The sequence below is a fragment of the Moschus berezovskii genome, chromosome 17, assembly GCF_049115385.1.
Source record: "Moschus berezovskii isolate FMDL1 chromosome 17, NW_MosBer_1.0, whole genome shotgun sequence".
NCBI classification, from domain to species: domain Eukaryota; kingdom Metazoa; phylum Chordata; class Mammalia; order Artiodactyla; family Moschidae; genus Moschus; species Moschus berezovskii.
This window is the reverse complement of record NC_142476.1, coordinates 2,978,446-3,050,534: the sequence shown is the minus strand read 5'-3', so window position 1 is coordinate 3,050,534 and position 72,089 is coordinate 2,978,446. Positions and strand designations below refer to the sequence as shown.

The 72,089-nt window shown below is 38.9% G+C and overlaps 3 protein-coding genes and 1 pseudogene across 3 annotated transcripts; all 4 read left to right on the top strand.

Annotated features, from left to right (window-relative positions):
• Nucleotides 1-19,136: 19,136 nt before the first annotated feature.
• On the top strand, nt 19,137-28,310 carry LOC129551133 (olfactory receptor 5W2-like). The gene is made up of 2 exons (XM_055418867.2): nt 19,137-19,146; nt 27,394-28,310. The coding sequence occupies exons 1-2, from the start codon at nt 19,137-19,139 to the stop codon at nt 28,308-28,310; spliced, it is 927 nt and encodes a 308-aa protein (XP_055274842.2).
• A 12,473-nt stretch (nt 28,311-40,783) lies between these two features.
• Nucleotides 40,784-41,750, top strand: LOC129551015 (olfactory receptor 5W2-like; annotated as a pseudogene).
• Nucleotides 41,751-51,423: 9,673 nt separating this feature from the next.
• Nucleotides 51,424-52,400, top strand: LOC129551134 (olfactory receptor 5W2-like). The gene has a single exon (XM_088844997.1). The coding sequence runs from the start codon at nt 51,468-51,470 to the stop codon at nt 52,398-52,400; it is 933 nt and encodes a 310-aa protein (XP_088701123.1). The 5' UTR covers nt 51,424-51,467.
• A 16,666-nt stretch (nt 52,401-69,066) lies between these two features.
• Nucleotides 69,067-70,005, top strand: LOC129551016 (olfactory receptor 5W2-like). The gene has a single exon (XM_055418773.2). The coding sequence runs from the start codon at nt 69,076-69,078 to the stop codon at nt 70,003-70,005; it is 930 nt and encodes a 309-aa protein (XP_055274748.2). The 5' UTR covers nt 69,067-69,075.
• Nucleotides 70,006-72,089: the final 2,084 nt, after the last annotated feature.

The window sequence follows — 72,089 nt, the reverse complement described above, 5'->3', positions numbered from 1 at the left end:
CATGTAACCCCAGCTGCAGTGTCTGGGAGGAGTGTCACCCTGGAGACTGTGGACGTGTGAGACAAGGTGCATGATATGGGAGGGTTGCCACCCAGGGGACCTTGGACGTGTGACCTTAGGTACATGGGCTTGGAGTTGGGGTCACCCTAGAACCTGTGAATATTTGACTCTAGTACCAGTGTCTGGCAGGTGTTTTGACCCTGGAGCTGTGGACATATGAACCCAGGTGCAGGTTCTGGGTAATGAGTTCACCCTGAGACTGTGTATGTGTGACCCTAGGTAAAGGGTTTGGGAGTTGTTATCACTCTGGTGATTGTGTCCATGTGGTTCCATGTACAGTGTTGGGTAATGCTTGAACCTGTGTACATGATATCCTGGACATGTTACCCTGGGTGCTGGGGACACCCGTCCACAATCTGGAAGACTGTTGTCTTGTGAGCCCTGGTACAGAGACTTGGATGAGTCACCCGGGAGACTATAGATATGGGACTCCAATTGTAGGGTCTGCATGGGAGTCACCCTGGAACCTGTGTCTGTGTGACTGCAGGTGAAGGGTCTGGAAAGTAATGACACACTGGTGACCGTGAACATTTGACCCCATGACAGGGTCTTGGAGGTAGTAACCCTGGTGACTAGGGTCATGGGACACTATGTTCTATGTCTGGGAGTTGGGGTAACCGTGAGACTATTGAATGTGACTCCAGGTACAGGTTCTGGGAGTTGGAGCCTTTTTGTGAATTGGTTGACATTTCACCACAGGTACAGTCTCTGGAAGGTGGGTTCAACATGGAGCCTCTGCCCATATGACACTAAGTGCAAGGTCAGGGAGGGGGTCTCATCCTAGGAACAGTGGACTTGTGACCCCAGGTACAGGATTTTGAGGTGGGGTCATCCTGGAGTCTGTGGATATTTTACACCAGTTGTGGAGAGGACCGCAGGGAACCTATCGTGTTGCCTCAGGGATATCCAGTCTCCTTTCATTGGAAGGGGGAGTTCCTGATTGCTCCTGAGTTACTGCAGGGGAATCGGGGCTCATCTCGCATTTAGGGGACAGTCTAATAGTGTTTCTCTAGTTGTGGTGGGAAGATTTGGGTTCCTCCTGAAAGGTTGTTGCAGAATGACACAAAGATACCGGGATTCTTGGCCTCCGGAGGAGAAGAATTCAATCCGGGGCCAGAGATGAGGCTTATAGCTCAGAGCTTTTGTGTAATAAAGATTTATTAAAGTATAAAGGAGATAGAGAAAGCTTCTGTCATAGACATCAGAAGGGGGCAAAAGAGTACTCCCCTGCTAGTCTTCAGCTGGATGTTATATAGTCACTAGCAGTCTGTTAATGAAAAAAAGGAATGTCTTAAAACTCAGAATGACACCAGGCCCTCACCCATAATATTCATTTTGGGATAATCTTGATACCAGACGATTCATCCTGGGCCATAAAATGATTAACTTGAATCTTGCAGAAGGGCAGATTGCCATACAAATGGTTTAATTTACATAGATTATGAGAACAGTATCTGAGTATAACATACTGGTTTGTCAAGTAGGTTCTGAGCCATTTGGCAGAACCGACTTGAAGACAGTGTTTGGGGTAAATGCATAGTACATTAACATAGCTTAAGACCAACATTTCCATAAGAAAAATGCATTGGTTAACTCAAGATTTGAGAATAGTTAACTTTTGGTGAAACTAGGTGTCATTATGGCAACACAGTATTTTAAGAGAAACTTCCTTTTAAATTTGTACAGAGAAGAAAAAAATATCGCTAGTTTGTTTCCTCCTGCCGCTTAAGAGAGATAAAAATGTCTGACGCTTGCAGGCTATTTCCTCCGTTTGGAGACCCCTGGCCTTCCTGCCTGTTGCCCTCTCACTCCCAAGTTGCGAGGGGGACTTCAGGAACCTCTCATGTTACATCAGGGAAGTCAGGCCTCCTTTCAAGATGCAAGGGGCACCTTGGGATTCCTCTCGAGTTGATGCAGGGGAATAGGGCCTCATCTCATGTTGAGGTGGGAACCTCAGGGTTCCTTTCCAGTTGCGACAGGGATCTCTGGGTTCCTATCAAGTTTCAACAGGGGAGTCAGGCCTCATTTTGTGTTGAGGCATGGAACTCTGCTCTTCCGTTTGAGGTGTAAAAGGGGTGTCAGGCGTCCTGACCGGTTGAGATGGGGAACTTGGGATTTTTCTAGAGGTGCAACAGGGGAGTCAGACCTCCCTTGTGTTGTGAGGGGATACTTGGGGTTACATTTGAGTCAGTGAAGTAGAATCAGGCATTATCTCGAGTTGAGGGGGAAATCAGTGTCCTTTCTACTTGTGGCTGAAACTGTGGGGTTCCTCTCAAGTTTCAATTGATGAGACAGGCCTCCTCTTCAGGTGCAAGTGGAAAGTCAGGATTCCTCTCGAGTTGAAGCAGGGGAATTGGCTTTCATCTCGAGATGAGGTGGGGAACACGGGGCACTTCTCAAGTTGTGGTACGAAATCTGTGTTCCTTTCGAGTTGCGATGGGAATCTTGGGGAACCTCTTGAGTTGTAAAAAGGGACTGAAGCCTCCTTTCGAGTTTTGAGAGGGAACTCAGGATCACTCTTGAGGTGTTGCAGGGGGAAAGGGTCTCATCTTGCATTGAGGGGGGAATCTGTTGGTTTTTGTCGAGTTGTGGAGGGAAACTTGGGTTTTCTCTCGAGTTGAGATGGGGACCTCAGGGAACATCTCGTGTTGACTCAGGGAAGTCAAGTCTCCTTTCATGCTGCGAGGGGGGAGCGTGTGATTTCTCTCCAGTCACTGCAGGGGAATTGGGCTTCATCTCTCATTGAAGGGATAATCTCGTGGTGTTTCTTGACTTGGGGCGGGAAGCTTTGTGTTCCTTTCGAATTGCAACGTGGATCTCAGGGACCCTCTCACGTTGCCTCTGGGAAGTCAGGCCTCCTTTCAAGTTGCAAGGGTGCACCTCAGGATTCCTGTCGAGTCACTGCAGGGGAATAGGGCCTCATCTCGAGTTCCGGCTGGGAACTCAGGGTTCCTCTCCAGTTGAAAAAGGCATCTCGGGTTCCTATCAAGTTTAATCAGGGGAGTCAGGCCTCGTCTTGTGTTGAGGCATGGAACTCTGCTTTCCTCTCAATTTGTAAAAGGGTTTTCAGGCCTCCTGTCTAGTTCAGGCATCCTCTTGAGGTACTTCAGGGAAGTTAGGCCTCCTTTCGAGTTGTGAGGGGCACCTCGGGAGTCCTGTCAAGTCGCTGCATGGGAATAGGGCCTCATCTCAAGTTCTGGCCGGAAACTCAGGGTTACTCTCTAGTTGCGACAGAAATCTCGGGGTTCCAATCGAGTTTCAAAAGGGGAGTCAGGCCTGTCTCGTGTTGAGGCATGGAACTCCTCTTTCCTCTCGATTTGTGAAAGGGTTTTCAGGCCTCCTGTTGAGTTTAGGTGGGGAACTTGGGCTTTTTCTAGAGTTGCAACAGGAGAGTTAGACCTCCCTTTGTTTCCTGAGAGGATCCTTGGGGTTACATTCGAGTTGGTGAAGTGGAATCAGGCCTTATCTCGAGTTGAGGGGGAACTTGGTATCCTTTCAAATTGTTGCAGGAACCGCAGGGATCCTCTTGAGTTTCAATAGGTGAGACAGGCCTCCTCTTGAGGTGAGAGGGGAAAGTTGGGATTCCTCTCGAGTCGAGGCAGGGAAGTCTACCTTCATCTTGAGATGAGGTGGGGAACACGTGGCTCTTTTCAAGTTTTGGCGGGGAACTCGGGTTTCCATTCAAGATTTGACAGGTATCTCGGGGAACCTCTTGAGTTGCATAAAGGGAGCCAAGCCTGCTTTCGAGTTTCAAATCAGAACTCAGGATTGCTTTTGAGTCACTACAGGGGAAATGGGCCTCGCGCTGAGGGGGAGAATTGCGTGGTTTTTCACGAGTTTCGGCAGGAGCTTGTGGTTCCTCTCAATTTGCGACGGGGACCACAGGGAACCTCTCGTGTTACCTCTAGGTAGTCAAGTCTCCTTGCAGTTGCAAGGGGGACCACGGGATTGCTCTTGAGTCACTGCAGGGGAATTGGGCCTCATATTGCATTGAGTGTGGAATCTCCTGGTGTTTCCTGAGTTGTGACGGGAAGCTTTGCATTCTCAAGTTGTGATGGGGACCTCAGGGAACCTTTTATGTTGCCTCAGGGAAGTCAAGCCTCATTTTGAGTTGCAAGAGGCACCTTGGGATTTCTCCTGAGTCACTGCAGGACAGCGGGGGCCTCATCTCGAGCTGAGGCAGTAAATTCAGGGTTCCTTTCCAGTTGTGACAGGAACCTCGGGTTCCTACCTAGTTTCAACAGGGAGTCAGGCCTCATCTTGAGTTGAGGCATGGAACGCTGCTCTTCTCTCGAGCTGTGAAAGGGGTGTCAGGCCTCCTGTAGAGTTCATGGGGGGAAGCTGGGCTTTTTCGAGAGGTGCAACAGGGGAGTCAGACCTCCGTTCGTGTGTGAGGGGCTACTTGGGGTTCCATCGAGTAGGTTCAGGGGAATCAGGCCTTATCTCAAGTTGAGTGGGTACACAGTGTCCTTTCGACTTGCGGCAGGAAACGCGGGGTTCCTCTCAATTTTCAATAGGTGAGAGGGGCTTCCTCTCGATATGCAAGGGGAAAGTTGTGATTCCTCTCAAATTGAGGGAGGGGAATCAGCCCTCATCTCGAGATGAGGTGGGGAACACGGAGCTCTTCTCGAGGTTTGGTGGGAAACTTGGGGTTCCTCTCAAGTTGCGACGGGTATCTTGGGGAAGCTCTTGAGTTGCATAAAGGGAGTCAAGCCTCCTTTCGAGTTTCGAGAGGGAACTCCGGTTTGCTCTCGAAGCACTGCAGGGGATAAAGGTCTCATCTCGCGTTGAGGGGGGAATCTCGTGGTTTTTCTGGACTTGCGGTGGGAAGCATGTGGTTCCTCTCGAGTTGTGACAGGGACCTCAGGGAACCTCTCTTGTTGCCTCAGGGAAGGCAGGTCTCCTTTCGAGTTTCGAGGGGAAGCATGGGATTGCTCTCGAGTCACTGCAGGGGAATCGGGCCTCATCTTGCATTGAGGGAGGAATCTCTTGGTGTTTCTCGAGTTGTGGCTGGAATATTGGGGTTCATCTTGAGTTGTGATTAGCACCTCAGGGAACCTCTCATGTTGCCTCAGGGAAGTCAGGCCTCCTTTCCAGTTGTGATGGGCACCTCGGGATTCCTCTCGAAGTGCTTCAGTGGAATAGAGATTCATGTCGAGTTGAGGCGGGAAACTCATGGTTCCTCACCAGTTGCAACAGGGATCTCGAGGTTCCTATCGATTTTCAAAAGGGGAGTCAGTCCTCGTCTCATGTTGAGGCATGGAACTTCTCTTTTCTCTTGAGTTTTTAAAGGGGTTTGAGGCCTCCTGGTGAGTTCAGGCGGGGTATTTGAGCTTTTTTTTTCTTTATTAGTTTTTAAATTTTTATTGGAGGCTAATTATTTTACAATATTATATTGATTATTTGAGCTTTTTATATAGAGGTGCAACAGAGGAGTCAGAGCTTCTTTCATGTGGTGAGGTGATACTCGTTGTTCCCTTTGAGTCAGTGCAGGGGAATCAGGTCTTATCTAGATTTGAGGGGGAACCCGGTGTCCTGTCATTGTGGCACAAACCACGGGGGTCCCTTCGAGTTTCAATAGGTGAGACAGGCCTCCTCCTGATGTTCGAGGAGAAAGTCGTTATTCTTCTCGAGTCAAAGCAGGGGAATCGGCCCTCATCTCGAGATGAGTTGGGAAACATGGGACTTTTCTCAAGTTGTGGCAGGAAATTCGGGTTTCCTCTCGAGTTGCGACGTGTATCTCTCGAAACCTCTTGAGTTGCATAAAGGGAGTCAAACCTCCTTTTGAGTTTCGAGAGGGAACTCGGGATTGCTCTCAAGGAGCAACTGGGGAAAAGGGCCTCATCTCACGTTGAGGGGGGAATCTCGTGATTTTACTCAAGTTGAGGCAGGAAACTTGTGGTTCCTCTTGAGTTGCGATGGGGCTCTGAGGTAACCTCTCGTGTTTCCTCAGGGAAGTCAAGTCTCCTTTCAAGTTGTGAGGGGAAGCACGGGATTTTTCTCGAATCACTGCAGGGGAATTGGGTCTCATCTCGCATTGAGGGGGGAATCTTGTGGTTTTTCTCAAGTTGCTTTGGGAAGTTTTGGGTTCCTCTTGAGTTGTGACAGGGACCTCAGGGAACCTCTCATGTTGCCTCAGGGAAGTCAGGCCTCCTTTACAGTTGGGAGGGGCACCTTGGGATTCCTCTCGAGTTGCTACAGGTTAATAGGGCCTCATCTCGAGGTGAGCGGGAAACTCAGGGTTCCTCTCCAGTTGCAACAGGCATCTCGGGGTTCCTATCGAGTTTCAACAGGAGAGTCAGGCCTCATCTCATTTTGAAGCATGGAACTCTACTTTTCTCTTGAGTTGTAACAGGGTTGTCAGGCCTCATACAAATGAAGTGACTCAGCACACATGCCTGCACTCAGACAGCATCCATCTCTGTACCTCCAGGAATGTAGTACTACTGTAAAATTTTCCCAGTAACGGTCCATCTTAATGGCTTCCATTTGGACTTTCTCACCATGATGGCACTCACTCCACAGTTTAGGGAACCTATATTGGGGTGCTGCCAACTTCTAAGAATATTTATTCTAATTATACATTCTGGAACTTGGAAAATAGCTACAGAATGAGCTCAGGAACTCCCTGGCTTCACTATGATGTGAATCTGAGCTAAAATTCTGTTGATAAGTTGACCCCCATAAGGTTCTACTTTGACTGGATGACCACAGTGACAATTTGGGTCTCTTGGAATCAGTGTCATTTCACAACCACTGTTCAGTTCAGTTCAGTTCAGTGGATCAGTTCTGTCCAACTCTTTGTGACCCCATGGATTGAAGCTCATCAGGCTTCCCTGTCCATCACCAATTCCTGGAACTTACTCAAACTCATGTCCATTGAGTCAGTGATGCCATCCAACCAACTCATCCTATGTTTTCCCCTTCTCCTCCCACCTTTAAACTTTCCCAGCATCAGGGTCTTTTCCAATGAGTCAGCTCTTCACACCAGATGAACAAAGTACTGGAGTTTCAGCTTCAGCATCAGTCCTTCCAATGAATATTCAGGACTGATTTCCTTTAGGATTGACTTGTGGGTTTTCCTTGCAGTCCAAGGGACTCTCAAGAGTGTTCTCCAACACCACAGCTCGAAAGCATCAATTCTTCAGTGCTCAAGTTTCTTTATAATCCAACTCTCCTATCCATACATGACTACAAGAAAAACCATAGCTTTGACAAGATGGACCTTAGTTGGCAAAGTAATGTCTTTGCTTTTTAGAATGCTGTCTAGGTTGGTCATAGCTTTTCTTCCAAGGAGCAAGCATCTTTTAATTTCAAGGCTACAGTCTCCATTTGCAGTGATTTTGGGGCTCCAAAATAAATTGTCCAGTAGTTTTAGAAAATTACAATTATTTCCTTTTCCCAAGTGCATTTACCTTGATAAAATCTTTGTGTCCTTCTTGGGAGGGTATGATAAATATTACAAATAAAAATTCTGACTATTGTTTCAAGTCCTTCTTTAGAGGACCAAAACTCCCCTTCATTGAAAGGTTTCTGGTACTGTAAAGTGGCTCAATTCCAGAAAGTAATGAGGAGCCATGACTATCTATTTTAATAATTTTAGTTCAATTTTGGTCAACTTAGGTTGATTTAGGTTGGTTGGTGCCCAATATGCTACTGGAGATCGGTGGAGATATAACTCCAGAAAGAATGAAGAGACAGATCCAAAGCAATAACAAGACTCAGTCATGGAAGTGACTGGTGATGTAAGTAAGGTCTGAAGCTGTAAAGAGAAATATTGCATAGGAACCTGAAATGTTAGGTCCATGAATCAAGGCAAATTGGAAGTGGTTGAACAGCAGATGGCAAGAGGGAATGTTGACATTTTATGAATAAGCAAACTAAAATGAGCTGGATTGGGTGAACTTAACTGAGATGACCATTATATCTACTACCACGGGCAAGATTCCCTTAGAAGAAATGGAATAGCCATCATAGTCAACAAAAGAGTCCAAAATGTGGTACTTGGATGCAATTTCAAAAATGACAGAATGATCTCTGTTCATTTCCAAGGCAAACTATTCAATGTCATAGTAATCCAAGTCTATGCCCCGACCAGTAAAGCTGAAGAAGCTGAAGTTGAATGGTTCTATGAAGACCTACAAGACCTTTTAGAACTAACACCCAAAAAAGATGTCCTTTTCATTATAGGGGACTGGAATGCAAAAGTAGGAAGTCAAGAAACACCTGGAGTAACAGGCAAATTTAGCTTTGGATTACAGAATGAAGCAGGGCAAGGGCTAATAGAGTTTTGCCAAGAGAACACACTGGTCATAGCAAAAGCCCTCTTCCAACAACACAAGTGAAGACTCTGCACATGGACATCGCCAGATGGTCAACACTGAAATCAGACTGATTATATTCTTTAAAGCCAAAGATGGAGAAGCTCTATACAGTCACCAAAAATAAGACCAGCAGCTGACTGTGGCTCAAATCATGAACTCCTTATTTCCAAATTCAGACTTAAATTGAAGAAAGTGGGGAAAACCACTAGACCATTCAGGTATAACCCAAATATGACCTAAACCAAATCCCTTACGATTATACAGTGGAAGTGAGAAATAGTTTTAAGGGACTATATCTGATAGACAGAGGGTCTGATGAACTATGGACAAAGGTTCATGACATTGTATAGAAGACAGGAATCAAGACCATCCCCAAGAAAAAGAAATGCAAAAAAAGGAAAATGGCTGTCTGAAGAGCTCTTAAAAATAGTTGTGAAAAGAAGAGAAGCCAAAAGCAAGAAGAAAAGGAAAGAAATACCATTTGAATGCAGAGTTCCAAAGAATATCAAGGAGATTTATGAAAGCCTTCCTTAATGATCAGCGCAAAGAAATAGAGGAAAAGAGTAGAATTGGAAAGACTAGAAATCTCTTCAAGAAAATTAGAGATACCAAGGGAACATTTCATACACAGATGGGCACAATAAAGGACAGAAATGGTATGGACCTAACAGAAGCAGAAGATATTAAGAAAAGGTGGCAAGAATACACAGAAGAACTATATAAAAAAGATGTTTATCACCCAGATAATCATGATGGTGTGATCACTCAACTAGAGCCAGACATCCTGGAATGCGAAGTCAAGTGGGCCTTAGGAAGCATCAGTATGAACAAAGCTAGGGGATGTGATGGAATTCCAGTTGAGCTATTTCAAATCCTGAAAGATGATGCTGTTAAAGTGCTTCACTCAATATGCCAACATATATGGAAAACTCAGTGGCCACAGGACTGGAGAGGTCAATTTTCATTCCAATCCTAGAGAAAGACAATGCCAAAGTATGCTCAAACTACCGCACAATTACACTCATCTCGCATGTCTCACATGCTAGTAATGATCAAAATTCTCCAAGCCAAGCTTCAATAATATGTGAACCGTGAACTTCCAGATGTTTAGACAGGTTTTAGAAAAGCCAAAGGAACCAGAAATCAAAATGCCAACATCCATTAGATCATCTAGAAAGCAAGAAAGTTCCAGAAAAACATCTATTTCTGATTTATCGACTAATCCAAAATCTTTGACTGTGTGGATCATAACAAACTGTGGAATATTCTGAAAGAGATGGGTATACCAGATCACCTGCCTGCCTCTTGAGGTATCTATATGCATGTCAGGAAGCAACAGTTAGAACTGGACATGGAACAACAGACTGGGTCCAAATAGGAAAAGGAGTACCTCATGGCTGTATATTGTCAACCTGCTTATTTAGCTTATATGCAGAGTACATCATGAGAAACGCTGGGCTGGAAGAATCACAAGCTGGAATTAAGATTGCCGGGAACAATATCAATAACATCAGATAAGCAGATGACACCACCCTTATGGCAGAAAGTGAAGAAAAACTAAAGAGCCTCTTGATGGATGTGAAAGAGGAGAGTGAAAATGTTAGCTTAAAGCTCAACATTCAGAAAGCTAAGATCATGGCATCTGGCCCCATCACTTCATGGGAAATAGATGGGGAAACAGCGGAAACAGTGGCAGACTTTTTTTTGTCGCCAAGATCACTGCAGATGGTGACTGCAGCCATGAAATTAAGAGACTTACTCTTGGAAGAAAATTATGAGCAACCTAGAGAGCATATTAAAAAGCAGAGTCATTGATTTGCCAACAAAGGTCCATCTAGTCAAGGCTATGGTTTTCCCAGTGGTCATATGGGAGAGTTGGATTATAAAGAAAGCTGAGTGCTGAAGAATTGATGCTTTATAACTCTGGTATTGGAGAAGACTCTTGCGAGTCCGTTGGACTGCAAGGAGACCCAACCAGTCCATCCTAAAGGAAATCAGTCCTGAATTTTCATTGGAAGGACTGATGCTGAAGCTGAAACTCCAATACTTTGGCCACCTGATAAGAAGAGCTGACTCATTTGAAAAGACCCTGATGCTGGGAATGATTGATGGCAGGAGGAGAAGGGGACGACAGAGGTTGAGATCGTTGGATAGCATCACTGACTCAATGGACATGGATTTGGGTGAATTCCGGGAATTGGTGATGGACAGGGAAGCCTGGCATGCTGCGGTTAATGGAGTCACAAAGAATCGGACGTGACTGAGCGACTGAACTGGTACAGGAACAAAGAAAAAATAGAATCACACACGTTGCAAACAAACTTAAAGTTACCAAGAGGGAAAGGTGGAATGGGAGGGGTAAACTGAGAGATTTGGGTTGAAATATATAAACTAACCTGTCTAAGTATATAGATAGTAAGAACCTACTGTGTGGAGAAGGAGATGGCAACCCACTCCAGTATTCTTGTTTGGAAAATCCCATGGACAGGGGATCCTGGTAGGCTACAGTCCATGGGGTCGCAAAGAGTTGGAGACAACTGAGAGACTTCACTAACTAACTAACTAAGAACCTACTATATAGCACAGGAACTGTACTGAATACTCAGCAATAATCTATATGGGAACAGAATCTTAAAAAGAGTAAAAGTACGCTTATGTATCACTGATTCACTCTGCTGTATAGCAGAAGGAATAGAACATTGGAAATCAATTGTATTCTCATAAAAATTAACTTTAAAAGAGTAAATGTAAAGCAATAACACAAAACAAAAGATAAGATTGTCCAAATAGGAGTAGTTTCTTTTCAGGATATCAACATTTGCATATTAAAGTATATAATTTATTTAATGATAGATTGTATTAGGCAGATGTTTATTTTGCAAACTCTACAGTTACAGCTAAAAATTAATAAGGAACATTGGATAAAAAATGGTTCAGTTCAGTTGCTCAGTCGTATCCGACTCTTTGCGACCCCATGGACAGAAGCACTCCAGGCCTCCCTGTCCATCACCAACTCCCAGAGTTTACTGAAACTAATGTCCATTGAGTCAGTGATGCCATCCAGCCAGCTCATCCTCTGTCGTCCCCTTCTCCTCCCTTCAATCTTCCCCGCCTTTAATCTTTCCCAGCATCAGAGTCTTTTAAAATGAGTGAATTCTTTGCATCAGGTAGCCAAAATATTAGAGTTTTGACTTCAGCATCAGTCCTTCCAATGAATATTCAGGACTGATCTTCTTTAGGATGGATTAGTTGGATCTCCTTGTAGTCCAAGGGACTCTCAAGAGTCTTCTCCAACTCTACAGTTCAAAAGCATCAATTCTTTGGTGCTCAGCTTTCTTTATAGTCTAGCTCTCACACCCATACATGACTACAGGAAAAGCCATAGTTTTGACTAGACAGAACTTTGTTGGCAAAGTAATGTCTCTCCTTTTTAATATGGTGTCAAAGTGATACATAAATACTAAAAGTATATATATACGTTTTTATATCTATGAAATGTATTTTTTATTTTTTAGTTTTTTAATTTATTTTAATTGGAGGCTAATTACTTTACATCATTTGAAACATGTATACAGTCCTTAGAATTCTCCAGGCCAGAATACTGGAGTGGGTAGCCTTTCCCTTCTCCAGGGTATCTTCCCAACCTAGGGATCTAACCCTGGTCTCCCACCTTGCAGGCAGCTTCTTTACCAGCTGAGATACAAGAGAAGCCCAAAAGTACATTAAAATCATAAAAAATAATAAGAAAAAACAATGAAAATATATATGTATAAGAGAAACAAAACACAAACAGTAAGGCAGTAAATTTAAATTCAGTCATATTTATAAAACCACTATTAAAATGTATAGCAATCCAATCAATGTACAGCATGGTGTTGATATTGTTCAGTGGCTAAGTCTCGTCTGACTCTGCAAACCCATGAGCTGCAGCACTTAAGGCTTCTCTGTCCTTCACTCTGTCCTGGAATTTGTTCAAACTCATGTCCATCAAGTCAGTGACGCCATTTCATCCTCCATCGTCCCCTTCTCCTTTTGTCAGTGAGCTGGCTGTTCACGTGACGTGACCAATTATTGAAGCTTTAGCTTCAGCACCAATCCCTCCAGTGAATATTCAGGGTTGATTTCCTTTAGGATTAACCAATTTGATTTCCTTCCTGTTCAAGGGACCCTCAAAAGTCTTCTCCAACACCACAGTTTGAAAGCAATTCTTTGCCACTCACCCTTCTTTATATTCTAACTCTCATATCCGTATGTGACTACTGGAAAAAAAGCTACTATAGCTTTAACTATACGGAGCTTTGTCAGCAAAGTGATGTCTTTGCTTTTTCTTTGTGATGTCATAGCTTTTCTTCCAAGAAACAAACGCCTTTTGATTTCATAGCTGCTCAGTGTCCACACTGATTTTGGTGCCCAAGGAAATAATATAGAGCATGGTGACTCTAGTTAAATAATTTTGCATATTTGAAAGTTGCTAAGAGAAACTAAAAAAAATTCACATCATAAGAAAAAATGCATAACTTTGGGTGGTGATGGATATTAAAATTAGACATTGTGATGATCATTTAAAGTATATTTATGTTGTTCAGCAGAAGTTAATATAATACTATAAGTCAAGTATATCTCAACTAATCACTGAATTTTAAAGTTTGTGATTTATGTTATGTAAATTATGCCTCACCACTATTGCTAATTTAAGCACCAAAGCCTAATGAAAATAATTGTGTTGTTAGGCTCAAATATATCTATAAAACAAATTAGTATGCATAAATATATACCATGAATACTTATTCCATTATGTGTCATAATAAGTCATCAGTCTAAAGGTATACATGTTGCCGCATGCTATAACACCATTTTTTTAGTGACCAAAAGTGAGGACTGCAGCAGAGTCTGGCTTTATGCTCTTCAAATACATCTGTTTTATTGACATACAATGAACATTATTCCCTAACCTTCTCAGAACTACATTGGACCAGGTGATTAGTTTCGACAATGACATATGGGTAGAAGTGATGTGTTTATTATGTATAGAGGCTCTGAACAGTGTATTTGTTTTCTTATGTTCTGTCTGTCTTGGCGTCTCAGGTTTCTGCATGCTGAAGATCCAGTAGGAAACTACAAAGAAGAAGTAGGAACAGTGGGACTCCTAGGTGGAAACAACAAGCTTGTTCATCACCGACTGCAAAATGTGTACTGTAATATGATTGCAAGATGTTTCTTTATTTTGTTACACTGATATATTTGAGGTATTGTCTCAGAATGTAGATTTGTTTTCAGGTGATGATGATATTGAATTGAACCAAGAAACATTCAATTCACTATGCTAACTATAGATTTAAGGATTAGATCAGTTTACTCACATGGGTGATGGGTGACAGACAATCAGTTTGTTCCATTCCTGTAAGTAAAACTTAGTTGAAGCAAATCATCAGTGCAATTCTCATTTGTAAGTAAACATGATACTAAATGACATGGATACAACGTCAATCCTAAAAAAAAGTACATAAGTCCAATTTATGAGGAACATGCTGTAATAAAGAGAAGCAAATTTAAAATACAAAAAAGAAATGCAATTTTAGAAACACAAATAGTGTTTCAAATTGTCAAAGAATCTCTAAACAGAAAGAAAAAATGTGCTTATGAGCAGAAGTGGATATTGGTCTTGTAAACTCATTCCTGATAATTTTGCCTATGTACCTGCTTGGAAGTAGCTGAAATAGAAAAAGCATTTTGATAGAGGTAGTTTTGTTTTGTTTTTTATTCTTTCCTGTCTTAACTAATCGTGTTTAAATGTTTATTTAAAAAATAAAATGTATTAATTGGAGGATAATTGCTTTACAGTGTTGCACTGGTTCCGCCATACAACAAAGTAAATCAGTCATAGGTATACATACATCCCTCTGTCTTTAACCTCCCTTCCACACCCCACCCCATTGCCCCCAGGTTGTCACAAAGCATCAGGTTGCGCTCCCTGTTTTATGTATTTAGAAACTTCCCACTAGCTATCTGCTTTACATGTGGTGGTGTGTATGTCTCAATGTTAATCTTTCAATTTGTCCCACCCTCTCCTTCCCTCACTGAATCCACAAGTCTATTCTCTATGTCTGTGTCTATATTCATGCCTTGCAAATAGGTTTATCAGTATCATTTTTCTCAAGCACACACATACACACACATACATATATATATATATTTATGCGTGTGTGTGTTAATAGAGGATATCTGTCTTTCTCTTTATGACTTACTTCACTCTGCATAACAGGCTCTAGGCTATTTTTAAGGTGCCTGTCATTTTGAATCTGCTAGATACCTACACTGATGACCAACTAGATATCCTAACATGAATAAAACTACCCAGATTTTGTCAGCAGATACAACAGCTTTAATTTCCACAAAAGTTAATCTAGGAACAGTGACCACTTCTGAAAAGGGATCTAATCCTCCCTGCAGTGTATTGGAAAGAACAACCATATCATGTTTGTGTATTAGTAAGTGACACACTTTTCTAAAGATGTGAAAAATGAGATCTGAATGAATTATGGGAATAAAATTAAGGAAGGCAAACTTACAGCAATTACTAATGGTCTGAAATGCAATAAATTGAAAGTTTTATTTTTTTTTCCCTAGAAAATACTATTGATACTAAGTAATTAAGTGTCATTTTTCCACTATTGGTACTAGATAATTAAGTGTCATTTTCCCACCCCCACAGAGGGGAACCTTTGTGCCAAGAAGGACCTACAGAGGGCAAATCATCTACAGAAAAAGTAGTCTTAAGACATAAACCGAGATGATCACCGAACAGAAGCAGTCTTCTAGAAATTAAACTGATACTCAAGAGAAAATGTACCCCAGGGTGAGCAAGACTACTTCCTACATAGGAGCAGTTGATCTTTGAAGAATACTCCAGAATGACCGTGACTTCCTGATTCAAAAGAATTGCAAAATTTTACAGGGTCAAAACATCTATATACTCATAGATAATTTCATGTAAATCCATGAAGGTAAGACGTTAGATTCAGTTCAGTTCAGTTCACTTCAGTTGCTCAGTCCTGTCCGACTCCCCGAGACCCCATGAATCCTAGCACTCCAGGACTCCCTGTCCATCACCAACACCCAGAGTTCACTCAAACTCACTTCCGTCGAGTCAGTAATGCAATCCAGAGATCTCTTTCTCTGTCATCCCCTTCTCCTCCTGCTCCCAATCCCTCCCAGCATCAGAGTCTTTTCCAGTGAGTCAACTCTTCGCAGGAGGTGGCCAAAGTATTGGAGTTTCAGCTTTAGCATCAGTCCTTCCAATGAACACCCAGGATTGATCTCCTTTAGAATGGACTGGTTGGATCTCCTTGCAGTCCAAGGGACTCTCAAGAGTCTTCTTCAGCACCACGGTTCAAAAGCATCAATTCTTCGGTGATCAGCTTTCTTCACAGTCCAACTCTCACATCCATACATGACCACTGTTAGATGGTTTTATTTATTTATTTATTTTTAATTTATTTTATTGGAGGCAAATTACCTTACATTAATATATTGGTTGGTTTTGCCATACATTGACACAAATCCGCCCCGGGTGTACATGTGTTCCCTTTCTTGAACCCCACTCCCACCTCCCTCTTCCCCATATCCTCCCTCCAGGTCATCCCTGTGCACCAGCCCCAAGCATCCTGTATCATGCGTCGAACCTGGACTGGTCACATATGATAATATACATGGTACAATGCCGTTCTCCCCAATCATCCCACCTTCACCCTCTCCCACAGAGTCCCAAAGACTGTTCTATATACCTATGTCTCTTTTGCAGTCTTGTATACAGGGTTAAGGTTACCATCTTTCTAAATTCCATATATATGCATTAGTATACTGTATTGATGTTTTTCTTTCTGGCTTACTTCACTCTGTATAATAGGCTCCAATTTCATCCACCTCATTAAAACTGATTCAAATGCATTATTTTTGATGGCTGAAAAATACTCCATTGTGTATATGTACCAAAGCTTTCTTATCCATTCATCTGCAGATGGACATCTAGGTTGCTTCCATGTCCTGGCTATTATAAACAGTGCTTCAATGAACACTGGAGTACGTGTGTCTCTTTCAATTCTGGTTTTCTCGGTGTGTAGGCCCAGGAGTGCGATTGCTGGATCATATGGCAGTTTTATTTCCAGTTTTTTGAGGAATCTCCACACTGTTCTCCATAGTGGCTGTACTAGTTTGCATTCCCACCAACAGTGTAAGAGGGTTCCCTTTTCTCCACACCCTCTCCAGCATTTATTGCATGTAGACTTTTGGATAGCAGCCATTCTGACTGGTGTGAAATGGTATCTCATTGTGGTTTTGATTTGCATTTCTCTGATTATGAGGGATGTTTAGCATTTTTTTATGTGTTTGTTAGCTATCTTTATGTTTTCTTTGGAGAAATGTCTGTTTAGTTCTTTGGCCCATTTTTTGAATGGGTCACTTATTTTTCTGAAATTGAGCTGCAGGAGCTGCTTGTATATTTTGGAGATTAATCCTTTATCAGTTGCCTCATTTGCTATTATTTTCTCGCATTCTGAAGGCTGTCTTTTCACCTTACTTATAGTTTCCTTTGCTGTGCAGAAGCTTTTAATTTTAATTAGGTCCCATTTGTTTATTTTTGCTTTTATTTCCAATATTCTGGGAGGTGGGTCTTGGAGGATCCTGCTGTGATTTATGTCGGAGAGTGTTTTGCCTATGTTCTCCTCTAGGAGTTTTAAAGAATCTGGTCTTACATTTACCTCTCTAATCCATTTTGAGTTTATTTTGGTGTATGGTGTTAGGAAGTGTTCTAGTTTCATTCTTTTACAAGTGGCTGACCAGTTTTCCCAGCACCATAAAAGTAGCTCTGAATTTGAGGTTTAAGATAAAAAGGATAAGATAAAACAGAAAAAATATGAAATTCTGAGATCTTTATCTGAAAGTTAGTTAACAAATTAACAAATGTATTCCTTAACTTTTTAAATTATAAAATAAAATTAGATCACTCCCGCACCAGCCAACATGGAAGGTGGTGACGGCAGCGTCTCTATGGTTGATCATGGGTCTCCGGGCTCCGGGGAGGCTGCAGCCACTGTCCGGGAGCTCCGGCAGGACGAGTGTATTTAAAAAAATAAATAAAATAAAATTAGAAATAAGTGAAATAGCATTATAATAAAATTTTCACTTAAGGTAATTTTGAACACTAATTCTAGTGGAATAGAGAAATATGAGAGAATATTTGTTGACTCAATTATTTTTTTATCAAAGTATTAATGCAAAAACAATAGTTTGTAGAGAAGGAAGATGGAAACACACATAGTAGATTTAATGAAATATGAAAACACAGTTAGAGAACAAATACTAATAAAGTGTTATGAAAATTGTCACACAGTGTTGACTGCTTGATAGCTGATTACATGAACTTGAAGTAAAGCAAGAAAACAGGCCCCTGTGTGTGTGTGTGTGTGTGTTCAGTTCAGTTCAGTCCAGTGGTTCAGTTGTGTCCGACTCTTTGTGACCCCATGAGTCACAGCACGCCAGGCCTCCCTGTCCTTCACCAACTCCCGGAGTTCACTCAAACTCATGTCCATCGAGTCAGTGATGCCATCCAGCCATCTCATTCTCTGTCGTCCCCTTGTCCTCCTGCTCCCAATCCCTCCCAGCATCAGAATCTTACCAGTGAGTCAACTCTTCGCATGAGGTGGCCAAAGTATTGGAGTTTCAGCTTTAGCATCAGTCCTTCCAATGAACACCCAGGACTGATTTCCTTTATAATGGACTGGCTGGATCTACTTACAGTCCAAGGAACTCTCAAGAGTCTTCTCCAACACCACAGTTCAAAACCATCAATTCTTCGGTGATCAGCTTTCTTCACAGTACAACTCTCACATCCATACATACATGACCACTGGAATAGCCATAGCCTTGACTAGACGGACCTTGGTTGGCAAAGTAATGTCTCTGCTTTTTAATATACTATCTAGGTTGGTCATAACTTTCCTTCCAAGGAGTAAGTGTCTTTTAATTTCATGGCTGCAGTCAGCATCTTCAGTGATTTTGGATCCCCCCAAAATAAAGTCTGACACTGTTTTTCCATCTATTTCCCATGAAGTGATGGGACCAGATGACATGATCTTAGTTTTCTGAATGTTGAGCTTTAAGCCAACTTTTTCACTCTTCTCTTTCACTTTCATCAAGAGGCTTTTTAGTTCCTATTCACTTTCTGCCATAAGGGTGGTGTCATCTGCATATGTGAGGTTGTTGATATTTCTCCTGGCAATCTTGATTCCAGCTTGTGCTTCTTCCAGCCCAGCGTTCCTCATGATGTACTCTGCATGTAAGTTAAATAAACCGGGTGAAAATATACAGCCTTGACGTACTCCTTTTCCTATTTGGAACCAGTCTGTTGTTCCATGTCCAGTTCTAACTGTAGCTTCCTGACCTGCATACAGGTTTCTCAAGAGGTAGGTCAGGTGGTCTGGTATTCCCATCTCTTTCAAAATTTTCCAGTTTACTGTGATCTACACAGCCAAAGGCTTTGGCATAGTCAATAAAACAGAAATAGATGTTTTTCTGGAACTCTCTTGCTTTCTCCGTGATCCAGCGGATGTTGGCAGTTTGATCTCTGGTGCCTCTGCCTTTTCTAAAACCAGCTTGAACATCTGGAAGTTCACAGTTCATGTATTGCTGAAGCCTGGCTTGGAGAATTTTGAGCATGACTTTATTAGCATGTGTATGACTTCCCTGGTGGCTCAGATGGTAAAGCGTCTGCCTACAATGCCTACAATGCAGGAGACCCGGGTTCGATCCCTCGGTCAGGAAGATCCCCTGGAGAAGGAAATGGCAACCCACTCCAGTATTCTTGCCTGGAAAATTCCATGGAGAGTGGAACCTGGTAGGCTACAGTCCACGGGGTCGCAAAGAGTTGGACACAACTGAGCGACTTCACTTTACTAGCATGTGAGATTAGTGCAATTGTGTGGTAGTTTGAGCATTCTTTGGCATTGCTTTTCTTTGGGCTTGGAATGAAAGCTGATATTTTCCAATCCTGTGGCCACTGTTGATTTTTCCAAATTTGCTGGCATATTGAGTGCAGCACTTTCACAGCATCATCTTTTAGGATTTGACATAGCTCAACTGGAATTCCATCACCTCCACTAGCTTTGTTTGTAGTGATACTTTCTAAGGCCCACTTGATTTCACATTCCAGAATGTCTTGCTCTAGGTGAGTGATCATACCATCGTGATTATCTTTAACTGGTAGAATATTATTAGCAATTAGCTGTGAGATTAATTGGGAGGATCCCCTGGAGTAGCAAATGGAAACCCACTGCATCGTTCTTGCCTAGAGAATCCCATGGACAGAGGAATCCAGTAGTCTATGGCCATAGGGTTGCAGAGTTGGATACAGCTGAAGCAATTTAGTACACACAGACATGAGGTGTGTGTTAATCATGTGTTAATGTGATGTGTTAATCATGTGTTAATCATGCCAAGAATGATGATGGTATATAAAAAGACATCAAAAATTGTATCTATTAATCATTTCCTCAAAGTTTAAAATGTGCTAGCTACATGAATTTTATTAATAGCTTGATCTGTTGCCTGGTTTTGAAAAAAAATTAAATCAAGAAACAAACAAAAATAAACAAATGGGAAAGCAAACCAAATAAATAAGAAAATTTGCACCCCTGTGAAATCCTAAATTAGGATTCAAATGAAGTAGGAAATTAAGTATGAATAACATTTTTAATTTTAGCTCATTTAAAAGATATTGTCACCTTATTTTCGTTTTCTTAATAAGTACGGATGCTGAGAAAATTCTTACACATAAACTTGCTGCTTATTCATTTTCTTGCTGAGAGTGTCTGTTCAATTCCCTTGCCGTTGTTACAAAGTTTTTGCTTTATTATAATGAATGAGAACTCTTTATGTATTTTGGAAACAAGTACTGTCATACGTATAAATATATGGCTTTGAAATCTTTTCTTCATTTTCTGCTTATATATGGGCTTTCTTGGTGGCTCAGATGGTAAAAAATCTGCCTGAAATTGAGGAGACCCAGACGGTACAGTAAAAATAACTGCTCCTAATACAGTTTTCTTCTGATTATATTTATGCACACCATTCTAGTTATTGATTGCTACATAAATAGCATTTCATGACTTAAAATAATAATCACTGACTCATTATTTCCATCCTTCTTGTGTTGACTGAGGTCACATGAAGTTCTTAGTGGAAAGAAATTCTGTAAGGTCAGTCACATCTGGCATAGGATGAGAATGTCTAAAGCAGGGACTTGATTCTCCCCTTTCCATTCCAGGTATCTCAGAACCTGTCACAAGTTATATGCAGAATGTTAGTTCGACTTCCTACATAGCATCTCATGACTTTCATATGATATCTTCTTACAGGCTAGACTCAGAAGTGACTTACAATATTTCTGTTAACTTTTGTTGGTCAAAACAAATAAAGTGTGGCAAAAATTAAAAGAGAGGATAAACAGGTAAAGTATCTTTGAAGAAAATGTGTAAATAGTGTATAGTACTTTTTAATTTTCCCAAACTAGTATTTGCCCAATGTTCAGTTCAATCAGTTCAGTTCAGTCACTTTGTCGTGTCCGACTCTCTGCGACCCCATGAATCACAGCACACCAGGCCTCCCGGTCCATAACCAACTCCCGGAGTTCACTCAAACTCATGTCCACAGAGTCGGTGATGCCATCCAGTCATCTCATTCTCTGTCGTCCCTGTCTCCTCCTGCCCCCAATCCCTCCCAGCATCAGAGTCTTTTCCAGTGAGTCAACTCTTCGCATGAGGTGGCCAAAGTATTGGAGTTTCAGCTTTAGCATCAGTCCTTCCAATGAACACCCAGGACTGATCTCCTTTAGAATGGACTGGTTGGATCTCCTTGCAGTCCAAGGGACTCTCAAGAGTCTTCTCCAGCACCACAGTTCAAAAGCATCAATTCTTTGGCGATCAGCTTTCTTCACAGTCCAACTCTCACATCCATACATGACCACAGGAAAAATATAGCCTTGACTAGATGGACCTTGGTTGGCAAAGTAATGTCTCTGCTTTTCAATATACTATCTAGGTTGGTCCTAACTTTCTTTCCAAGGAGTAAGCGTCTTTTAATTTCATGGCTGCAATCAGCATCTGCAATGATTTTGGAGCCCAAAAAACTAAAGTCTGACACTGTTTCCACTGTTTATCCATCTATTTCCCATGAAGTGATGGGACCAGATGCCATGATCTTTGTTTTCTGAATGTTGAGCTTCAAGCCAACCTTTTCACTCTCCTCTTTCACTTTCATCAAGAGGCTTTTTAGTTCCTCTTCACTTTCTGCCATAAGGGTGGTGTCATCTGCATATCTGAGGTTATTGATATTTCTCCTGGCAATCTTGATTCCAGCTTGTGCTTCTTCCATTGTAGAACTCTGTAATTTCCAATTCCAGATTATTTATGAATAGCTTTTGCTATTGCATTTAAATATGGGAGAATATGTACAGTCTCTTCCCTTTTAAATTTTTAATCATTTTTAAAAATGTTATACAATTTAAAAAGTTAACTTCAATTTATAATTCTTACAAAATACTGGCTATATTCTCCATACATCCTTGAGTTTATTTTGGACCCAATAGTTTCACCTCCCACTCCCCTCACCCCATCTTGTCCCTTACCACCTCCCCACTGGAAACCACCAGTGTATCCTCTTGATATGTAAGTTTACTTCTTTAAGGTTATTCACTGATTTGTGGTACTTTTTCTATCCCTCACATAAGCAGTATCACATGGTATGTATCTTACTCTGTCTGTTTTGTTTCACTTAGCAACATACCCTCCAAGTCTACCCATGTCATGGAAATGGCAAAAATTCCTTTTATATGGTTAACTACTATTCTATTGTAAATATATACCACGTCCTCTTTATCTACTCATCTGTTTACAGACACAACACTTAGGTTGACTCCATGTCTTAGCAATTGTGAATAATGATGCTATGAACACTGGCTTTTTTTTTTTTTTTTTTTAGTATTTTCGCTATTGTCTGTTTTATTGTTTTTGGATACTTATCAAAAGTGGAATTTCTGGGTCATATAGTACTTCTATTTTTATCTCTTGGAGAAACCTCTTTACTGTTTCCACAGTAACATGTGTGCACTCTCTTTATTTTTCTTGTAAATATACTTAATAAAAACCAAAAGAAACAGTGCTTGAACAGCACATATATAGAACGGAGAGTGCCAGGCATTTTGATCATTTGAGTCGCTTTAAAAGGGGGATTTGTTCTAGGATCTTGGGAAGTAGCCCAATCACACCAAATACCAAGATAATATAGATGAAAGCTTAAAGAGTGTGGAGAATTCCATTGCTGTCTGTTAGGGATGATTTGGGGAGAACATAAAACTGAAACTTCAGATATTTCTCAATTTGCCTGTAAAAAATGTGGATAATAGTAAACACATTAATTTAAGAAATAAAATTAAAGTGCTGATTTAGAAAAATTGACATCCATGTAAAAATTTTAAGCACGTAATTTTTTGCACGTATGAGCTATATCAGCAGAAAAATCCTTAAAGCATATTTATTCCATTCCTTTGTACATCATTTTCCACTTCAATAGCCAGAAATACTAAACAATAAATATTTAGAAAGCACTACGTTTTTGAATACTTATACCAGAAAGTTTAGAAGGAAAAAAAATATTTTTTTTAATGAGTTTTTAATTGCAATGGAAACATTTTATATGAACATAATTCAGTAATGAGTGAATTATTTAGGAAGTGTGAGAGGATCAGACTCAGTGAAATGTTCCTGAATGACATGCAGTTGGACGATGGGAATAAATTTATGTTTGATGATGAAGTCTGACTTGAAAAATAGCATTGACAAGACTGTTATTAGCATCATTAGTCATAATAGATTGAGTTTTTACTGTTGTTGTGTCATTTTCATGTTCAACTCTTTGCAACCCCATGGACTTTAACCTTCCAGGCTCCTCTTCATGGAATTTCCCAGGTAAAAATACTGGAATGGGTTGCCATTTCCTTCTCCAGGGCATCTTCCTGACCCAGGGATTGAACCCACATCTCCTGCTTGGCAGGCTGATTCTTCACTACTGGGCTACCAGGAAAGTCCAGGTAGAAACACAATGATCATTCATCTAAAGAATGGATCAATAAAATGTGTTCAGTTCAGTCAGTTCAGTCTCGGAGCTTAAACTCATGTCCATTGAGTCGGTGATGCCATCCAACCATCTCATCCTCTGTCGTCTCCTTCTCCTCCTACCTTCAATCTTTCCCAGACTCAGGGTCTTTTCAAATGAGTCAGCTCTTCATATCAGGTGGCTAAAGTATTGGAGTTTCAGCTTCAGCATCAGTCCTTCCAATGAAAATTCAGGACTGATTTCCTTTAGGATGGACTTGTTGGATCTTCTTGCAGTCCAAGGGACTTTCAAGAGTTTTCTCCAACACCACAGTTCAAAAGCATCAATTCTTCAGTGCTCAGCTTTCTTTATGGTCCATCTCTCACATCCACACATGACTACTGGAAAAACTATAGCTTTGACTAGACCAACTGTTGTCAGTAATGTCTCTGCTTTTTAATATGCTGTCTAGATTGGTCATAACTTTTCTTTCAAAGAGCAAGCATCTTTTAATTTCATGGCTGCAGTCACCATTTGCAGTGACTTTGGAACCCCCCCAAAAATAAAGTCTGTCACTATTTCCCCATGTATTTGCCAGGAAGTGATGGGACCAGATGCCATGATCTTAGTTTTCTGAATGTTGAATTTTATGTTAACTTTTTCACTCTCCTCTTTCACTTTCACCAAGAGACTCTCTAGTTCTTCTTCACTTTCTGCCATAAGGGTGGTGTCATCTGCCTTATATCTATACAATTAAATATTGCTGTGCCATATGATGAAGAAATTTTCTGACACATGGAACAATATAGACGGAACTTGGAAACATTTTCCTCAAGGAAAGAAGACTGATAGAGAAAACAAACAAACAAAAAATCCAGAAAACATATACTGCAAGATTCTGTTTTTATGAGGTGTCCAGAATAGGAAGCCACATAAAATTAGTGGTTGCTATGAGTATGAGGAAGGGGAAGGGAGAGTGATAGGTAATAGATATGTGTTTCTTACTGGAACTATCAAAATGTTCTGGATTTAGATAGTGATGATGGATGAACCACCTTGAAAATATACTGAATTCCAAGTAACTATATATTAAAAGGGTGAATTTTATAATATGCATATATTCTTATAAAAAGGAAACAGGATCAGTGAGTAATAATGCTCCTAAATGAAGTTGTGAAGAGAATATTTCAAAAACACAACGAATGTTCAAAAGGAGATAGAAAAAATAAGGGGGGGGGGGATCTACTTCAGTTTCATTAGGTTTCCTTTTTGAATGAACAAGGAGGAGACCATTTCAGGGGACTGTGAAGCACACCATTTAAATGATTTGCTGTTTTCTTCCTACTATAGATCTATTTGGTGATAATAGTGAAGCTTCAAAGCTCAGCAGTTGCTAAGTGGTTTCTAAATTCTCAGGGGAATATACAAAAACAGAAACATAATAAAGTGTTTGCATAACATCAAAGCCTAGGGGCAGTAGTGCAGGGATTCAAGTCCCAGTGTACCTGGTAAAATAAAACACCACCTGCTTGTCACTGTTCAGTTACTCAAGACCTGCTCATTTCAGGTATGTTTTCAAATTCTAACGTAAGAAATATAAGAGAAAACACTTAACTATCTGAGAAATTTAAAACAGATATTTGTAAATAAAGCATTTATACCTACTTACTCAATTAAATAACCTCTGCATTTAATTGCTAAAAATAACATTTATTCCTCTGACTGTGTACCATCTTCCTGAACTAGTTAATAACCACATTATAGCTTAAATATTTTATTATTTGTTTTATTATTTTTGTTGGATCACAGAAGCTCTGTTACTCCTTTTATTTATTTTTTATTTATTTTAATTGGAGGCTAATTACTTTACAATATTGTATTGGTTTTGCCATACATTGACATGAATCTGCCCTGGGTGTACATGTTTTCCCCATCTTGAACCCCCCTCCCACCTCCCTCCCCATCCCTTCCCTCTGGTTCATCCCAGTTCACCAGCCACGAGCATCCTGTATCATGCATCGAATCATTGGACCTGTGTATACAGGAATTGACATGTTTGTCATTTTGTTTAAAAAATAATGCAAGTACCACCACGGTAAAAGTAACTTTCAAATTCATCCCCTATGACAGTATGTATATCTATTTAGATCTGAAGAAAAAGTGCATTGTTTGCATTCTATTTTCATGTATATCAATACATATAGATATCAAACTCATGACATATGTTGAAAGACACGTACATAGTGGAGGGTATGTGTGTATCTTGGAAGAATTTATTATCCTTCTTCTCATTTCAGTTTTATGATTTTAAAGTCCATTTAAAATCTAAAGAGATGAAAATGTAGGTGATGTTTCATTGTTTTCAGTTCCTTTTAGCTCTTTTCTTCTACTGATCAAGAGAGCCATTATTTGACAACAGTTACTCTGCAGAGAAATTAAATATTGTCACAGAGCAATAATGCATTTCTAGAATAAAGTTTGCTAACACTCATATCATGTCTTCAGTTCAGTTCAGTTCAGTCGCTCAGTCGTGTCCGACTCTCCGCGACCCCATGAATCACAGCACGCCAGGCCTCCCTGTCCATCACCAACTCCCGGAGTACACTCAAACTCATGTCCACATAGTCGGTGATGCCATCCAGCCATCTCATTCTCCGTCGTCCCCTTCTCCTCCTGCCCCCAACCTTTCCCAGCATCAGAGTCTTTTCCAGTGAGTCAACTCGTCGCATGAGGTGGCCAAAGTATTGCAGTTTCAGCTTTAGCATCAGTCCCTCCAATGAACATCCAGGATTGATCTCCTTTAGAATGGACTGGTTGGATCTCCTTGCAGTATAAGGGACTCTCAAGAGTCTTCTCCAACACCATAGTTCAAAAGCATCGATTCTTCGGCGATCAGCCTTCTTCACAGTCCAACTCTCACAACCATACATGACCACGGGAAAAACCATTGCCTTGACTAGACGGACCTTGGTTGGCAAAGTAATGTCTCTGCTTTTTAATATACTATCAAGGTTGGTCATAACTTTCCTTCCAAGGAGCAAGCGTCTTTTAATTTCATGGCTGCAATCAGCATCTGCAGTGATTTTGGAGCCCAAAAAAACAAAGTCTGACACTGTTTCCACTGTTTTTCCATCTATTTCCCATGTCTTACTAACTACTAAAATTGATAATATGAGTGTTAAACTGATAATATGTTAAATTGATAACTTGATAATATTGAGTGTTAAAATTGATATGACTATGATCATTATTATTTCAGAAATTATAGAAATACACTTAAACCAAGCATGATTTTAAAGAAAAACATTAATACTGTAATTGCTTTTTATATACATGTGAATATTTTTTTTCAAAAATTTTTATTAGAAAACCGAAATTTGCAATGTGTTTATATCACTCACTGAGTACATGGCATTTAAAAACAACATCATTACAGTATTTTTAAGCACAGAAAATGCTAGTCCTCTGTCAACGGCTTAATATCTCCAACATTGTAGTTTCTCTCACATTATTTTGAAGAGGAGAAGAAAAGTAAATCCATCAAATCTATTCACTGAGATAAAGAAAGAAAGACTCAAAGATGAGTTTTTAGAAAGTAGCATGCCTCATGAATGACATTTAGATTTGGTTCAGTTTCTCAACTGTTTGTTCCAAATAAATTTTGTTATTGGGTTAAAGACAGCTCTGTTTCTTTAAAGAGTGAGTGCATGACTGAATAATTTTCTAAGTATTAAAAGACAGTTGCAGAAAGAAACTGTGTTCTGACATGATTTTTTGCAGATGTGTGGAAGTACTACACATCCATGTGTAGTACTTGGATCATTTCCTCAAAAATTTTCATAAGAGCAAACAAGAATGGATGGAGGAAATTGTTCCTCTGTGACAGAATTCATTTTCTTGGGAATTACTGATAACACTGAGAACAAAGTGACCTTATTTACCATGGTTCTCCTTGTTTATCTCATCAATCTTCTGGCAAATATTGGAATGATAACCCTGATTTGGATGGACCCCCAGCTGCACACACCCATGTACTTTTTCCTCAGCCACCTCTCCTTCTGTGACCTCTGCTATTCCACAGCCATCGGCCCTAAGGTGCTGGTGGACATATTTGCCAAGAACAAGTCAATCTCTTTCCATGGCTGTGCTCTGCAATTCTTGGTCTTCTGTATCTTTGCAGATTCTGAGTGTCTCCTGCTGGCCATGATGGCCTATGACCGGTACAAGGCTGTCAGTAGCCCCTTGCTCTATGTGGTCAGCATGTCCAGTAGGGTGTGCTCCCTGCTCATGGCTGGAGTTTACCTTGTGGGGATGACAGATGCTCTGATACACACGATATTAGCATTCCGCTTATGCTTCTGTGGGTCAAATAAGATTAACCATTTCTTCTGTGACTTACCTCCACTTTTCCTCCTTTCTTGCTCTGATATACAGGTCAATGAGTTGGCATTATTCATTGTTTTTGGCTTCATTGAACTGAGTACCATTTCAGGAGTCCTTGTCTCTTACTGTTATATCATACTTTCAGTCTTGAAGATCCACTCTGTTGAGGGGAGGTTCAAAGCATTCTCTACCTGCACCTCCCACCTAACTGCAGTGGCGATTTTCCAGGGAACTATGCTCTTTATGTATTTCAGGCCGAGTTCATCCTACTCTCTAGATCAAGACAAAATCACCTCATTGTTTTACACTCTTGTGATTCCAATGTTAAACCCTCTGATTTACAGCCTAAGGAACAAGGATGTGAAACAAGCCCTAGAAAAAATAAAATTTAAAAGATGATGCTAAATGTTCATACTTCACACACAGAAAAACACACACATTGTGTTTTTTGTATTTGTAAATGTATGTTGCATCATACAAGAGAAAAGAAGCTGTCTCACTAAATATATAAATTAATAATAAGCATTGGTTATAAAGCCCAAATTTTAGAGATGCTACAACTTCCAAATACAGCATGCTCATATGTATCAAGAATTTATATATGGCATGTTCTCTTTGTTGAAAACTTTCCTGAATGTTCTAATTTTGTCACATTTATTGATACATTCTTTCATTTATATACTATTTCAATTGCGAGATAATTCTCATGTATTTATGGCAGATATTTGAACTTAAAGAAAAATTCTATGCTATGTACTGTGCTTTCCGTACTAATGAATATAAGCTAATGCTAACTATAAGCATTTGGTAGCTGTCTAAAAAATTCATACAGTTCCCCAAATCCTCATGAAATTTAAAAATGAGGGTTATAAACATAAAGCTAAAAACAAAACTAGTATGTCTTTGGATAGATATACTCAGTCTTAGATCTAAAAATCATTCAAGTTGGGAAATGAAAGTATATTAGTCAGAGGATGGAACAATTTGATGGATTTTAAGATGGAAAAGCCCATGTCTTTTAGAAGTACAATATCCTTGTTTGCCACAACATAGAAAAAACTTGAAGGTAGCATGCTAAGTGAAATAAGTCAAACAGTAAAAGGTAAGTACTGTATAATCTCACATATATGTTGAATCTTAAAAGGATGAACTCATAGAAATAGAGAGTGGATGGTTGTTTCCAGAATCTAGAAGGTGGAAGAGATTGGAGATGTTATTCAAAGTGAATAACTGTTAGTCAGTGAATAAGTTCTGAGGATCTAACGTCCATGATGATTCTAGTTAACACTTCTGTACAGTAAACTTTAAATTTGCTAGAAGAATAGATCTTAATTGTCCTCATCAAATGCATACTCCAAATTGTAACTATGTGAATTAGCTAATGTGTTAATTAATTTCATTGTGGTAAACATGTCATAATGCATACATATATCACATCTTCATTTTGAATACCTTACACATGCTATTTGTCAATTTTATCTGAATAAATCTTGAAAAATAGAAGAAAAGTTTCTTAAGGGTTAATGGAAAAGACCTGGGTAAAGTACATCATTGTGCATTCCTTATCAACTATTCATTTTTCAGTCACTTTCTCCATGTTGACTTCTTTCCCCTCTTTCCTCTTCTTTTTCCTGGTTGAAATTGTCTCTCTGTCTCTGTGAACCACAGACAGCCACCTTATTGATTTCTCTCTGTTTGTGAGCATTTTCTGCTAATGGATTGAGCGTTCTATCCACTACATCCACAATGTTCCATGTTTTCTGGAAAAATAAACAAATACATGACAAACTAAAAGCACTAGATAATATTTTTGAGTGTTAATTATATCTCAGTAGCAAAATTAGCACAGAGATAGCATCTGCTGTACAGATATACTGCAGTATATATGTTGTATGAATACATACAACAGATTTTTGAGAAGGCACATAGCGTGGTGTGGATATTAAAATAATGTCTCCCTGAAGACTTGCATATTGATTATACTAGGAGTAAAGAACTCTGAGTTCCTGATATTTGACTGTTTCATCTGCTTTTGTTCTTGTTTCCTGAAGGCTACAGCACTGAATCTGTTCCTTCAGAAAGTGTGGTTTTTGACCATATATCTGAATAACCTTATAAGACTGAAAGACATTCATAAGAATCCATTGAAACTGCAAAAGTTAAAAGTCATTAAAGTTCTTAGGTTTTCTCACTGCCATTGCAGTTTCCTTATGTGGAAATAGTTTAGAATGGCACTAAAGTCTAAAAATATGCCTCTTGTTTTCAGGGTAGTATTTATAAGATGTCATGATAGGTTAGGAAGAGAACTCATGGTGGATAAAAAGCTGTAGAGAATTCTTATTTTAAATAAAAGTGTTAAAAGTCTGTCTCTAGTGTATTTTATCAATTCACACAAACTCTTCTGGAGTTGTTTCTTATGAGCAACAATATTGCAGAAAAAAACATAGTTTGAAACATAACAAAATCCAATCAAAATAGGGTGTCACTAGACTGTCATGAATAAGCCATTTCACTCTATATGGCAGAAATTCATTACCATATCTAAAGACCTATTTGATCTAAAATAGGCATAATTTATTTGATCTACTTGTGTGATATAAAAAAGAAAAAAAAATTGAGCCCATTAAAGAAATGCCAAAAATGGAATTCACTGATTTTATTTCTCCCATAAATTGCCTGGTTAAATAACAAATTATGAAAATATTTTTTTAGGGAATTGACAACTCAAATGAAATCTTGAATAAGAACATATAATAACTTTTCTATTTTGGGATTCTAAAAAATTAGAAACCAGCAGTATAAATTTTGATGTATTTCTCTCTACTTCAATCTCCATCCCTATACTTCCCTTTTTTATATCATATCCTTCTCCTACATCCAAAAATATAGCAAATATCATTGTAAAAATGCAGTATTATCAATGACAGTGTGTAGACGGCTAACAGTACAGTCAAGTTCTTGTATCTTGACAATTTCATCCCTCCCACTTAAGGAGAAATATAGCATAACAATGGTAGATTTGAGTGTATGTCTAAGGCAGAGAAGAGAGCGATAGATATGGGACATATAGCCACATTTGTAAAAAATAATGGTCAATAATCCAATAAGTACAAAGGTCTGTGATAAATACAGAGGTAGTGACCTTTCAACCTCCCTGGACATCTCTGTCTCTAGAAATGTGCCATGTACCAGGCAGTAATATCACCCTAAACTTAGCTCATCTCTCTCCCTTTCTAGCCCTCAGATTCCCCTATGTAAGACAGAGACGTCAACCAGATTTCCTATAATATCTTCTCCAGATGATACAACCTGTCTACATAAAATGTGACTCTACTGCTGTGTAAATCAACCCCAGTACTGGAAAAGATTTGGAAAACATTAAAAAAAAAAAAAAAGGAGTTACTTTATGTTGAAATCAGAAATTGTACTGTACTTGTAGACTGTTTTAACCTTAAATAGTGGTTACATGAAGCCATCTATATAGTATGAAATTCAGAATACCAAATATTTTCAACATAGCTCTTTTATGTGACTTGTAATTCAAATTTAATATCTCATAGACTTCTCATCAAAGTGAATATCAAAATGTAGTAGCCATCTAGTAAGTAAAACTTAGATAAAAAGTTAATAGAAAATAAAAAGTATTATGACTCACCTAAAGAATAGTAAGATGGAAATAATTGAATTAGCATTTGTTAGTGAGGATGTGGAACAAGTATGGCTTTTACAATTTACAGTTGGATGAGAATTGTCCATACACTTTATGCATCTGTAAGCTAATACAGTAGAACATATAATAATATATGTCCTATGGCTCAAAAATGTCATTCTTAGAATTATACCTAAGAGAAATGAATGAATATGACCACCAAAAGACTTTTATACAAAAATGTACTTCATTGAACTATCTGTAATAATATAAAATTCAGTTTTAAAACTGAATTTTATATTATTAACCAAATTTTCATCACTTTAGATCAGGACTTGACAAACATCCTTAAAGTGTTAAATAGTGTATATATTAGAATTTATAGTTTATTAACTTTGTCACAATCCTCAGATTTTACCTGTACTACAAAAGCAACCATGAAAATATACAGATAAATGGTATGTCCATCTACAATAAAACTTTAGGGGTCAAGTATACTGACCCCAGCTCTAAATTAGATAAATTACTGTATGGTAAGTTTATACCTAGGAGAACTATAAAACAATGAGAGTGAATTGATGTTATGTGAAAGGGGTCAAAAATAAAGCTGTGAAAGCTGTATGATTTTGTTACTGTATACTTCAAAGTATCCAAACTGAGTATAATGTGTGCCTGCTAAGTCGCCTCAGTCCTGTCTGACTCTGTGCAACCTTATGGACTATAGCCCACCAGGCTCTTCTGTCCATCAGATTCTCCAGTCAAGAATACTGGAGTGGGTTGCCATGCCCTCCTCCAAGGGATCTTCCTGACTCAAGGATTGAACCTGTGTCTCTTTTATCTCCTGCACTGGTAGCTGCATTCTTATCCAGCTGAGTAACCTGGGAAGCCCCTGAAGGATCATATTTGGTATCAATTTGTGATTGATGTAGGGGGACAATTTCTGAGATGTTAGTAGTGTTTTCTTTGTTTTTGTTCTGAGAGCAGAATTTCTTCATTACTGAGGCATACATTTATAGAAGAAATTTTCTAAATGTGTATTGTACTCTAAAAAAAGAGTTTTGCTTAAACAAAGAATGTTCGCTATCAGAATGCTTTTTTTTTAAAATATGATAGTTTCTCATACAAAATAAGTATTGATTATATATTTGTAAAACTGATGTAGTGCACACATTCATATCTCAGTACACAATTAATTTTTATATTACTAAAAGTACTCCTTACTTGTAGAACAACACTGTCTATAGCCACTAACCGGCTCTCCTAGTCATTCTCCCAGCAACCATGAGACATAATGAAATTTGGTACCTAATAATGCAGTGAATTCTGTATCACAGTACTCCAGGTTTGAGAAACATACAACCATGTTCTGAGAAAGTCATTTTCTGAGTAAATAGTTGCCTACACAGGATTTTACTGTTACCATGGGCACTAGGAAATCCTGAAATCTAATTTTTTCTCACTTCCTTTTATGTGATGCATACATTTTCTCCTTGAGACATGTTTTTCAGTTATCTCAGATCTCCATTTTTAATGGAAAATCCCACTGGGAGATATTTTAGGTTGCCCAGCTTTTATAACCCAAAGTCAGGTTAAAATTGTTGGGTTGGAGTAGATTGAAAGGAGGTTATCCTGTGTGGTCTTGAGGAGCAGCACTGATAAAAAGCTAATGCCAGGTCTGGTTGACTAAAATATAACCCAAGGGATTTTTGCATTCCAGAAGATAGGGACTTATCTGAGGGAAAAATTAATTAGGGCGGGGTAGAATTAGGTGACCAAGGACTATTCCAGACACATCCACAGTGTGCCCAAAAGTGAACAAATGATGGTTGTGAAACTCTTTTGTAACACAAAGACATCAATTTCTTGATTTTAACTGTTGGAAAATTATTAGCAATTAGTTATGTGGCTTAAACTTTGCCTCAACTGTATCTCCACAGGAGGACAGTTGGTATTTGAGGATTGAGGCGGTCACACCAAGAATGGTGACATATAAAAAGACATAAAAAAAGATTATCCCTATTATTTCCCCAAAACTAAAAACACAGTAATTACGTGAAATTTAGTTTGATGAGTTTCCAAGCTTTAGAGAAAAAAAGGTAGGTAAAAAGCAAGAAACAATTAAAAGAAATAATCAGAGAAGTAACCCCCAAAATAAAAAGATAATCTATGTCCTTGTTAAATCCCGAATGAGAATTCAAATGAAACAGGAAAAATTAGGTATGATCAGTATTTCTAATTTTAACCCATTTAGCAGATATTCTCACTTTATTTTTCCTGAAAACTAATGATACTGTGGACTTTCAAGAGTTTTCTCTAACACCACAGTTCAAAGGCATCAATTCTTTGGTGATCAGCTTTCTTCACAGTCCAACTGTCACATCCATACATGGCCACTGGAAAAACCAGAGCCTTGACTAGACGGACCTTTGTTTTCAAAGTAATGTCCCTGCTTTTTAATATGCTATCTAGGTTGGTCATAACTTTCCTTCCAAGGAGTAAGCATCTTTTAATTTCATGGCTAGACTCACCATCTGCAGTGATTTTGGAGCCCCCCCAAATAAAGTCTGACACTGTTTCCGCGGTTTCCCCATCTATTTCCCAGGAAGTGATGGGACCAGATGGCATGATCTTAGTTTTCTGAATGTTGAGCTTTAAGCCAACTTTTTCCCTCTCCTCTTTCACTTTCTTCCAGAGGCTTTTTAGTTCCTCTTCACTTTCTGCCATAAGGGTGGTGTCATCTGCTTGGACTGCAAGGAGGTCCAACCAGTCCACCCAAAATGAGATCAGTCCTGGGTGTTCACTAGAAGAACTGATGCTGAAGCTGAAACTCCAATAGTTTGGCCACCTCATGCGAAGAGTTGACTCATTGGAAAAGACCCTGATCCTGGGAGGGATTGGGGGCAGGAGGAGAAGGGGATGACAGAGAATGAGATGGCTGGATGGCATCACCGGCTCAATGGACATGAGTTTGGGTGAACTCCGGGAGTCGGTGATGGACAGGGAGGCCTGGCATGCTGTGTTTCATGGGGTCGCAAAGAGTCGGACATGACTGAGTGATTGAACTGAACTGAATGATACAGAGCAAACTCATACACAATGTTTCTATTTGCACATCTTCTTGGTGAGTGAATCTATTCAATCCTTTGCCTAAATTTTATTATTATAATTTGTTTTCTTATTATTGATGAGAGCATTTCATGAAGTTTGGATACAAGTTCTTTTTCAGATGTGTAGATATAATTTTCAAATATTTTCTTCGTTTTTCAGAGGTATATATATATATATATACACTAAATGTATAATACAAATGTATAAAATAAATATATACCAAGGTCCGTCTAGTCAAGGCAATGGTTTTTCCCGTGGTCATGTATGGATGTGAGAGTTGGACTGTGAAGAAAGCTGATCGCCGAAGAGTCGATGCTTTTGAACTGTGGTGTTGGAGAAGACTCTTGAGAGTCCCTTGTACCTCAAGGAGATCCAACCAGTCCATTCTAAAGGAGATCAATCCTGGATGTTCATTAGACGGACTGATGCTAAAGCTGAAGCTGCAATACTTTGGCCACCTCACGCGACGAGTTGACTCACTGGAAAAGACTCTGATGCTGGGAAAGGTTGGGGACGGGAGGAGAAGGGGACGACGGAGAATGAGATGGCTGGATGGCATCACCGACTCTGTGGACATGAGTTTGGGTGTACTCTGGAAGTTGGTGATGGACAGGGAGGCCTGGCGTGCTGTGATTCATGGGGTCGCGGAGAGTCGGACATGACTGAGTGACTGAACTGAACTGAACTGAATTATGTATATATATGGAAAATAATTACCCCTAAACTCTTCTCTTATTTATATATCCACACCACTGCAGTTATCTCTTGCTACCTAAACAGTATCTAAAACCACATGACTTAAGTAGCTTCCTGTGTAGCTTAGTTGGTAAACAACTCCCTGAAATGCAGGAGACCTGGCTTCAATTTCTAGATCGGGAAGTTCCCCTGGAGAAGGAAATGGCAGTATTTCAGTATTCTTCCCTGGAGAATTTCATGGACAGAGGAGCTTGGCAAGCTATATTCCATGGGCTCAGAAAAGTCAGACACAACTTAGAAGTACCTTTCTTTTAAAATAGTGATCACTGATTCACTATTTTTTTCTTCCTCATGTTGATCAAGGTCACATGGAAAAGACAGGCTAGGTTATAAGGTAACTCACATCTGTCACTGGATGAGAATGGCTGGAAAGATAAGCTCATATTCTCTTCTTCCCCCCTTAAGCAATCTCAGAATCTGTCACAAGGTATTCTCAGATGGTTAGATGGACTTCCTACCTGGTATCACACGGCTTTCAGATACTGTCTTCCTAAAGGCTTAATGCAGGATTGACTTACAGGGGTTCCCCTGGAGGCCCGATGGGTGACTCTGTGTTCTACTGCAGGCACAGTTCCGTCCCTGGTTGGGAGATAAGATCCCACATATTGTGTGGCGCAGGGTGGGGAGAGGGGAGAAACGCAAAACTGACTTACATTATTTCTGCCAATTTCTGTTGGGCAAAGCAGCTAAAGTATAGCAAATATTCAAAGGGAGGATAAATAGGTAATGTAATTCTAAAAATATGTGTGTAAAAATGAACAGTTATCTTTAATCTACCCAAACTGTCATTTGCCCGTTGTAGAACTCTGTAAATTCTAATTCCAGATAGATTTATTAATAGCTTTAATGCTTTAATTAGATCTGTTAGCTTGTGTGCAATCTCTTAATTTTGTTGTGCATATACTTACACAAAGTTCCTGACTGAAGCAGTACATCAACAGCACACATAGTAATTGAGAGTGATTGGCATTTAAATCATTCAGGTCATTGTGAAAGGAAGGAAGATTAGTTTAGAGATCTCAGGAAGTACCCTTATCACACCAGATACTGCGCTGTTAGACCAAGTCTTGGCGGTACAGAGAATTTCATTGCTCTCTGTTGGGAAGGATTTGGGGAAGACCCAAAAGTGAAATTTTTGATATATATTTTCCAAAGAACTAATATGAATAATTGCAAGCAAATTATTTTAAGGAAAAAGTGGAACTCTGCTGTTGTCGAAAACTCATTTCCATGCATAATTATTTTAAAGCCGTCATTTGTGGTTTAGTCACTAAGTCCTATCGGACTCTTGCAACCCCATGGACTGTAGCCTGCCAGGCTCCTCTGTCCATGGGATTCTCCAGGCAAGAATACTGGAGTGAATTGCCATTTCCTTCTCTAGGGGATCTTTCCAACCCAGGAATCGAACCCAGGTCTCCTTCATTGTAGGCAGATTCTTTACTGACTAAGCTGCAGCAGAAGCCCATGTATAGCCATAGAAAAATCCCCCAGGCAGGTATATTTCTATTATTTCTACATCATTCCTCACTTTAATAGACAGAAGTACTGACTGATCAGTATTTTAAAAGCAGTATCTACCAAATCCTTTTATCAAGGAATTTAGAAAATAGAAAATAAACATAGCTCTTATTCATGAGGGCTTAAATGTAGTAAAGAGATTCTCACATGAATGAAATAAGCATAATTCAGAGAAAGCTGAATTACTTAGAGAATATGAGGAAGTTATGAAGTTAATGAAATATTTTTGAACATGTGGTTGAAGGATGGAAATAAAAGGTTCTCTGGTGATGAAGTCTGCTTGAAAGGTAACACTGACAGAATGACATGGTACCATTATTCATAATAGCTAAAGAGTAGAGATAACCAAATGTCCATCCAGCTGAAGACTGGATCAATAAACTCTGTTATATCCATAAAATGAAATGTCATTATTCTAACTAATGAAACAGATTTCTGACACAAACACAGTGTGGCTGATACTATATTTAGCTAAATTTAATTTATTTTATTGAAGCAAATATAGTATTTTACTTAAGAAAAGAAGCCTAACAGGAAAAATAATATATTGCATGCTTCTGTTTATATTCAAGACCACGAATAGGAAACCACAGAGACTCAGAATGTATATTAGTGATTGCCAGGGGTGGCGGAGGTTTGCGGAGAGGGAGCAAGAGCTAACAGGTGTAGTTTTATTATGAGACTGATGAAGACTTTCTGAGTGTAGATACTGGTGATACTGGTGATAACCAGACAACTTTGAAAATATAATTAAAAAAAAACTGTATACTTTAGAAGGGTGAATTTTATTGTATATGTATCATTTCAATATTAGAGAAAATACAGTTGAAATACAGTTTAATTCCTAAATGAAGTATGAAGGATAAAGTTTTAAAAACACAATGAACAACTCAAAGGCGTTGGAAATGATTGAGGGAGACCTTTTTGAGTTTCATTAGGTTTCCTCTCTAACTAGAGAAGGAGATAGTTTCAGGGTAACTGTAAAACAATCCTACAAACAATTTACAGTATCCTTCTTACCATAGAGCAATTTGGTGACAATACTGAAGCACAAAAACTCAGCTTTTGCCAAGCTGTTTCTGAATTCACAACGGAATATACAGAAGGAGGAAAATAATAAAAGCGTAAGAAGAGTAACTTCAGGGATTTAAGTTCCAGTGTACCTGGTAAAATAAAAGGCTATTTGCCTATTGTTCAGCTACCCAAGACCTCATCTCAAGTATATTTCCAGATCCTAACTTAATGTAGGAGAAAATACGTAAATTTTAGAGAAAAAAAATTGTAAGTGAAGCATTTTATGCCTTACCCATTAAAATCTGCATTTAATGACTAGAAAAAATATTTTCTTTTCAGAACCAGGAGAATCTGTATAAACTTGCTGCTATCCACAGTATACTGTTTTATTATTTACTTTATTTGCTCTTGGCTCACAGGAAAGCCTTTAATCCTTTCATCATTGGGCAAGTGTATACAGAAATTTAAGGTATGTTTAAATTTATGTAAGTACCACAATAAAAATAGAAACACATACAAATATATCTTCATGTGAGCCATGTGAATATATACTTAGGTCTAAGGAACAAGCTCATTATTTACATTCTATCCTCATATATATTAAAATATATACACAAGATCACACATAAATATAGGAATATCATAGCATATGTTTTTTTAGAAACATTTATTGTTCCTCTACTCATGTCCATTTTATAATCTAGAAAAGTTATTAAAAAGCTGAATGGATGCAAATATATGTGGGAAACTCTGTTATTTTCACTTATTTTTATCTCTTTTCTTCCGTTGGTCAAGATATTCATCCTTTAACAACAATCACTCCACAAATAGGTAATGAGCATTATGGGAAAGTAATAAAAAATCTCTAGAAAATCAAATCAATAATACTTATTTCATATCTCAGAAAATACTAAATACAACATAGACTGAAAACCGTAGCAATTATTTCTTTTTTTAATTACTTGAGTGAGTCCTGATATACTCACTATTTCTAGAACTAAGACAAAAACTCTTAAACCAATCATGCTTTTTTGAGAAACAGAAAAATTGTAATAATTTCTTAACTCATATTTTGTATCCAAGTAAATATTTTCAAGCATGGGAAATGCTTAGTCCTTAGATCTTGGGGCCTGATCTAACACTGGTGCTTCTTCCATATTATTTTGAAGAGGTAAGGTGAGCTAAATTTATCAAAAGGTCCTCCCTAAGACAAGGAAAGCAATGCTCAGAGATGAGATTGTATAAAATAACCTACTCATAAATGACATCTACATTAAAGGTCTATCACAGACAACTATCTACCTTTAAACAGTGGGTATGCATGATGTTTTAGGCCATTATCATAGTCCAAATTTCTTTTAAGATTTCCTTTTCCTTTATATTGGACCATTGTGTCTTGTATTACATTTGAATGTTGTTTTCTTGAAAACAAAGGCAAACTCTTTCTTTTCATAAAGGAGTTACCAAGGCCAGAACAGTAGTTGTTACTTAGATGATATAGATTAGAATAGGAGTGGTCCAAAAGAACTGTAACCTGAAAGCAACTAATGATCTTGGATCTTGAATACATTCAACACATTTTCAGTGTTACTAATCCCTCTTCCTCTCTCTTTTCTAGCAGCTCTTAGTCGTTAACCTGTCTTGATTTTGCAAAATGGACATTCAGGTATATTACCAAGTTAATTAGAAGTGTATCAACAAGTTTTTGGTGTTTATTTCCAGACAGTTTATTTTACCAGATGAAGTTCCTGGTTTTGTTTAAGTTGGTATTATGCTCAGGTTTTGCAAGACTGCATTATAAAGGTAAATACAGAGCCATAGAGGATGTTTCTTTTTGAAAATCCCATTCAGAATATAGTAAATCATTTTAAATAATTGAGGTATTCACATATATAACTAGTTAAACATTAAGTTAAATTCTAAATTAAATTCAGATATAAAATATTTTGACATTTGATATGCAAAATTCAAATAATCTGAGCTTTTAAAAAAGCATCTCACTTTACGGCAAAATTTAGGGAAATCTACATGTCTCTGGAAGGACTACTGACATGTAGTCTTGTAGCCCAAATGAAGGCATGTTAACACACAGGCATGTTTCTTATTAGAGAATTTTTAAAATTCTTACTGAAGTAAAAGTGAGGCTTTTTGGTAGACTGTGGATATTTTTTTGACTTTTCAGGTGGTTCAGTGGTAAAGAATCCACCTGCCAATGCAGAAGATTTGAGTTCAATTCTGGGTTGGGAAGATCACTTGGAGGAGGAAATAGCAACACAGTCCAGTATTCTTGTGTGGAAAATCCCGTGGACAGATGAGCCCATGGGCTACAGTCCACAGGGTTGCAAAGAGTTGAACACGACTTAGCGACTGAGCACATATATTTTTTAGACTGTAACTTGTGTCTAAGCCCTTATATTCCTCAAGTATTATTAGCTACAATATTCATGATATTAGGTAGATGTATTTATATTTTCTATACTCCAGTACTCTTGCCTGGAAAATCCCATGGACGGAGGAGCCTGGTGGGCTGCAGTCCATGGGGTCGCTAAGAGTCAGACACGACAGTGCGCCTTCAATTTCACTTTTCACTATCATGCTTTGGAGAAGGAAATGGCAACCCACTCCAGTATTCTTGCCTGGAAAATCTCAGGGACAGGGGAGCCTGGTGGGCTGCCGTCTATGGGGTCGCACAGAGTCGGACACGACTGAAGCAACTTAGCAGCAGCAGCATGCATGATATAGATTATAAAAAGACAAATACAGACAAAAATCACCTTCCTCCTTATGAGATTCTGCAGTTGTGCAGAAGTGTTCCACATCCCTGTGTCATTTTCTTGATCATTTGCTAAAAGTTTACATCAGAACACAAAGGATGGATAGAGGGATTGCTCCTCTCTGACTGAACTCATTTCCTTGGGAATTACTGACAACACCAAGAACAAAATGGCTCTTTTTTTACCATGGTTCTACTTGTTTACTTTATTAACCTTCTAGCAAATCTTGGAATGATAACCCTGATTAGGATGGATCCCCAGCTGCACACACCCAAGTACTTTTTCCTCAGCCACTTCACCTCTGCAATTCCACAGCAATTGTGCCCAAGATGCTGGTGGACCAATTTGCCAAGAACAAGTCAATCTCCTTCAACGGCTGTGCTTTGCAGTTCTTGGTCATCTGTATCTTTGCAGATTCTGAGTGTCTCCTGCTGGCTGTGATGGCCTATGACCGGTACAAGGCCGTCAGCCCCTTGCTCTATGTGGTCAGCATGTCCAGCGGGGTGTGCTCCCTGCTTGTGGCTGGGGTTTACCTAGTGGGGATGGCAGATACTCTGATACACAAGTCATTAGTATTCCCTTTATGTTTCTGTGGGTCAGATGAGATATACCATTTCTTCTGTGATTTACCTCCACTTTTCCTCCTTTCCCACTCTGATATACAGGTCAATGAGTTGACACTTTTCATTGTTTTTGCCTTCATTGAACTGAGTACCATTTCAGGAGTCCTTGTCTCTTATTGTTATACTACCCTTTCAGTCTTGAAAATCCACTCTGTTGAGGGGAGGTTCAAAGCTTTTTCCACCTGCACTTCCCACCTAACTGCAGTGGAAATTTTCCAGGGAACTCTGCTCTTTATGTATTTCAGGCCAAGTTCATCCTAATTCTCTAGATCAAGACAAGATGACCTCATTGTTTGACAGTCCTGTGACTCCAATGTTAAACCCTTTGATTTACAGTCTAAGGAACAAAGATGTGAAACAGACTCTGGAAAAAGTGAAACTTAAAAGATGGGGTTAAATGTTATATTTCACACACATAAACACATTTTGGGTTTTGTATTTCTAGAATTATATTTCATCATACAAGAGAGCCAAAATTTTCTCAATGCTTAAAATGTTATAAATAAGCATTTGTTATACAGCCAAAATTTTAGAAATGCTACAGTCTCCAAATACAGCATGCTCATATATATCAAGAATTTATATATGGCACCTCCTTTTTGTTGAAAACTTTCCTGAATTTTCTAACTTGATCAAATTTCATTGGCTTATGATTTCTTTCAACCAACATTTCAATTTGCCTGAAAATTTGTTGTGTGTTTCCTGAGAGATTTTTGAGCATTCTTTATATTTTATGGGACATACTGTACCTTCTGTATTAATGAATATAAGCTAGTGTCACCAACAAGCATTAATTAACTAAGCAGGTAAGTAACTCACTAGAAGCCCAACAATCATGAAATAAAATATTCAGTGTTATGAATCCAAAGCAAAATCTGAAACTAGTATGTCTTTGGATAGATATATTCAGTCACAAATCTAAAAATTATTCAATTTGGGAAATGGAACAATATTAGGGAATCTGATAATTAAATGAGTTTTGAGGTGGAAAAGCTCATGTATTTTAGAAGTAAAGAAGCTTTGTTTGCCACAACATGGAAGTCATTAAGTGAAGTAAGTCAGACAGTGAAAGATAACTACTGTATTATCTCACATACATATTGAATACAAAAAGGATTAATTAATAGAAATTGATTGTTTCCAAGGTCTGATAGGTGAAAAAATTTTGAAATATTTGTCAAAGTGTACTACTTTTCTGTTATATGATAAATAAGTTCTGGGTCTCTAATGTATATTATGGCTTTAGTTAACAATTCTGTATTTCAAACTTTAAATTTTCTAAAAAAGTAGATCTTAACTGTCCTCATTATGCACACATTCCAAATGGTAACTACGTGAACTAGTGAATGTGTTAACTAATCTTATGTGGTGATCATGTCACAATGTGTTCTCAGTCACCTCAGCCATGCCCAACTCTTTGAGACCCCATGGACTGTGGTCTGTCAGGCTCCTCTGTCCATGGGGATTCTAAAGGTAAAATGCTGGAGTGGGTTGCAATGCCCTCCTCCAGGGGATCTTTCAGACCCAGGAATTGAAACCATGTCTCTTATGTCTCCTGTAATGGCAGGCGAGATCTTTACCACTTGCCCCACCTGGGAAGCCCAGTCATAATGCATACATGTGTCAAATCTTCACCTTGTACACTTTATACATGCTAATTGTCAATTTTGCCTATATTTTGTTAAAAAAAGTAAGAAAAGATTTTAGGGAACAGCAGAAAGGATCTTGATAAAGTACGTCATTGGGCTATCATTATCAATTATCAATTTTTTAAAATTACTTTCTCATGACAATTTCTTTCTCTTCTTTCCTCTTCTTGGCCCCTGTTGAATGTCCTCTTTATCTATTTGTCATTCAAAAACAACCACCTACTTAAAGCATTATTTTATTTCACCCTGTTTGTGAAAAATTGACTCCATTACCCCAAAAACTCCATGTTGTCCAGATCACAATGGAGGAATAAATAAATACATAATAAACTGAAAACAATAGATAACATTTTTGAGTATTATTTTTATCTCAGAAGCAAAATCAACAGAGGGATAACATCTATTAAATATATATATTTACTTTATAGCATATAAATTATATGCATACACTCAACAGATTTTTTGGAAGATACATAAAGTGGTGTGGATATTAATATAATGGATCGATAAAGACATGCATATTAACTACACTAGGAGTCAAAAGCTATAAATTCTTGATATTTTCCTTCTTTATTGAAGACTAGACTGTTAACTTTGTTCCTTGTGAAAATGTGAATTTGACCATATATTTGAAAAATCTCATAAAACAGGCATTCTTAATTATTCATTAAAATTGAAAAAGATAAAAGCCACTGAAGTTCTTAGGTTTTCTCACTGCCATTGTAAAGTACCCTTATGAGAAAATATCTTAGAATGGCAATAAAGCCTAAAAAATGCCTTTGTTACACAGGGTGTTATTTGTGAGACATTATGAAATGTTAGGAAAAGGTCTCATGGTGGATAAATGGAGTTGGTACACTGGGATGACCCAAAAGGATGATATGGGGAGGGAGGTGGGAGAGGGGGTTCAAGATGGGGAACACATGTACACCCAGGGCAGATTCATGTCACCTAAATTATTTTGGAATTGTTGCTTACAGGCAACACGATGGCAGAAAACCTCTGAAATATAATAAAGTCCAATCAAAACAAGATGTCATTATGTTGCCATGAATAACACATTTCCATCTATATAACAGAAATTTATTACTACATCTAAAGAATTATTTGATCTAAGTATTGACCCATTTTATTATATCTACTTAATAAAAAAGAAAAAAAAAAAGAATTCATCCCATCAAATGGAAGACCAAAAATAAAATTGACTGATTCTACTTCTCCCAGAAATTGTATGGTTAAGTAACAAATTATGGAAATATATTTTAAGTAATTTATAACTCAAAAGGTTGAGCAAGAATGTATAATGCTCTTCTAACAGGATTCTGCAAAGTACGTAAACTGAACTAAATATTTTGGTGTATTCTAGTCTGTCTACATCAACTCTGATCACTATATTCCCCTTCTTAGTATCTCTACTTCACATTTTTATCATACCCATAACAATGATGAGTAACAAATATTGTATAAATGAAACATTATCAATGACAGTGCAGTAGACTAATACTACAGGCAAGTTCCCATATCCTGACCCCTTCATCCTTGCCACTTGAATACTTGAGTAGAAATATGGCATAACATAGTAGATAATGGATTTCCCTGTAGCTCAGATGGTAAAGAATCTGCCTGCAATTCAGGAGACCCAAGTTTGGTCCCTGGGTCAGGAAGCTACCCTTTAGAAGGAAATGGTAAACCACTCCAGTACTCTTGTCTGGAGAATCCCATGGGCAGAGGAGCCTTGTGGGTTACAGTCTGTGGGATCACAAAGAGTCGGACACGACTGAGTGCTTTTCCCTCTCTCTAATCGTAGATCACTGTATGTCTAAGGCAGAGAACATATGCATCTTAGGTTGTATAACTACACTCGTAAAAAGAGATGTTCAATACTCCAATAAGTACCAAGGTCTGTGATAAATACCGAAGCAGCAACTTTCAACCGTCCTGGAGATGTCTGGCTTTAGACATGTGCTATGAGCCAGGTGGAGAAATAACTCCAGAAAGAATGAAGGGATGGAGCCAAAACAAAACCAATACCCAGTTGTGGATGTGACTGGTGATAGAAACAAGGTCCGATGCTGTAAAGAACAATATTGCATAGGAACCTGGAATGTTAGGTCCATGAATCAAGGCAAATTGGAAGTGGTCAAACAGGAGACGGCAAGAGTGAACATAGACATTCTAGGAATCAGTGAACTAAAATGGACTGGAATGGGTGAATTTAACTCAGATGACCATTATATCTACTACTGTGGACAGGAATCCCTGAGAAGAAATGGAGTAGCCATCATGGTCAACAAAAGAGTCCGAAATACAGTACTTGGATGAAATCTTAAAAACGACAGATGATCTCTGTTCATTTCCAAGGCAAACCATTCAATATTATAGTAATCCAGACCTACGCTCCAACCAGTAACTCTGAAGAAGCTGAAGTTGAACAGTTCTATGAAGACCTACAAGACCTTTTAGAACTAACACCCAAAAAAGATGTCCTTTTCATTATAGGGGACTGGAATGCAAAAGTAGGAAGTCAAGAAACACCTGGAGTAACAGGCAAATTTGGCCTTAGAGCATGGAATGAAGCAGGGAAAAAGCTAATAGAGTTTTGCCAAGAGAACGCACTGCTCATAGAAAGCACCCTCTTCCAACAACACAAGAGAAAACTCTACACATGGACATCACCAGATGGCCAACACCAAAATCAGATTGATTACATTCTTTGCAGCCAAAGATGGAGAAGCTGTATACAGTTAGCAAAAACAAGACCAGGAGTTGACTGTGGCTCAGATCATGAACTCCTTATTGCCAAAATCAAAGTTAAATTGAAGAAAGTAGGGAAAACCACTAGACCATTCACATATGACCTAAATCAAATCCCTTATGATTATACAGTAGAAGTGAGAAATAGCTTTAAGGGACTAGATCAAATAGATAGTGTGCCTGGTGAACTGTGGACGGAGGTTCGTGACATTGTACAGAAGACAGGGACGAAGACCATCCCCATGGAAAAGAAATGCAAAGAAGCAAAATGGCTGTCTGAGGAGGCCTTACAAATAGCTGTGAAAAGAAGAGAAGCAAAAAGCAGAGGACACAAGGAAAGATATAAGCATCTGAATGCAGAGTTCCAAAGAATAGCAAGGAGAGATAAGAAAGCCTTCCTCAGTGATCAATGCAAAGAAATAGAGGAAAATAACAGAATAGGAAAAACAAGAGACCTCTTCAAGAAAATTAGAGATTCCAAGGGAACATTTTATGCAAAGATGGGCTCGATAAAGGATAGAAATGGTATGGACCTAACAGAATCAGAAGATATTAAGAAGAGGTGGCAAGAATACACAGTAGAACTGTACAAAAAAGATCTTCATGACCAAGATAATCACGATGGCGAGATCACTCACCTGGAGCCAGACACCTTGGAACGTGAAGTCAAGTGGGCCTTAGAAAGCATCACTACAAACAAAGCTAGTGGAGGTGATGGAATTCCAGTTGAGCTATTTCAAATCCTGAAAGATGATGCTGTGAAAGTGCTGCACTCAATATGCCAACAAATTTGGAAAACTCAGCAGTGGCCACAGGACTGGAAAAGGTCAGTCTTCATTCCAATCCCAAAGAAAGGCAATGCCAAAGAATGCTCAAACTACCGCACAATTGCACTCATCTCACATGCTAGTAAAGTCATGCTCAAAGTTCTCCGAGCCAGGCTTCCGTAATATGTGAACTGTGAACTCCCAGATGTTCAAACAGGTTTTAGAAAAGGCAGAGGCCCCAGAGATCAAATTGCCAACATCCACTGGATCATGGAGAAAGCAAGAGAGTTCCAGAAAAACATCTATTTCTGCTTCATTGACTATGCCAAAGCCTTTGACTGTGTGGATCACAATAAACTGTGGGAAATTCTGAAAGAGATGGGAATCCCAGACCACCTGACCTGCCTCTTGAGAAACCTGTATGCATGTCAGGAAGCAACAGTTAGAACTGGACATGGAACAACAGACTGGTTCCAAATAGGAAAAGGATATTGTCACCCTGCTTATTTCTTTTTTTTTTTTTTATTTTAAGCACTTTGCATTTTATTTATTTTTTGTTTGTTTTTTTCTTTTATATTGGAGGGTAATTATTTTACAAAATTATATTGGTTGGTTTTGCCATAAATTGACATGAATCCACCCCAGGTGTACGTACCTTTCCCTTCTTGAACCCTCCTCCCACCTCCCTCTTCCCCTTAAATGCAGTGTACAACATGAGGAACTTTGGGCTGGAAGAAGCACAAGCTGGAATCAAGATTTCCAGGAGAAATAGCAATAACCTCAGATATGCAGATAACACCACCTTTATAGCAGAAAGTAAAGAAAAACTAAAGAGCCTCTTGATGGAAGTGAAAGAGGAGAGTGAAAAAGTTGGCTTGAAGCTCTACATTCAGAAAACAAAGATCATGGCATCTGGTCCCATCACTTCATGGGAAGTAGATGGGGAAATAGTGGAAACAGTGTCAGACTTTATTTTTGGGGGGCTCCAAAATCACTGCGGATGCTGATAGCAGCCATGAGTTTAAAAGACGCTTACTCCTTGGCAGGAAAGTTATGACCAACCTAGATAGCATATTAAAAAGCAGAGCCATTACTTTGCCAACCAAGGTCCGTCTAGTCAAGGCTATGGTTTTTCCCGTGGTCATGTATGGATGTGAGAGTTGGACTGTGAGGAAAGCTGATGGCAGAAGAATTGATGCTTTTGAACTGTGGTGCTGCAGAAGACTCTTGAGAGTCCCTTGGACTGCAAGGAGATCCAACCAGTCCATTCTAAAGGAGATCAATCCTGGGTGTTTACTAGAAGAACTGATGCTGAAGCTGAAACTGCAATACTTTGGCCACCTCCTGCGAAGAGTTGTCTCACTGGAAAAGACTCTTATGCTGGGAGGGATTGGGGGCGGTAGGAGAAGGGGACGACAGAGAATGAGATGGCTGGATGGCATCACCGACTCGATGGACATGAGTTTGAGTGAACTCTGAGGGTTCGCGATGGGCAGGGAGGTCTGGCATGCTGTGATTCATGGGATCGCAAAGAGTCGGACACGACTGAGAGACTGAACTGAACTGATGAGCCGGGTAGCATGTCACTGTGGACTTAGCATATCACGATTCCTTTCTGACCCTCAGATTGCCTTATGTAAGACAGAGACTTCAGTTAGATTACCTCCAAGTTCCTTTCCAGGTGATACAATCTGTCTCTGTAATATATGACCATCCTGCTGTGTAAATCCATCCCAGTATTGGAAAAAATTTGGAAACTGTTTTAAAAAATGCAAGGAGTTACTTCGTGTTCAAACTAGTTATTGGACTCTATGTGTAGGCTGTTTTAACCTTAAATAGTGGTGGCATGAAGCCATCTAGATAGTATGAGATTCAGAAGACCAAACACTTTGAAAGATAACTTTTGTGTGGCCTGTTATTCCAATTCAGGTATCTAATAGACTGCTCATAGGAGTGTATATTTACATTTATTAGCCTTTTGGTAAGCAAACCAGATATAAAAAGTTGTTGCTTTTGTTCTGTTGCTATGTCGTGCTGACTCTTTGCGCACCATGGACTGCAGCAGGAAATTTTCTTCCTCTCTGCCTCCATGGAGGGACACCAGGGGTCCCCATCCCTCACTCTCCAAGAATTTGTCCAAGTTCATGCTCTTTGAACCAGTGATGCTATGCAACCATCTCATCCTCTGCCACCCTCTTCTTTTGCCTTCAATCTTTCCCAGAACCAAGGTCTTTTTCAATGAATCGACTGCTCTCATCAGGTGGCCAAAGTATTGCAGCTTCAGCTTAATAATGTTTTTGTCTTTTTCTGGGAAAAGGGATCTTTTCATTCCTGACAATTTATTTTCAGTATACTTTTGTAGATGAAAGTTTTCTTGATAGAGCATACTCTAAAAATGAGTTTCCACAAAGTATGTTCGCTGTCAGATTGTTACTTTTTATTTTTTAAAATCTAACAGTCTCCTGTGAAAAGAAGTGTATGTTATATATTTTTCATATTGATGTGGTGCATAAGTTCTTGGAGCATCTCAACCCATAATTATTCTTTACATTACCCGAAGTGATGCCCTGCTTGTAGAACAACCCTGTCTTTATGCCCCTACTAACTCCTGTAGTCATTCTCCCTTAGCAGGGAGACATACTGAACTTTGGTACCCTATAGTGGACTCTGTATTACAATACTCCGTGTTTGAGGAACAGACAACTATGTTCTGTAAAAATAATGTCTGGGTAGACCTTTGCCTACGGAATTTTACTGTCACCGGGGGCACCAGAAAAAAACCCAAATATAGATTTTTTTTTTCTCTTAATTGTATCTAAGGAAGATATTTTCTTCTTAAGACATGTTTTCAATTATTTTGAGATATCTATTTTTCATGAAACATAAATCTCATTGGGTGAATTTTATGTTATCCAACTTAAAATAATAAATGTAGGTACTCAAACATACTGCATGATTCTGTTTATAGGCAAGACAAAGAATAGAAAACCACATGGAATAAAAAATAGATTAATGGTTTCCAGGGCTCAGGGAGGGAGGAAGGAGGAGTGATAGCTAGTAAGTATGAGCTTTTTATCGAACTGATGAAAAAGTTCTAGAAGTAGATAGTGGTGATGACTGAACAACCAGGAAAATATATTAAAACCAAAGAACTATATTTATTGAAATGATGAACTTTATGACTCTTGCATTATATTTTAATATGAAAGAAAATACAACTGAAGTGTAGTATAGAGGGAGACTTTTTCATAAACACAGTGGAACTGGAAATGATGAAGGGGGTGAACTTTTTGAGTGGCTTTAAGTTTCCTCTTTGACTAGAGAAGGAGGAGATAGCTTCAGGGTAATTGTGAAGCACACCATATAAACAACCTGCAGTGTACTTTCTACCACAGATCAATTTGGTGACAAGAGTAAAGCATAAAACTTGGCATTTGGCAAGTTGTTTGTGAATTCACAGGGGGATATACCTAAGTAGGAAAGTAATTAATGGAGTGTTTTCATAACACCAGCACCTAAGGGCAATAGCATCAGTGATCTAAGTCATATTGTTTGCAGTAAAACAAAAGGCCTTCTACCTATTATTCAGTTACCTAAGACTTGTTCATCTCAGGTAGGTTTACAGATTCTAACAAAGAATATAGGAGAAAATACTTAATATTTTTAGGAAAAAAATGTAAATGAAGGATATATGCTTGCTTACTTATTAAACCTGTATTTAATGACTAGAAATAATCTTTTCTTCTCAGAGTCTCAGATTCTCAGAAAAATCTATCTGAATAGGTTAATATCCACATTATAGCATTTTATTTGTTTTATTTGCTATTGGGTCACAAAAAAAGGCTTTACTTCTTTTATTATTAGGCAACTCTACACATGAATTTAAGGTATGTTTAGTTTTATTTTACTGAAGGAATATTGCAGATACCACAACAAAAATAAAAATATGTACAAATCCATCTCCTTGTGAACCATATGTCATGTTTACTTGGGCCTGAGGGGGAAAAATTCTTTAAATACATTCTATTCTTGTATACATTAAAATATAAGCACATGCTCAAACATAAATACACACATAGAGTATAGACAGAGGTCTATGCATTTTAAAAGCATGTACTGTCTTTCATCTCATTTCTGTTTTATAATAAAAAATCTTTTATAATATGTATTAATTCAAATGTATATGGTACATTCTGTTGTCTTCACTTTCTTTTAGCTTTTTTTTTTTTTAATGGTCAAGAGAGTTTTCTTTGACAACAATCACTCTACAAAGATAATGAGCAATGTGAAAGAGAAATAATAATTTCTATAATAGAAGAAGTAATAATTTTCTTACTTTATATCTCACTGAATACTAAACACAAGATAAACTAAAACAGGTAACAAAATTATTTTTTATTATTACTAGTCAGTGATATACTAACTACTTCTGGAACTAAGATGAAGATTCTTTAACTAATCATGTTTTTTGAGAAACATGAATTGTAATCACTTTCTGTACTCAACTCAATATATTCAAACATAGGAAATGCTTAGCCTTATGTCTTAGAGTATGCTCTCTCCAACACTAGTGTCTCTTCCATGTGGTTTTGAACCGGTGAAGAAATGTAAATTCATTCAGATCTACGCCCTGACATTAAAATAAATAAATAAATAAAAGTATGGCTCAGCGAAGAGCTTTAAAAAGTAATGTACTTCATAAATGACATCTAGATTTACATCAAATTTTCTCAAAGGTCTTTTTTAGATAATTTTAATTACTGAAGAATAGACAGCTATGCCTCTTTAAAGAGGGTGTTTGTGGCTAGAAAATTTCCTAACTTTAAAAATATTATTACAGAAAAAAATGTTCGGACTTATTTTACAGATGTGCAGAAGTGTTACCACATGCAAATGTCATTGTCTTGATCATTTTCTCAGAAGTTTATGCAAGAATAAAGAAGAATGGATAGAGGGAATTGCTCCTCCTTAACTGAATTCATTTTCTTGGGAATTACTGATAACACTGAGAAAAAAGTGATCCTATTTACAATGTTTCTCCTTGTTTATCTCATCAATCTTCTGGCAAATCTTGGAATGATAACCCTGATTAGGATGGATCCCCAGTTGCACACACCCATGTACTTTTTCCTCAGCCACCTTGCCTTCTGTGACCTCTGCAATTCCACAGCAATTGGGCCGAAGATGCTGGTGGACATATTTGCTAAGAACAAAACTATCCCCTTCTATGGCTGTGCTCTGCAATTCTTGGTCTTTTGTATGTTTTCAGATTCTGAGTCTTTGTTGCTGGCAGTGATGGCCTATGACCGGTACAAGGCTGTCAGCAGCCCCTTGCTCTATGCGGTCAGCATGTCCAGTGGGGTGTGCTCCCTGCTCATGGCGGGGGTTTACCTGGTGGGAATGGCAGATGCTCTGATACACACGACATTAGCATTCCGCTTATGTTTCTGTGGGTCAAATGAGATTAACCACTTTTTTTGTGATGTTCCTCCTCTCCTATTGCTATCTTGCTCAGACACACAGGTCAATGAGTTAGTGATATTCACTGTTTTTGGCTTCATTGAACTGAGTACCATTTCAGGAGTTCTTGTCTCTTACTGTTATATTATCCTATCAGTCTTGAAGATCCACTCTGCCGAGGGGAGATTCAAAGCTTTCTCTACCTGCACCTTCCACCTAACTGCTGTGGTAATCTTCCAGGGAACTATGCTCTTCATGTATTTCAGGCCAAGTTCATCCTACTCTCTAGATCAAGACAAAATGTCCTCATTGTTTTACACCCTTGTGATTCCCATGTTAAACCCTCTGATTTACAGCTTAAGGAATGAAGATGTGAAACAGGCCCTAATAAAATTGAAAACTAAATTGCATTTTTAAATATCTATATCATATATATATGTACACATCCACACACATATACAGTACTTGTTTAATTAAAAAGGTATATGACATAACACATGAGAAACATAAATTTCTCAGATTCTTAAATAAAGAGGTATTTGGATTAAACCTCAATCCTAAAATATTCCCCTCACAAGTCTGCTTAGTGTGTGTCCAGAATTCAAATGTGGCACTGTTTTTTAAAAACTTCTGACTTTTCTAATTATGCCAATTTTTGTTTCACTTTTTCATTCAAATATTATTTCAATTTCCCATGACTTATTGTGCATTTACTGAGCATTTTCAGAACTTATTTCCTTGATATGTTATAGTACATCTAGTAGATTTTATACCAAAAGTTGTTAGTGTTAATATTAAACATTAAGGAGCTAAACATTTAAGTAATTCATAATAAGACTTAAAATCATCATGAAATAAAAATTGAGGGCTGTAAATACAAAAGCAAAATTTCTAAAACTATTGTAAAAGAAAGATATATATATATATATATATATATATATACACACACACACATATATATGCATGTGTATACACATATGCGCTGTGCTGTACTTCGTTTCTCAGTCATGTCTGATTTTTTGCTACTCCATGGACTGTAGCCCACCAGGCTCCTCTGCCCATGGGGACTCTCCAGGCAAGAATACTGGAGTGGGTGCCATGCCCTCCTCTAAGGGATCTTCCCAACCTAACATCAAACCTAGGCTCCCCACATTGCAGGCAGATTCTTTACCATCTGAGCCACCAGGGAATCACAATAATACCAGGGTGGGTAGCCTATCTCTGCTCCAGGGGAACTTCCTGACGCAGGAGTCAAACTGGGGTCTCCCGCATTGCAGGCGGATTCTTTACCAGCTGAGCTACCAGGGAAGCCCCTATGTATATATATGCATATACATATATATACACAAATTTATATGGTATATACTAAACCCTCAGTTAATTTTGTGTAACTGTGATATAATTAGCACTAAAAAAACACTAAAAGTGTTGTTTGCTATTTTTGATTTGTTACATATTTGCTTGTTTTACAACTTTATGTCACCAGACAATAATCAGTGTTTGGATAACAGAGATGGGATGCTTAATCCTTTAGCAAAGAATGCTCATAAATCATATATATGTGTATGTTAATATATGTGTGCATGTTTGTATGTTGTTACTTCAGTTTCAGTTATGTCTGACTCTTTGCAACCCAGTGGACTGTAGACACCCAGGCTCTTCTGTTCATGGAATTCTCCAAGCAAGAATACTGGAGTGGGTTGCCATGCCCTCCTCTAGGGCATCTTCTCAATCTAGAAATCAAACTCCATGTCTCATGTTTCCTGCATTGGCAGGTGGGTTCTTTACCACTAGTGCCACCTGTGAAGCCCATGTTAATACGTGTAAGTTCATGCATATATATATAAAGCATAATTGAATATACATATTGTTTACACATGTATACAAAAGGTTTTTTTTGAGGGGGAATGCACATGAATTAGTTGTGGACACTAATAATGGGCCTATAAGGACATACATAATGATTACATTAGAAATAAACAGTTATGAGTTATTGATATTTACCTTTGTTCTTGTTTCCTGAAGGCTAAGCACTGAATCAGTTTGTTGAGAAAGTGAAGATATGGTCATATATTTGAAGGATCATAAGCTGCGGAAAGATTGTTAATTATCCATTAAAATTTTAAAAGCTAAAAGCCAATGATTGTCTTAAATTTTCTAGTTGCCATTCTAAAATATCCTTATGTTAATGTATTTCAGAATGGAAGTAAAGTCAAAGAACTTACTCTGTTATCCAAAATGTCATTTGTGAGACTTTATGGCATATTGGGCTTTCCAAATATCTCAGTTGTAAAGAATCTGCCTGCCAACGCAGGAGATGCAGGAGACATGGGTTTGATCCCTGGGTCAGGAATTCCCCCTGGAGGAGGAAATTACAACTCTCTCCAGTATTTTTGCTCGGAGAAACCCATGAAAAGAGGAGTCTGGCAGGCTACAGTCTAGAGTTGCAAAGAGTCAAATATGACTGAGCTCACACACATCCATGGCATATTAGGAAAAATTCTCATGGTGGAAAAATACTGCAAAGAATTCTTATTTTAGACAAAAGACTTATAAGTTTCTAAACGTAGCATATTTTATCATTTTATCAAACTCTTTTGGAACTGCTGCTTATAAAAAGCAGCTAGATCAAAGCACTGTCTGAAAATTCAAGTCTAAGAAAACGGCATCAATGGATTGTGATGTAGCATATTATCTAACTAATCCATCTCCATTCATATGACATATATTTGTTACATTATCTAAAAACTGATTTGCATATTGGTCCATTTTATTGGATCTAATGTAAGTGATATGAAGAAGAAAGAAAATTTGAGCCCATTAACTGATAGCCAAAAATAGAATTGCAGAAACAACATCTAGATAATATCTGGCTTTCATGTCTAGAATTACAGAGGCTAAAGAAGAAATTATGAGAATATTCTTTTAGGGAATTCATAGCTCAAATAGAAGTTTGGACATGGTATGTAAAGATTCTACTATAATGTAAGTTTTCAGAAATAGGGAGCAATATATCAAAAGGCTCTGATGTCTTCTAGCCGGTCTACTTCAGTCTTCATCACACTTTCCTTTTCTCCACATTACATCCCTCTGACATATCACCGATCGTGATGGAAAATATCTTTGTTCAAGTGCAGTATTATTAGTGACAGTGGGTAATTTGTCAATATTATAGCAGGGTTTCCATTCTATAGTCCCTTTCTTCATCCTTGAATTTAAATTCTTAAATATGCCATGATGATAGACTCGGTTACCTATCTAACACAGAGAAGAGAGAGATACATAGTGGTCATAGGCTGTATAACTACATTTTATAGAAAGAGAGGAGTAGTGATGTTCAATAAGCCAATACATAAGAGGGTTTCTGTTTAAGCTGGAGGGAGTGACGTTTAACCTCACTGGAAATCACTCTCCCTAGTTAGACACATGCTCTGGACCAGGTAGCGATGCCGCTCTAAATGGAACTCATCACTCTTCCTTTCTATCACTCAGATCCCCCTGTGTAAAATGGGGACTTCAGCCAGATTACCTGTAAGATCCTTTCCAGATGATACAACTTGCCTCTATAAAATATGACTCTACTTCTGTGTAAAGCCATCCCTATTATTGGAACAGATTTCAAAAATGGAAGAGAAAAGAGTCACTTCAGCACTTCATGTTCAAACAAAGAATTGTGTGGCTTGTTCAAATTCAGAATCTCATAGAGTCCTCATAGAAGTAGATATTCAACCTTACTAATGCTCAAGTAAATAAAACTGAAATAAAAAGTAAAGTCATACTGTATCATCTACAGAATGGCAAAATGTAAGCTATTGAAATATCAACTACTGGTGAAGTTGTGAAGCACCATGGCCTTTACAAATTGACAGTAGATGGAAAATTGCCACTGCCCTTGATAAAACTCCATCGCTGAGTCTTCCATAGCTGTCTGTACAAGTGTCCTAGGACCAAAAATACCATGCCTGGAATTATGCCCAAGAGGGAAGAATGAATATCTTCACTAAAAGACATGTACAAAAATATTCACCATAATAGGATTTGAAATACTATAACACTGAAAATAACTAAATTTTTTCCCAGTACATTAGTATAGGACTTGATAAGATTTTCTTTAATGTATTTTTTAGGGTTTGTAGGCCATAAAATCTTAGCCACACCTGAACAATTTTTTGCTATATCCGCAAAGCAAACATCTGTAATACACATATAAATGGTATGTCTCAGCTTAGGTACAATGTCATGGATCAAGTTTACTGACTCCTGCTCTGGATTAGACAAATAACTTTATGGTAAGTTTGTATGTTGAAAAAATAGACTGCTTTGTTGATGAATGAACTACCTCTGCATACAACAACATGTGGAGAAATTTCACAAACATAATACTGAGCAAAATAAGCCAGACATAATAGTGTAAAGGCGATATGATTTCCCTGGTATATACCTCAAAAATAAACAAGCTAAGCAATATATGGTATTGAACATTAATTTGTGATCAGTGTGGGTAAAATTTCCAAGAAGCAACAGATTATTTTTTTTGGGGGGGGGTCTGGTTGTAGTTTCATTTTTGAAAATGTTCTTGCTGTGTACTTTTTTAGGTGAAAATTTCTGTATATATATTAGACTCTGATTTTCATTGAGCAAAGTAGATGCAATGAGGAATGGTAAGAAATCTTATTTGTATTTTTAAATCTAAAGGCCTGTAGTGCAAAATGAATGTTCAGTGTACATATGTGATTTTAGTGTAATTCATAATTCCACAGAGTATCTCAATGCAGTATTCATTTTTATGTTATTAGAAATGCTGCCTTGCTTATAGAAAAACACTGTCTTTATTCACACACTTGCTCTCCCAGTCATTCTCTTAGCTGCAGTGAGACGTAATGTATTCAGTACTGTATCATCCAATGAACTCTGTGTCATAATAATCTAAGTTTGAGGAATAGAAACTATATTCTGAAAAAAAATAATTTCCTCCTCAGTACACATTTTCAAATAGAGAACTGTCTTAATGTTACCAGGAGTACCAGGAAAATCCTAGAGATTTTTTCCCACTTGCTTATATGTGAGGAAGACATTTTCTTCTAAAGACATGTTTTTCAATTATTTAAGACCTCCATTTTTAATGAAACACAAATCCCTTTGGGAGATACTTTGTGTTATCCAATTTAAAATAATAATTTATCTACCCAAGTAAAGTAAAGTCACTCAGTCGTGTCCAACTCTTTGCGACCCCGTGGACTGTAGCCTAGCAGGCTTCTCCATCCATGGGATTCTCCAGGCAAGAAGACTGGAGTGGGTTACCATTTCCTTCTCCAGGGGATCTTCCCGACCCAGGGATTGAACCCAGGTCTCCCGCATTGGAAGCAGTCGCTTTAACCTCTGAGCCACCAGGGAAGCCCAACTCAGGTTTAAATCGTTGGGTGAGAGTAGATTGAAAAGTGTTAGTCAGCATGGTCTTGATAACAGCACTGTTAAAAAGCTAAAGCTGGGTTCTGGATGAATGAAATGCAACAGAAGGGATTTTTCCCAGAAGACAAGAATGTAGCTGAGGGGAAAATTAAAATGCATAGTAGAATGAGATGACTAAAACAATTCTATATATACCATATGTGTGACAGTGAAGTAAATAATGATAATAAAACTCTTTTGTAATGCAAATGCATCAGTTTCTTGATTTTAGTGAGAAATTATTAAGTTATGTGGTTTGATCTTTGCCTCAAAAATATTTCCATAGAGTACTGTACTTGATACCTTAGTATTGATGTGATTTGGCTTCCCTAGTGGCTCACTGTGGAGAAGGAAATGGCAACACACTCCAGTGTTCTTGCCTGGAGAATCCCAGGGATGGGGGAGCCTGGTGGGCTGCCGTCTATGGGGTCTCACAGTGTTGGACACGACTGAAGCGACTTAGCAGCAGTAGCAGCAGCAGTGGCTCAGTGGTAATGAATCTGCCTGCTAATGCAGGAGACACAGGTTTGATCCCTGGGAGGAGATCCCCTGGAGAATAAAAAGGCAATCCACTTCACTATTCTTGCTTGGGAAATCCCAAGGACAGAGGAGCCTGGTGGGCTACAGTCCATGGAGTCATGAAAGACCCTGACATGACATAATGACTAAAATAATAAATAACAGTTCAACCAAAGATGGAGAAGCTGTATACAGTTAGCGAAAACAAGACCAGGAGCTGACTGTGGCTTGGATCATGATCTCCTTATTGCGAAGTTCAGACTTAAATTGAAGAAAGTAGGGAAAACCACTAGACCATTCAGATATGACCTCAATCAAATCCCTTATGATTATGCAGTGGAAGTGAGAAATAGATTTAAGGGACTGGATCTGATTGATAGAGTGCCTGATGAACTCTGGACGGAGGTTCGTGACATTGTACAGGAGACAGGGACCAAGACCATCCCCATGGAAAAGAAATGCAAAAGAGCGAAATGGCTGTCTGAGGAGGCCTTACAAATAGCTGTAAAAAGAAGAGAGGCGAAAAGCAAAGGAGAAAAGGAAAGATATAAGCATCTGAATGCAGAGTTCCAAAGAATAGCAAGGAGAGATAAGAAAGCCTTCCTCAGTGATCAATGCAAAGAAATAGAGGAAAACAACAGAAAAGGAAAAACAAGAGACCTCTTCAAGAAAATTAGAGATTCCAAGGGAACTTTTCATGCAAAGATGAGCTCGATAAAGGACAGAAATGGTATGGACCTAACAGAAGCAGAAGATATTAAGAAGAGGTGGCAGGAATACACAGAAGAACTGTACAAAAAAGATCTTCACAACTAAGATAGTCACGATAATGTGATCACTGACCTAGAGCCAGACATCTTGGAATGTGAAGTCAAGTGGGCCTTAGAAAGCATCACTACGAACAAAGCTAGTGGTGGTGATGGAATTCCAGTTGAGCTATTTCAAGTCTTGAAAGATGATGCTGTGAAAGTGCTTCACTCAATATGCCAGCAGATTTGGAAAACTCAGCAGTGGCCACAGGACTGGAAGAGGTCAGTCTTCATTCCAATCCCAAAGAAAGGCAATGCCAAAGAATGCTCAAACTACCGCACAATTGCACTCATCTCACACGCTAGTAAAGTCATGCTCAAAATTCTCCAAGCCAGGCTTCAGCAGTATGTAAACCGTGAACTCCCAGATGTTCAAGCAGGTTTTAGAAAAGGCAGAGGCACCAGAGATCAAATTGCCAACATCCGCTGGATCATGGAGAAAGCAAGAGAGTTTCAGAAAAACATCTATTTCTGCTTCATTGACTATGCCAAAGCCTTTGACTGTGTGGATCACAATAAACTGTGGAACATTCTGAAAGAGATGGGAATCCCAGACCACCTGACCTGCCTCTTGAGAAACCTGTATGCAGGTCAGGAAGCAACAGTTAGAACCGGTCATGGAACAACAGACTGGTTCCAAATAGGAAAAGGAGTGCGTCAAGGTTGTATATTGTCACCTTGCTTATTTAACTTATATGCAGAGTACATCATGAGGAACGCTGGGCTGGAAGAAGCACAAGCTGGAATCAAGATTGCTGGGAGAAATATCAATAACCTCAGATATGCAGATGACACTACCCTTATGGCAGAAAGTGAAGAGGAACTCAAAAGCCTCTTGATGAAAGTGAAAGAGGAGAGTGAAAAGGTTGGCTTGAAGCTCAACATTCAGAAAACAAAGATCATGGCATCTGGTCCCATCACTTCATGGGAAATAGATGGAAAAACAGTGGAAACAGTGTCAGACTTTGTTTTTTTTTGGGCTCCAAAATCACTGCAGATGCTGATTGCAGCCATGAAATTAAAAGACGCTTGCTCCTTGGAAGGAAAGTTATGACCAACCTAGATAGTATATTAAAAAGCAGAGACATTACTTTGCCGACCAAGGTCCGTCTAGTCAAGGCAATGGTTTTTCCCGTGGTCATGTATGGATGTGAGAGTTGGACTGTGAAGAAAGCTGATTGCCGAAGAATCGATGCTTTTGAACTGTGGTGTTGGAGAAGACTCTTGAGAGTCCCTTATACTGCAAGGAGATCCAACCAGTCCATTCTAAAGGAGATCAATCCTGGATGTTCATTGGAGGGACTGATGCTAAAGCTGAAACTCCAATACTTTGGCCACCTCATGAGACGAGTTGACTCACTGGAAAAGACTCTGATGCTGGGAAAGGTTGGGGGCGGGAGGAGAAGGGGACGACGGAGAATGAGATGGCTGGATGGCATCACCGACTCTGTGGACATGAGTTTGAGTGTACTCCGGGAGTTGGTGATGGACAGGGAGGCCTGGCGTGCTGTGATTCATGGGGTCGCGGAGAGTCGGACACAACTGAGCGACTGAACTGAACTGAACTGAACTGGGATTATTATACCAAGAATGGGAATAACAATTAAAAAAAACAGCACAATTTTTCACTAGGTATCTTTCCCCAAAATTAAAAATGGACTAACTAAATGAAATTTAACCTGCTGAATTTCATAGCTTAAGAGAAAATAACTTAGATGAGAGCAAGAAACAAATAAAAGAAGCACTCAGAAAAGGAACCCAAACATCTGTTACTCTGTTTCTGTTTTGTAAAAAAGTTGCTTGTACCATATTCTAGATTTCCCATGTAAGTGCTATCTTATGATACATATCTTTCTCTGACTTACTTCTCTCAATATGAAAATCTTTGGGTCCATTCATGGTCCTATGCTGCAAAAGGAATTATCTCTCTGTCAGATAAATATGTGGTTTTTAAAGATTTTCTTCCATCATATATATATATATATTGGACTGTGAAGAAAGCTGATGGCCGAAGAATTGATGCTTTTGAACTGTGGTGTTGGAGAAGACTCTTGAGAGTCCCTTGGACTGCAAGGAGATCCAATCAGTCCATCCTAAAGGAGATCAATCCTGGGTTTTCATTGGAAGGACTGATGCTAAAGCTGAAACTGCAATACTTTGGCCACCTCATGCGAAGAGTTGACTCACTGGAAAATACTCTGATGCTGGGAAAGGTTGGGAGCGGGAGGAGAAGGGGACGACGGAGAATGAGATGGCTGGATGGCATCACCGACTCGATGGACATGAGTTTGAGTGAACTCTGGGGGTTGGTGATGGACAGGGAGTCCTGGCGTGCTGTGATTCATGGGGTTGCGGAGAGTCGGACACGACTGAGCGACTGAACTGAACTGAACTGAACTGATATATATATCAGAGAAGGCAATGGCAAGCCACTCCAGTACTCCAGTACTCTTGCCTAGAAAATCCCATGGATGGAGGAGCCTGGTAGGCTGCAGTCCGTGGGGTCACTAAGGGTCGGACATGACTGAGCGACTTCACTTTCACTTTTCACTTTCACGCATTGGAGAAGGAAATGGCAACCCACTCCAGTGTTCTTGCCTGGAGAATCCCATGGATGGGGGAGTATGGTGGGCTTCCGTCTATGGGGTCACACAGAGTCGGACACGACTGAAGTGACTTAGCAGCAGCAGCAGCTCAGATGGTAAAGAATCTGCCTGCCCTGAAGGAGACCCTGGTTCAATTCCTGGGTGGGAAGATCCCCTGGAGAAGGGAATAACTACCCACTTCCATATTCTTACCTGGAGAATTCCATGGACAGTGGAACTTGGCGGGCTACAGTCCATGGGGTCACAGAGAGTCAGACATGACTGAGTGACTAAGCACAGTTGCTGCTGCTGCTAAGTCGCTTCAGTCGTGTCCAACTCTGTGTGACCCCACAGACAGAAGCCCACCAGGCTCCCCCGTCCCTGGGATTCTCCAGGCAAGAACACTGGAGTGTGTTGCCATTTCCTTTTCCAATGCATGAAAGTGAAAAGTGAAAGTGCAGTTGCTCAGTCGTGTTCGACTCTTAGCGACCTCATGGACTGCAGCCTACCAAGCACAGCACAGCACACTTAAAATTTGTTTCTCTCTAATTTATTTCACCACACAATTCCTGTTATCTCTTACTACATAAAACTCTATTTCAAACCCAAATAACTTAAAAGAATGACCATTGATTCATTATATTGTTTTTTTTTTTCCTCATGTTAACTGAGGATACATGAAATATTCATGGAAAGATGGGTTAGACTGTAAGGTCTTTCACAACTGCACAGGATGTAAATGACTAGCAAGATATACTCAAATTCTCCTCTTCCCATTCCATGTTATCTCAGAACTTGTCAAATCTGTTATTCAGATGATTTGTCAGACTTTCTGTACTATCAGTTGAGGTCAGTCGCTCGGTCGTGTCCGACTCTTTGCGACCCCATGAATCACAGCACGCCAGGCCTCCCTGTCCATCACCAACTCCCAGAGTTCGCTCAAACTCATGTCCATCGAGTCAGTGATGCCATCCAGCCATCTCATTCTCTGTCGTCTCCTTCTCCTCCCGCCCCCAATCCTTCCCAGCATCAGAGTCTTTTCCAGTGAGTCAACTCTTCGCAGGAGGTGGCCAAAGTATTGGAGTTTCAGCTTTAGCATCAGTCCTTCCAATGAACACCCAGGACTGATCTCCTTTAGAATGGACTGGTTGGATCTCCTTGCAGTCCAAGGGACTCTCAAGAGTCTTCTCCAACACCACAGTTCAAAAGCATCAATTCTTCGGCGATTAGCTTTCTTCACAGTCCAACTCTCACATCCATACATGATCACGGGAAAAACCATAGCCTTGACTAGATGGACCTTGGTTGGCAAAGTAAGAAAAGGTCAGTCCAGTCCAATCCCAAAGAAAGGCAACACCAAAGAATGCTCAAACTACTGCACAATTGCACTCATCCCACTTGCTAGTAAATTCATGCTCAAAATTCTCCAAGCCAGGCTTCAGCAATACATGAACCATGAACTTCCAGATGTTCAAGATGGTTTTAGAAAAGGCAGAGGCGGCAGAGATCAAATAGCCAACATCCGCTGGATCATGGAGAAAGCAAGAGAGCTCCAGAAAAACATCTATTTCTGCTTCATTGGCTATGCCAAAGCATTTGAATGTGTGGATCACAATAAACTGTGGAAAATTCTGAAAGAGATGGTAATACCAGACCACCTGCCTCTTGAAAAACCTGTATGCAGGTCAGGAAGCAACAGTTAGAACTGGACATGGAACAACAGACTGGTTCCAAATAGGAAAAGGAGTATGTCAAGGTTGTATATTGTCACCTTGCTTAGGTAATTTATATGCAGTGTACATCATGAGGAACGCTGGGCTGGAAGAAGCACAAGCTGGAATCAAGATTGCCGGGAGAAATATCAATAACCTCAGATATGCAGATGACACCACCCTTATGGCAGAAAGTGAAGAGGAACTAAAACGCCTCTTGATGAAAGTGAAAGAGGAGCGTGAAAATGTTGGCTTGAAGCTCAACATTCAGAAAACGAAGATCATGGCATCTGGTCCCATCACTTCATGGGAAATAGATGGGGAAACAGTGGAAACAGTGTCAGACTTTATTTTTTTGGGGAGGGGGGCTCCAAAATCACTGCGGATGTTGATTGCAGCCATGAAATTAAAAGACACTTACTCCTTGGCAGGAAAGTTATGACCAACCTAGTAGCATATTAAAAAGTAGAGACTTTACTTCTGTACTATAGGTGATGACTTTCCAATACTGTCTTCTTTAAGGCTAGACTCAGAAGTGACTTACAATATTTCTGCCCATTTTTGTTCATCAAAGCAGGTAGAACATGCCAAAAATGCAAAGTAAAGATAAAGAGGTACTGTATATCTAAGGAAAATATGTGAAACATGTACAATTTGCTTTAGTCTTCCTAAACTATCTATGAGCTCATAGTAGAAGTCTGTTAATTTCTAAGTACTGATTTGCTTATTAATAGTTTTTTATGTTATTGTTATTAAATCTCTGAGCAAGTGTGCAGTCTCTTCTTAATTTTGTTGTGCATTTAAGTACACAAAGTCTCTTTATGAAGAACTTCTTAACACAGATATAGAGGGAGAGTGACCGATACTTTGGTCATTCAGGTCATTGTGAAAGGAGAAGTAGTTCTGGGATGCTGGGAAATAGTCCAGTCACGTCAGAGATTCCAAGATGATAAATCAAATTTTAGATTCTTTACCATCTGAACCCCCAGGGAACACATTATTTTAGGAATAAAATGGAACTCTGATGATTTAGAAAAGTTATCATACCTGTGCAATTTTCTAAATGGGTCATCTTTTCACATATGAGCCATTTCTATATTAAAATCTCCCAAACAGGTATATTTTATTTATATTATATCACTTTGATAACAAGAAATACTCAATAATAAATGTTTAGAAAGCCCTACTTTTCATCTTCCTTTACCAGGGAGCTTAGGAAATGCAAAACAAGCATTGATCATATTTCTGAGGCCTTAATTGTAGTAGAAAGATTCTCAAATGAACAAAGTAAACATAATTCAAAAAAGAGAGCACAATTTAGAGAATGTGAGAGAGTCACAAAAATCAATGAAATATCCCTGGATGATATGTGGTTGGAGGATGAGAATAAGATGATATTTGGTGATGAGGGTTGCCTTGAAATGTAGCATTGGCAGGAATGTTTCAGTTCAGTTCAGTTCAGTCGCTCAGTCGTGTCCGACTCTTTGCGACCCCATGAATCACAGCACGCCAGGCCTCCCTGTCCATCACCAGTTCCCGGAGTTCACTCAAACTCATGTCCACAGAGTCGGTGATGCCATCCAACCATCTCATTTTCTGTCGTCCCCGTTTCCTCCCACCCCCAATCCCTCTTAGCATCAGACTCTTTTCCAGTGAGTCAACTCGTCGCATGAGGTAGCTAAAGTATTGGAATTTCAGCTTTAGCATCAATCCTTCCAATGAATATCCAGTATTGATCTCCTTTAGAATGGACTGGTTGGATCTCCTTGCAGTCCAAGGGACTCCCAAGAGTCTTCTCCAGCACCACAGTTCAAAAGCATCAATTCTTTGTCGATCAGCTTTCTTCACAGTCCAAATCTCACATCCATACATGACCACTGGAAAAACCATAGCCTTGACTAGACAGACCTTGGTTGGCAAAGTAATGTCTTTGCTTTTTAATATGCTATCTAGTTTGGTCATAACTTTCCTTCCAAGGAGTAAGCGTCTTTTAATTTCATGGCTGCAATCAGCATCCGCAGTGATTTTGAAGCCCAAATAAATAAAGTCTGACACTGTTTCCACTGTTTTTCCATCTATTTCCCATGAAGTGACGGGACCAGATGCCATGATCTTCGTTTTCTGAATGTTGAGCTTCAAGCCAACCTTTTCACTCTCCTCTTTCACTTTCATCACAAGGCTTTGAGTTCCTCTTCACTTTCTGCCATAAGGGTGGTGTCATCTGCATATCTGAGGTTATTGATATTTCTCCTGGCAATGTTGATTCCAGCTGGTGCTTCTTCCTCATGATGTACTCTGCATATAAGTTAAATAAGCAGGGTGACGATATACAACCTTGACGTATTCCTTTTCCTATTTGGAACCAGTCTGTTGTTCCATGACCAGTTCTAACTGTTGCTTCCTGATCATCTGAATGCAGATTTCCAAAGAATAACAAGGAGAGATAAGAAAGCCTTCCTCAGCGATCAATGCAAAGAAATAGAGGAAAACAACAAAATAGAAAAAACAAGAGATCTCTTGAAGAAAATTAAAGATATCAAGGGAACATTTCATGCAAAGATGAGCTCGATAAAGGACAGAAATAGTATGGGCCTAACAGAAGCAGAAGATATTAAGAAGAGGTTGCAAGAATACACCGAAGAACTGTACAAAAAGTATCTTCATGATGAAGATAATCACGATGGCGTGATCACTCACCTGGAGCCAGACATCTTGGAATATGAAGTCAAGTGGGCCTTAGAGAGCATCACTACGAACAAAGCTGGTGGAGGTGATGGAATTCCAATTGAGCTATTTCAAATCCTGAAAGTGGATGCTGTGAAAGTGCTGCACTCAATATGCCAGCAAATTTGGAAAACTTAGCAGTGGCCACAGGACTGGAAGAGGTCAGTCTTCATTCCAATCCCAAAGAAAGGCAATGCCAAAGTATACTCAAACTACCACACAATTGCCCTCATCTCACACGCTAGTGAAGTCATGCTCAAATTTCTCCAAGCCATGCTTCAGCAATATGTGAACCGTGAACTTCCAGATGTTCAAGCAGGTTTTAGAAAAGGCAGAGGCAGCAGAGATCAAATAGCCATCATCCGCTGGATCATAGAGAAAGCAAGAGACTTCCAGAAAAACATCTATTTCTGCTTCATTGACTATGCCAAAGCCTTTGTCTGTTTGGATCACAATAAACTGTGGAACATTCTGAAAGACATGGGACTACCAGGAATGTTTACAGCATCATTATTCACAACTAAATAGAAACAATCCAATGATTATCTAACTGAACAATGGATCAATAAAATGTGTTATAGCCTAAAAATGAATTATTATTGTGTCACTTAATGAAACAAACTTATACGTTAAAGAACATAGATGAACATTGAAAACAGCATACCGAAGAAAAGAAGCCTGACAGAACAAAAACACATACTACATGATTCTGTTATAAGCAAGGCCAAGAATAGGAAACCATGCCGTATCAGAAAGGAGTCGTTTCCAGGGCTCAGGGAGGGAAGAAAGGGGAATGACAGCTAATAAGCTTGTGTTTCTTACTGGAGTGATGAAAATATTCTGAAATAGATAGTGGTAATAACTGAACAATCTTGAAAATATACTAAAAGCTAAATAACAGTATATTCATTATTCATTAAAAGGGTGAACTTTATTTTATGTGCATTATAATTTAATAAAAAAGGTAATGCAAAGTGTAATAATACTCCAAAATGAGATAGTAAAGATAGTGTTTCAGAAGCAAAACAAACAATCTAAAGGAGCTGGAAACGATGGAGGGAGAATTTTTTTGAGTTTCATTAGGTTTCCTCTTTGACTAGAGAAGGAGATAGTTTCAGACTAACTCTGAAGCACATCACAAAGACAATTTGCAGTTTTCATTCTACCATGAATCAATTTGCTGACAATAGTGAAGCAAAAAAGCTTAGCCTTTGCAAATTGTTCCTGAATTCATGTGGGAATATACAGAAGCAGAAATGTAGTTAAGGGAATATTTGAATAACATCAAAGCCAAAGGACAGTAGCATAGGGATTTAAATCCCAATGAATCTGGTTAAATAAAAAGTCATCTGCCTATTGTTCAGCTAACCAAGGCCTGCTTATTTCAGGTAAGTTCCTAGATTCTATCTTAAGAAATGTAAGAGAAAATACTTAATGTTTTGATAAAAAAAGAAAAAAATATGCAAATGAAGCATTTTATGCTTGGTTACTCACTAAAATCTTCATCTAGTGTCTAAAAATAGTGTTTTCTCCTCATAATTGAAAGGATCTGTCTGAGCTTGTTAATATCCACAATACAACATTTTATCTTATTTTGCTGGTTCACACAAAAGCCTTTACTCCCTTTAGCATTGGGCAATGAATATGTGATATGTTTTGTTGTATTGAAAAATAGTATAGGTGCCACAATAAAATTAAAAATATGTACAAATGTATCCCCATGTGAACACATGCCATGTTAACTTAAGTCTAAAGAAAAAGTCCATAACTTATACTCTTCCTCCATACAGCTAACTATATATATATGTTCACACATAAATACAAGTGTATAACACAGAGAGAAGTCTATGTATTTTAGAAGTATGTAGCGTCCCTAATCTCATTTCCATTTTATTATATAAAAAGTCATTTAGAATCTAAATTGACACAAATATGTGTGGTAAATTCTGTTGCTATGACAAACCTAGACAGTGTGTTAAAAAACAAACTCATTACTTTGCTGACAAAGGTCTACAGAGTCAAAGTCAAGGTCTTTCCAGCAGTCAAATATGGTTGTCTGATCTGAACTGTAAGGAAGGCAGAGTGCCATTGATGCTTTTGAACTGTGGTGTTGGAGAAGACTGTTGAAAGTCTCTTGGACAGCAAGGAGATCAAACCAGTCAGTCTTAAAGGAAATCAAACCTGAATACACACTGGAAGGACTGTTGTTGAAGCTGAAGCTCCAATACTTCGGCCACCTGTTGCGAACATGTGGAAAAACCCTGATGTTGGCAAAGATTGAAGGCAGAACGAGAAGAGGGCGAAAGAGGATGAGATGGTTGGGTGGCATCCTGAACACGTGTTTAAGCAAACTCTGGGAGATGGTGAGGGACAGGGAAGCGTGGCTTGCTGCAGTCCATAGGGTCGTGAAGAGTCAGACATGTTCTGGCAACTAAACAATGAAAAACATTTTCCCTCTTATTATTTCCATTTTATTATATAAAAAAGACATTTAGAATCTCAAATGAGGCAAATGTATGTGATTAATTTTGTTGCTTTCACTTCCTCTTAGCTCTTTTTTCCCACTGGTGAAAAGATACATCCTTTGACAACAACCACTCCACAAAGAGATAATGAGCATTGTGGGAAAGCAATAGTAAATTTCTAGAAAACAGGTTAGTAATAATTATTTCATGTCTCACCAGAGACTAAACACAGCATGAATTAAAATAAGTAACATAATTTTTTGTTGCTGTTGTTATTACTAGTTATTGATATACTCACCATGTAGGTAACTAAGTCAAAGACTCTTAAACCAATCATATTTTTTGAGAAACACAAAACTTTTAATCATATGTTTTTTACCCAAGTGAATATTTTCAAGCATTGAAAATAATCCTAAATTTTAGAGATTAGCCTCTCTATCATTGGAGTCTCTTTCATATGGTTTTCAAGAGATGAAAAAAGTTATATTACTCCAGATCTACTCCCTGAGGTTAAAAAAAAAAAAAAGTAAGGCTCAGAAAAGAGCTGGTAGAAAGTGACAAACCTGTGGCTGGCATATAGATTTATACTAATCTTTCAAAAAGGTTTTTCTCAAATTCATTTTATTCTTGCAGAATACAGGGCTATGCCTGTTTAATTTGTGTGCATGACTGGATATTTTTCTGAATATAAAAACACAATTGCCAAAGGGGGGAAAAAGAAACATGTTCTGCCTTATGATTTTTTACAGATGTGTAGAAGTGTTACACATGAATGTGCCATTTATTTTTTTGATCAATTTCTCAAGAGTTTAATACAAGATCTAAAAAGAATGGAAAGAGAGAATTGTTCCTCTGTGACTGAATTTATTTTCTTGGGAATTTCTAATAACACTGTGAACAAAGTGACCCTATTTACCATGGTTCTCCTTGTTTATCTCATCAATCTTCTGGCAAATCTTGGAATGATAACACTGATTTGGATGGGCCCCCAGCTGCACACACCCATGTACTTTTTCCTCAGCCACCTCTCCTTCTGTGACCTCTGCTATTCCATAGCCATCGGCCCCAAGATGTTATTGGACCTATTTGCCAAGAACAAGTCAATCTCTTTCCATGGCTGTGCTCTGCAATTCTTGGTCTTCTGTATCTTTGCAGATTCTGAGTGTCTCCTGCTGGCCGTGATGGCCTATGACCGGTACAAGGCTGTCAGCAGCCCCTTGCTCTATGCGGTCAGCATGTCCAGTGGGGTGTGCTCCCTGCTCATGGAGGGGGTTTACCTGGTGGGAATGGCAGATGCTCTGATACACACGACATTAGCATTCCGCTTATGTTTCTGTGGGTCAAATGAGATTAACCAATTTTTTTGTGATGTTCCTCCTCTCCTATTGCTATCTTGCTCAGACACACAGGTCAATGAGTTAGTGATATTCACTGTTTTTGGATTCATTGAACTGAGTACCATTTCAGGAGTCCTTGTCTCTTACTGTTATATTATCCTATCAGTCTTGAAGATCCACTCCGCTGAGGGGAGATTCAAAGCTTTCTCTACCTGCACCTCCCATCGAACTGCAGTGGCAATTTTCCAGGGAACTATGCTCTTTATGTATTTCAGACCAAGTTCTTCCTATTCTCTAGATCAAGACAAAATAACCTCGCTGTTTTACACCGTTATGATTCCCATGTTAAACCCTCTGATTTACAGTCTACGAAACAAGGATGTGAAAGAGGCCCTAGAAAAATTGAAAAATAAATGGCTTTAAATATTTATGTTAGGAATATGTGAATAAACATGCATCCACACACATATAGTGACAGATGATTTATTAAAATTATATGGTAGAATACATGACAATCATAATTTTTCAGTTTCTTAAAGTAGTATTAAACTAAATCTCAATCTTAAATCTATTACTGTTCTTCTCACATGCCATGTTTAATTATCTCTCCAGAATTTGTACATGGCATTTAGTTTAAATGAAAAACATTTCTGACTTTTCCATTATGCTAATTTTTGCTTAGTTTTTATTGAAACATTGTTTCAATTATGCTGAGACTTATTGTGTACTTACTCAGTGATCTTTGGGAGTATAGATTCTTTATATACTACAGTGCATCTTGCAGTTTGAGTTTAATTCAGTTCAGTCACTCAGTCATGTCCGACTCCTTGCTACCCTATGAATCACAGCATGCAAGGCCTCCCTGTCCATCACCAACTCCCGGAGTTCACTCAAACTCATGTCCATCGAGTCGGTGATGCCATCCAGCCATCACATTCTCTGTCATCACCGTCTCCTCCTGATGCCAATCCCTCCCAGCATCAGAGTATTTTCCAGTGAGACAACTCGTCCCATGAGGTGGCCAAAGTATTGGAGTTTCAGCTTTAGCATCAGTCCTTCCAATGAACACCCAGGATTGATCTCCTTTAGAATGGACTGGTTGGATCTCCTTGCAGTCCAAGGGACTCTCAAGAGTCTTCTCCAGCACCACAGTTCAAAGGCATCAATTCTTCAGTGATCAGCTTTCTTCACAGTCCAACTCTCACATCCATACATGACCACGGGAAAAACCATAGCCTTGACTAGATGGACTTTGGTTGGCAAAGTAATGTCTCTGCTTTTGAATATGCTATCTAGGTTGGTCATAACTTTCCTTCCAAGGAGTAAGCGTCTTTTAATTTCATGGCTGCAATCAGCATCCGCAGTGATTTTGGAGCCCAGAAAAATAAAGTCTGACACTGTTTCCACTGTTTTTCCATCTATTTCCCATGAAGTGATGAGACCAGATGCCATGATCTTTGTTTTCTGAATGTTGAGCTTCAAGCCAACCTTTTCACTCTCCTCTTGCACTTTCATCAAGAGGCATTTTAGTTCCTCTTCACTTTCTGCCATGAGGGTGGTGTCATCTGCATATCTGAGGTTATTGCTATTTCTCCCGGCAATCTTGATTCCAGCTGTGCTTGTTCCAGCCCAGCCTTCTTCATGATGTACTCTGCATATAAGTTAAATAAGCAGGGTGGCAATATACAACCTTGACGTACTCCTTTCCCTATTTGAAACCGGTCTGTTATTCCATGTCCAGTTCTAACTGTTGCTTCCTGACCTGCATACAGGTTTCTCAAGAGGCAGGTCAGGTGGTCTGGTATTCCCATCTCTTTCAGAATTTCCCACAGTTTATTGTGATCCACACAGTCAAAGGTTCTGGCATAGTCAATGAAGCAGAAATAGATGGTTTTCTGGAACTCTCTTTCTTTCTCCATGATCTAGCGGATGTTGGCAATTTGATCTCTGGTGCCTCTGCCTTTTCTAAAACCTGCTTGAACATCTGGGAGTTCACGGTTCACATACTGCTGAAGCCTGGCTTGGAGAATTTTGGGCATGACTTTACTAGCATGTGAGATTAATGCAATTGTGCAGTAGTTTGAGAATTCTTTGGCATTGTCTTTCTTTGGGATTGGAATGAAGACTGACCTTTTCCAGTCCTGTGGCCCTTGCTGAGTTTTCCAAATTTGCTGGCATATTGAGTGCAGCACTTTCACAATATCATCTTTCAGGATTTGGAATAGCTCAATTGGAATTCCTTCACCTCCACTAGCTTTGTTGGTAGTGATACTCTCTAAGGCCCACTTGACTTCACATTCCAAGATGTCTGGCTCCAGGTGAGTGATCTCGCCATCATGATTATCTTGGTCGTGAAGATCTTTTTTGTACAGTTCTTCTGTGTATTCTTGCCACCTCTTCTTAATATCTTCTGCTTCTGTTAAGTCCATACCATTTCTGTCCTTTATCGAGCTCATCTTTGCATGAAATATTCCCTTGATATCTCTAATTTTCTTGAAGAGGTCTCT

Bases quoted from the DNA above. Each gene is read 5' to 3' on its own strand.
- LOC129551134 (XM_088844997.1), top strand. From the start codon at position 51,468: ATGGATAGAGGGAATTGCTCCTCCTTAACTGAATTCATTTTCTTGGGA.
- LOC129551016 (XM_055418773.2), top strand. From the start codon at position 69,076: ATGGAAAGAGAGAATTGTTCCTCTGTGACTGAATTTATTTTCTTGGGA.